Here is a 72,089-nt window from a genome sequence, read left to right on the forward strand (position 1 = left end):
AAAAAGGAACACTTCTACCCTGTTGGTGGGAGTGTAGGTGGGTGCCACAACTGTGGAGGTCAGTCTGGAGATTCCTCAAAAGCTGGGATTGGAAGTCCCATTTGACCAAGCTCTTCCACTTCTGGACGTATCCCCATAAGAACTGAAAACATCATACCACTGTGATATATGTGCACCCATGTTTATAGCAACACAATATCTAATAGTCAGATCTTGGAAACAACCTAAGTGTCCATCAACTTAGGAATGGGTAAAAAGTTGTGGTATTTTTATAAATGGAGTAGTATTCAGCTAAAAATTATGATCACATTGAGATATTTATAAATAAATGGACGCAACATGAGACCATACTCATAAGCAAAATAAATCAAACTCACATGTATAAATACCGTATAGTCTCCCTAATGTAAGAAATGGTAAGAGTATGTAACAGTTTACAGTAATCATGATTCCCCATTACATTGCTTTGAAGCCTTAAAATGTTTACATTCATTAGTTGGAATGGTTTTATCCTAGTTTGTTTGACTTTCATTATCTATGAAAGTATGAACAGCTATTTTGAAGAAAACAGGACATTATGGTAACCACTGGTGATTTAATATCATCGTGCTTTGAAGTCCTACTATGCCTTTGTTCTCTATTTCCATTGTTTCTATCATGTTGTGTCTTATTGGATTTTATTATGTGTGATTGTATAAACAAATTTTCTATGGAAAATGAGATAATATAGTAGCCATTGTTCATTCTCTGTTATTTGGTTCTGAATGCCTCGTGATACTTTCATTCTCTTGAATGGTTTTATACTATTTTGTTATGTTTAATACTATTGTATATGAAGTTATACTCAACTATTTCAAAGAAATAGACATTATGTTATTTACTGTTAATCATGGGTTGTCTTGTGGTGAAATACTGTGCTGCTTACATTGTTCTATTCTGACCTGATTTGTTATGTCCTCTTTTGTCTCAATCTCTTTATAATTAAAAAAATGATATTGGTGTATAATTTTGCACTTCTGAGGGGAACTAGTCATATTTGGAAAAAGAACAAGACTGCTGAATAACCTTTGTATTATTTAATATTGTTTGTATATTGTATATCCACTAAATTTCACTTATTTTTGTTACCTATCTCTTGTTGGTTATAGCAGTTACACTAGTTAATTCTTGATCCTGTAAATGATTGTTGCTTTTACTTTAGATCTATGAAGCTTCCCCAGATTAAAAAAAAATCTCTATCATCTAAAAATTTCTAGTTTGGAAGTAACTTTTTACTTTAATAATAAATATTATTAATTTTTATCTTCTTGGAGCTTCAAAGCATGGCTTTGGACAGTGTTTCACTTTGTCATTCAGGCTGATTGTGAACTCACAGTGATGCTCCTATCTCAGCCTCCAGAATATTTACATAACAGGCATTTGCCATCATACTCAGCAAGACTGTTTTGATGATAGCATGCTACTTTATTCTAAATTCAAGAAAGAAACTAATTAAGTACTCAATAATTACTTTTAAAATATTTGAATGTATACATACAGAAACTTAACTGCTAAGAAGTGAATATTTCTTGCATAGATTTTGTTAGTCTATTAAAAAGGATTTATCTACATGAGTTGTATAACTAGTATATTTTAACTGACCTTTAAATTGTGTGTCATTGATCAAAAGACCCAGCAATACCCCAAAATGTGCAAAGTAATGTTCATAAGGAAGTGTTATATTAACGGATGTTATAGAATTTATGTTTGGGATTCTCATAATTTGAATTTTGAGCAATCCTTTACTGTGCAGAAACATCTGTACTTAGTATAAGTCAGAGTCATTTTATTTGTAAAAATTTTGACACAAAGGAAACTAAGCAACTAATGTGAAGATCTAAAAGATTATTTCCATGAAATGGTTCTCATATGAACATATTTGCTGCAATTCATAAGGTTTTTGATACTTGAAATAGAAATTCGGTAAACACTTCAACTCCTAAAGAGTTGTTGAAAAAGCTCAGAGCACATTTCTTTCTTACCCTCCCAAGAACACTAAATTATCTCTTTTACAGGAAAGAAAAAGGAGAAATTCAGGGAGAGGTTACCTAAGTAAATAGAATGAGACACTGGCTATGGAAGTTATCATTATATTCTTCTGTAAGTTTTGTTTTCAAAACAACTGTTAATTCCCACAATTAGGGATACTTTCACTCTCTGAGTGTGGTTTTCTAGAAATGGAATGAAAGGGAATGATCCCTTTCCCTCTTCTCACACCAAGTCTACTCTATATAGCCTACTCTATATATAGGTTTGTCTTACTTGTGCTCCTACCCTGTATTGTGGCTTGTCTTATTTGCTGTTCAGGATCATATAGTATCCATTTTACAGAAATATACTGATAATTTTCACTAACTTGTATTAGGTACTATAAAACTAGAACCATTTGCTTTTAAATATCTATGTCTTTGAGATACCGACACAAGGAGAGAAACAAATACATTATTTGCTTGTCATCATGAATTAGTGATATTCTCATGTATCTAATAGTAAAATATTTTTAAAGTTACTAGTCAGAGACTGGAATTTTTTTATGAAAGTTAAAATTGCATTAAAAAATCAGACATTTATCACATTTCTGAAGGGCTCTATGTAATGTAGATTCTAGGCCCAGAAGGACTGAAATCTACATGTGTGAGGCAAACTATCAGGTTTTGGAAAAAAACTAAAGACAATATCCTTACCAACAGAAATATTTAAATATTTGTTCTCTTGTAAATATGAAGTTACAATCATGACAAAGTTGAGATTACCTATATTACATCTAGAAGTATTATTGAGATGCTATCAATAAAGTTGAAAGGTAAGCTACATCGTGAAAGAAAATACTTTCATGTAGATTTAATAACTTCAGATACTTAAAATTTTCTATGTAGATTGAATAATTCCTAATCATCATGAAAAACAAAAAATAGGCACAGACTTTTAACAAATTCTTTACCAAAGAGGATATCCAGATGATTGAATAATGTAGATGAGGAGAAATACGAAGAAAAAAAAGGGGGAAAAAGGAGCAGGAGTGGAAGATAAAGAAACCAGTGTCCTGAGTTTCTAGGAAATACCGATTAAAACGTTAATGAAGTATGCTGCTCAAATAATGCAAAGCAACACTGAAACCCAGCATCGAGCCTTATTGGGGACAGTGAGCAAAGGGAAGTGTGTACTCTGTGAGTGTAGAGGAAGCAAACCACTTGGGATAAACCACGCAGCACTATTTGAGCTAAGAATGAACATGCCTAACATAATAATTTTCCTTAAAAGGAAATGTTGAATGTTTATACAAACACTATTTTAAGTGTCAATCTGAGATTATTCCTGTACTTGTATGTACAATAGATTAAAAAGAAAGTGTGGTAGTCACACATGATGCATTATTATATAACAATGAGAACAAATAACCTGACACCTACATGGAATAAGGCATTGAATTTCAAGATTACAACTATGAAATATATAGTCCAGACACATAGAATTCTGTTCTGTGTGATTCCATGAAGTTATTGTTTATATAAACTATTAAGTAGGGAAATAGGCCAAATTAATCTATGCTTTGACTGGAGAGTTTACTTAAGATTAAACTCATTTAGGGTTACATAATATCTGTATCTACAAATATATTCAATTCATAAAAATTAATTGATACTAAATGTACATTTTCTGAATAATTATAATTCAGTACAAAGTTTAAAAATCAGAAAGTAGGGTTTGTGAATATGAGGATGATGAATGAGAAAAATTTGGTTATGTATTTATAATTTTATAAATGTGTTAGCTATATAAGAGTTTATTCTATTCTACATTCTTTAGAAATTTAAAGGTTTCCACAAGAAAAAACAAAAGTAAATGTTTAAATAATGTCTTCTCATTTTCAGAACTATCCAAATATTATCACTACCACAGTATAACACCAATATTACGCTTAGAAATTTTATTGTACTTGAGCGTGGTATTAGCTGATTTATCACAAATGTCTTTAAAAGCACAAAGAATATAGTGGGCACTCAAAATTTGATGAAATGACTAAATCAATAAAGTCACAAAGTGGAATAAATTATATGATACCAATAAGGCACAATATGAGTCTAATTTGAATTAGTATATTAAGTCTATGTTATATATGCAGAAAATGAGGAAGATCTATCTTTCCTTTATTCTGAATTCATATTCTTTCTCACATGCTTATCTGCTCCATTTGCTGATGCCTTCCATCTACAAGTCCACCTAAGCCCCTCACGTATTTATACAGCATATTTGATGCTCTTTGCTTCATATCCCCTCATACTACACTGCCAAGTGTGCACTTTGAAATTCCATTTGATTTTTGCCATTAGATTTCACTGACTTTTGAAAATGGTTAATATCCATAATATTTATAGTGATTGTTAATAATATCTATCTCAGTTAACAAGAATCTGTTTCTCTAACATTTCTCTTGAAACATTCCATTGAAAATCTAAGTATTTTCTCTTTGCTATCATGTACAAAGTATTTAATACACTATCTCATTCATTACAAGTTCTCATAAAAAATGAATACAATAAGAAATGCATTTAAGTTGGTTTTAAGAAATAGAACTATGAGTCATTAAAGTTACAAGTTTTTTTTAATGCTAACCATGCCAAAGGTTTCAAAATATCTTTATTTATCCTCTAGATAAAAATACTTCTTCAAGCTAAAATTCAAACACTCCCTTTTGAGTTTTTATAAAATTTATAGTCTTTTCAATGTAATTCCCTTTTCCTTACTGAGTGTGTTATAAAATGTTTTATGGTCAGTTGAATATTGCTAAAAATTCCCTTTTAAGAGAAAGGAAAAAGGGATATTTGACTAGACACAATTAAGTTTTTAGAAAGTTGAATGATCCACCAAATTCTCTGCCTTATTTTGTTTCTCTATTCCAACATGCATGAATTGTTTGCCACCTGAGTATTTCTCATTTCATTTTAACATTTGCAGATGTCAAATACAGCATGGACCTCTGACCAACTAATAATTTATGACTAGGGACTCTTTCTAGATGGAAAATAACTCTCTCTTGTGTATAGCCAGCTGTGCCAATTATAAAAAGTACACAATACTGAACAAAACCAACCACCTGAAATTTCCTGTCAGAGCTGCAACAAAAAACAGAAAATAGCTTATACATCAGTGGAGAGCATTAGAGCATCACTAAATTGAGTTTGTTACAAAGAAAAAGTAGTCAGTATAACTTTTATTCAAAGTAGTTCTCCCTGACATGATTAAATTGTGCCAAGAAACATGTAAATATGCTTAAATTCAACGACTGGAAAGAAAACTAGTAAAGGTTTCAGAAATTATTCTCTTGGATTTCTATATAGAATAGGAATCATTTGGGGCTTGTGACAAAGTATTACAGATCATCAAACTAACTTTGTCCATATTAGAAGCTGTACTATCTCCTTTAGTTCATCGATGATTGAGACCATATGCCCTGACCAGAGAGAGATAATTTTCTTTCTGATATTGGGGATTTAACCAAGGGGTTTCGCATTCAACTGCATTCTCAGTCATTATTATTATTATTATTATTATTATTATTATTATTATTATCTAGAGAAAGAGTCTCACTAAATCTCTAAGATTCCCAGACAGTTCAGTTTTCTTGCAGATGAATATGCAAAAGAAAGAAATGGAAAGAACCAAGAACAGAAGAAAGGAAGAACAAAACGGAAAGCGAGCAGGAAGAAGAGGAGAAAGGGCGGAAGGAAGAAAACACTCTTGCTGGCCCACTCACTTGATTTAGTGCGTGTTAAATAGCAAATGCCTTCTGTATGGAATTCTTCATTCATCTAATAGTTTTTTTACTGCAATTATGTTTTTTTCCTTCATGTAACAGTTTGATTCCAATTGTAACAGCTTTTATGCTCCATCCCTCCCTTTCTTCTTTGTCTCTCTATCTTGAAGAGAATAAGGTGAAAAGAAAGCCTGGATGTGCTTCCTGGGTGCCAACAGGAAGTCTAAAGTATGCAAGCCCCTGCCCCTATGACAGATCCTCACCCCAACCACAACGGCTAACTACCATAGAACCCCCAACCAGTCTTGCTTCCCATTGTCTCAAATTGTTTCTAACCTGCCGGGGATGCCTGGCCTGTTCTGCTCACAGAGTATAAGAATTTTTTGTAGTCTTCTAGTGAATGTATGATGCCATGAAACTCAACTTCCACACCAAAGGCTGAATAATCATTAAGGGTCCTTGTATTATGTATAAACAGATGCCAATATATCAAGACACTGGAAAATCTACAAAATGCTTTGCATATTTAATTTAAAAAACAGTGGATTTAAAAATTAAAATAAACAGCCTAAAACCTCACTGAAGAAAATGTGTCACACCGATGCAAGAACAAAAACACTTAGGTTTATTATATCATCAAGTAATTCTGAGTGATAGTATACGGAATTTGGTTCTGTCAGTCAGGCCATCTTTGCAAGGCAAAAGTAGGCAGTGTATTAGAAGACTTTCGCAGGTAGAAACAACACAAACTTTCAAACTTATTTTAAGTACTGAGAAGATATGAAAATCAAAATATATGTCACAGTGGGTTGGACATGGTGCTGGAAAGTAATTTATAAATTGTGACACCATTGTATTCTAGCATGCATTAATGGATTCTCAATATGTTCCATGAAAGACAAAAATTCATCAACATACTGAATTAAAAACTATTTTATAAGAACTCGTTCAAAGTGAAAATCATAAGAATTCTTAAGAGTTTATCTTAATATTTAAATTAAATTGAGATAAAATGTACATGTAATAAAATGTACACATTTTAAATGAACTGTTTAATGAGAGTTACCAGATTATCATACTCATGTAACCCTTATAGTAATAAAGATAAAAAAAAAAAAACAACATTTACCTCAAGAGGCAATTTTCAGGTCATTGTGGAGAACACAATAGTCTTAACTTCTTTCTAGGAATTTTCAAATCTTGTTTATTCATCCCGAAGTTATTTTCAATTTTTACTGGCCTACACACACATGGAATTATAGAAGGCGCAAGCTTTTGTATCTGACTTAATTTGTTAATGATTTTGAGATACATCCCAGTGTTTCATTGCTGATGTATCTATCTTTTGCTGTGCAGCATTCAATTATAATAATATCTAAGAACTGTTTTGGGAAGTCGGTTGTACCATTTTTTAGCTTTTGTAAATACATTTGTACAAATGTAGTGACAATTATACATTCATGAAAAAGCCTTTGAAATTTTTATTAGTGCTTATCTGCAGAATCTGTTTACGTTAAACGTCATAAATTGGTCCATTTATGTACTATGTCTGAATCTTCTCTTCAGTCTTCTTTCTCTTCCCTTTACACTTCTTCTTAAATATTTATTTTCAGTACTCATAAATAAAAGTTGCTAAAGTCACCTAATATAGTTTCTTTGTAATTGCTCAGTATTCCCAGATAATCATGCAATCCACAAATAGCAACCATTGCATTTTTCTCCTTTAATTTTTCTGATTATTATTATCTCACTGCTCTCCTTAATGTCCAAATTTTAATTAAAAAGGTAGAAAGACGATATCCCTGATGCTTCTGTATCTTAGGCAGAAACCATTAAATATTAAAACATCAGGTACAATGTCAGCCATATTGTTTTCCTCATATGTCTTTTATAATATTAGGAAAATTCTGCTCTACTTCTTGTTCCTGTAAAGCGTGTTCTGGATAAAGTGAGTTTTGTCAAGTTTTTCCTTGCTTTTATTGAATTAATTCACTGTTGACTTTTTGTTGTTGTTGTTTGGTTTGTTCTGTTAAAGGGAAATTACACTGATTAATATTGAAAACTATAACTACACTTCCTTGATACGCTCTCTTCTTTTGGTAATTATGGATTATGTTGTTTTATAGTTGACACTAAAATTTCATTAAGGAATTTTTTATTCATGTTGACGAGAAATATCTCAGATTGGTTTGGTAGAGTCCTGGTTTGAATAATGAGAAGGTCTACCACAATTGTGGATGGTGCTATCCAAAGGAGCAGGTAGCCTAGAAAGAATAAAAGAGAAGCAGGCTGCTGCTGCTACTTCACCATGGTGCTGTTTGCTCCCTCCTTCTACCTGGAATGAACTGATTTTCCTCTGTGATGTCTCTCTTGGGCCCCCCTGCCTTAGAGGCAGCCAACTATGAGCATTAAACTGAGTTAAAATAAACCTCCCTTAACTTGGGCATGTTGAGAATTTTATCTCAGCAATGAGAAAGTAACCAAGATATCCTGTTAAAAATGTTACAAAAAGCTGAATGTTTATGTACATTATTTGTCACTGATATTATAAAATGTCTTACACGTAATCAAGACAAAATTGAACCCTAAATTTGCCCTCCAGTCAAAGACTTAATTTTAGATGAAACTGATAATGCTACAGCATTCTCAGCAGTACCTGAGGAAAAAAATATCTGAACAACTCAGAATACTGTCCAGATGATTTATTTATGAGATTTTTTTGTTTTTGTATTTGTTTCTTCCTTTAAGCATCTTTTCCAACAAAGAAAACATGTGAGAGAATTACAAACAGTGTAATATGGTGAAGTACTAAAAAATTTTAAAAGAAGTACAGCTTTGGTCAAAAGATAGCTTTATTACTTTGAAAGAAGCAAAAGAAAAATGAGAGTTTCTGCCTGAGATGTGTCTGCAAGAGGACAGACCTGACCTTCCAACAATCTCTGAACAGGAGAGGTTGTTATGCAAATTGATATGTCCAGCTGTTGTTCTTTTCCATGGAGGCTAAAGTAAATGGAAATGGGCTCAAATTTTAGCATAGGGGACTTAGATTTGGCAGCTCTACAAATGGCCCTTTGCCTACTAGCTGAGGAAAGTGACAGTTGATTGCAAGAGAGTATCAATGAATACTGATTTCACTATTTATTTATGTTTTCTCCACCCCCATTCAGAATACAGCCAGTAAATTCTAAATCACTGGAACATTGTGCACAACTTACATGTAATACAAAATTTATGTGCGTTAAGTAATACAGAGAAAATGCTATAGAATTTTGATAATTTAGAGTTATATTCACAGAAACAAAATGTCCTTTCTACCTTCTTGATATGCCAAAAATATAACTCAACAATTTTGACTCCTAATTAGATGTATAACAATAATGGTTATTTAGCGCACAGGAATTTAGAACTTTCAGTAACATCAACTGTATTATATTATTTGGTGTTTGGACATGCTTGTTTCCACTTTATAGAATGGGGACCTGTGTCCCTTGAGAAGTGAGGCTATTCAGTTTTTCTCGAGGCTTCTGATGTTCTTAGTAATGAGTTATATAGTTCTTAAGTACCTGTGGAGAGCACCATTAAAGTTGATGAGAAAAGCCATTGCTTATCATATCCTCAGAAATTTCTAGAAACTCTTCTTCAGAAGAGTTTCTAGATTCTAAAATAATACAATTATTTTCTATGAGACAGTCACAAGTTTTTCTGGAAAGGTACAACACAATCACAGTATGTTGGGTCAAGAAGAAGCATCTATATTACATCAGAATAAATTTGGTTTAGACCAAGTTATTGATTACAAAATGAGAAAGGCAGAGAGTAATCATATATGAGGGGAGAAAATAGAAAAGGTGTGGAAATCAGCTAAATGTATATGCAGTAATTCAGGTTATATAGATCACCAAGAGAAAAATCCTTTCTTCTGAAGCTCTTCCCATAGCCTTAGATTCAGGCTCCGTGAGGCTCTCCAACTGGAGACTGTTTAAGATTCCTATTCTTCTGAAGCAGGCCCCACTGTATTCCATTTTTTATGGCCTTTTTGCAGTTACATTCTTGGCATAATATGGGCTTCTTATATGTGCATGTTTTGCCCATCAGCATATGTGAAATTTGTTGAATACCATTGGTCTCATTATGCAAATAAGAAAGCTCAAATAAGTGACATTAAAGAACAGTGATTTCAGAAAGAATTGATTCTGACAGACAGGAGCAGAAAGGTTTGCAAAAATAATTTAAAATAAAAGTAAAATGGATGACTATTAGTTAAATGAAGCCACCCAGATGACAGACTATTTTAACATGCGTACATTTGTGAAGAAATCTATGTATGTAGGATGAAGAAATAAATGATTGCCTACATGACACATTGCTTTGAAATCCTTGGGAAAATTTTATCAACACAGTAAGATGTAGTTATTATTTTAATAATTCATTACATATACTCTATCTTTGTATTTCACATTATCTAGAGTCTAAATCACTTGAAGTTAAGATTCTCTCTCTCTCTCTCTCTCTCTCTCTCTAACTTTATCAATATCTCTATCTTTATCTCTATCTCTATCTTTATCTACATATGTTTTATATTCTCTCAAACTTGGGATTTCACCAAACACATGGCAGTATCTTTTGAGAATTCACTTCCTTTTATTCAGTAAAATATACTGTTCTTTTATTTTATAAAAGATCATATTGTCAGCAAGGTAATATACTGGTTGTTATTTATCTAAATATTCATGAAAATCTTACTAATTATTATATATGAGAATAGAGTGTCTCAGAATGACAGCGCATGACTAACATCAAAATTTATGTAGTAGAGCTAGAGTTTGAAGTCAGAATATTAAATTGGTAGCCACTGATATTTTTATAATGCAACATTAACTTCTGTCAATTTATATTCTATAGAAATTTACTAACAGATGTGATTCTGTGCCAGGCTGTACTCTAGGAACAAGGAATGCAACACTAAATAGAAATTTTAAAAATCTTCTTCCACTCAGTTCCTTGAGTTTATATCTTATAGATTATACCCCATCATGGAAAGGCATTCAACTCTTCATCCTTATCTTGCATATATGAATCATAAGGCCATTGTTTTCCATAGGCAAAATTAAGTGTCTAGAACCTTCAATTCCCTCACACTCACGTGCTTCCCTCCTGTCCCATCCCAGTAGAGTTGATTTCTTGGAAGACATACCCATATCCAAAATTTCCATATACAGTAGATACTCTTTCTTAGAGGAGTCAAGATTTCAGTAGCAAATGTTACTATTCCAGATCACATTTGAAATTAATTTCAATTAACAAAGCCTTTGTTCACAGATAGTATCTCCCAAAATGATACGCAGACATCTTAAGCCCCTATCCGTCAAAATATATTTTTATTTGATAATAATGGCATTGAAGTTGCAATTAGTAGGATGGAGCTGGAACCCTAAGACAGTTTGACCTGAGTCCTTATAAGGGGAAATGTGAGCACAAACATAGACAGAGGAAAAATGGTGTGAAGAGACACTAAAAACCATATTATGTAATTGTGGAAATAGAGATGGAGTGATACTAGAAGACAAGGAATACAAAGTATGTCAAATGCAGAGACCTAGAAGAGAGAGAATGGATTTTACCTAATAAGTTTCAGAGAGATTATGGTCCTGCTAGTTTCTTATTTCCAGACTTCTATCTCCAGAACTGTGAGACAATATATTCACATTATTTTAATGGGATTTTAGTGATTTGTTACATAGCTCTCAAAACCTATACACTTTTCTGTGACTTTTCAGGGGACCCTCACTTCTGCTTTTTGCTTTGACTGATTCCTTTCTCTTTTCTTCCTCTGATTTTTATTCTTCTCACTTGCTTATTTCCTTCTAATATGGTCTTGATAGCAAGAATTAGCTTTCTAAAAGACTCTTAAGTCCTTATCTCTTTCAACATAGTTTATTTTCCAGAGTTCATATCATTATAGCTATCAGCTTTTAGGAGCTATTGTTTTGAGTTCTTTAATAAAAGTTCATCTTTTATAACGTCAAAGAGTACCTAAAAGATTCTGAACTCAGTCTATGTTATCACAAAATGAACTGATGGGAAAGTCTTAGTGTGATGTTGCTGTTCCTATTTGACGATGCTAAAATACCTTCCGTTGGTCTGTTCCATTGGTTTTCTGATATATTTATGTTTTTGAAGATGTGTACTCTCCTACCTTTAGAGAGTCATCACACCACCCTGCAAATGATTATCAAATCCCAGAAAATATTAATATGTGCATGTTTATCAGCCACAGGTACTTGGGCACTTGTCCTCAGTATACACAGTGTCACAACTAATCATACTCTACCTGTCACAAAAGCAATGAACTATTATGGGAAGCAATATCTCTACTCCAGATAACATATTTCCTTTCTACCTATGCAAATAATCCAGTAAAGAAATTTCTTGCTTAAAAAAAAATGAAAATGAAATATACCCTCTTTCTCCAGGAAATAGTATTTCAAGATCTGATTTTCTGCAACAAAAAAGAACACTTGTCACTATTTTCTTCTCTAAGTCTCTCAGCTTTCTTGGTCACTTTGCCTAGATCAAGATCAATAAGAAGTAAAAAATATAAAACGCGTGGAGATGTCATTCCCTTTTTTAGGGTGATACACTTTGATTGTACAACACATTTTCAAAACCTTGTTCTAAAACTGTGTATATTTTATGGTGCAAACCTCTGTGAAGTGTTTTCACCCTTCCGGGGGTTTCTAAGAGAGACAGATACAAAATCATTTTAATCCTTTTCATTAAAGAGTTTTGAGTGTAGTGAGTGAAGCAGACTTGTATACAGATGACCACCTTCCATGCACAGGATGTACAAGGCAGGCTGGGTGTTACACTGATAAAATATATGAGCTCGGAAGTCACATTATCTGGGTTCAAATTCCAGTTTGACCATTTGCCAATCCCTGATTCTGAGCAAGTTATTTCAACTTTTGAAACCTCAGTGTTTTAAACTTTAAACTTTTGAAACCTCAGTGTTTTTATTGGTAGATACATCTCCATGTCACCAGGCCACTGCGAGAGTATTCTAAGTGAATCACATAAATCATGCACAATGTTCTGAGCACAAAGGAGTTGCTCGGCATGCTAGGGTTTCCTTCTGCATGGGGAAAGGGAAGTTAGAAAGAGAGACTGTTGAAAGTAGCCAGCACAATGGGAACATCGGTGTGGAATATTAAAAAGCTGGATGTTATTCAATTTGGCTGTGTTGAGAAACCTCACAGATCTGTTTAACGTTCACCTCAGAGACCAACTAGTGACAGTAATCAAAGAGGGGAGGAACTACAGGGCAAATAAAACAAAGGCTTAAAAGCAGCACTAATAATATTACCACCTGCCCTTACCCTTCTCTTGAGCTATCAGCAGTTGCTCCAAGGAGAACAGTATCTATGTCTTACATACCAATTACTTGGATGGTTTTCTGCAGGGAGTTGCTATTTTTCTGTTGACAAGGCACATTGAACTGATCATTTGGCATCATATCATATTCAATTTACTGTATCATAACGCTTTATTTGTTTTATACAAGGAATTGTGTGCCAGAGGGCTCTGATGATGTTGAAAATGCATCATTTTAGTCACTCACCTCCATTGCTACTAGTTTTGCTGCCAGCTTTTCAAACATAAATTAATTTGACAACTTAGCTCTCATGTATAAGTAGAAAATCTGTTTTTCAATACAGGTAAAGCCAGCTGGAACCTAAAATGTAAGGTAAGAAATCTTGCTTTATTTGAGGTTGTGTTACTAGATTTTTACCATATGTCATACCAGTTTTTTAAAAAGTAAACTTTTTATCTTAGAATAACATTAGATTTACAGAATAACTAGGAAGTTCAGAGAGTTCCCACGTCTTTAACAGTTCCTCTTATTGTTAGTTTCTTAGGTATAGTATAGTTGTGAAACTCATGAACAAAAATTGGTGCACTGTTATCAACTGAAATCTATAATTCATTCCAATTTCTTGGTTCTCTTTTAATGTCTCCTTTCTGCTTCAGGCTGTCAAGAGGATATACATTACATTTAGTCATAGTTTTTGGATTCCTCTTGGCTCTCATAGTTTCTGTCATTTATTTGTTTTTATGACTTTGACAGTTCATAAGAGCACTACTCAGGCATTGTATAAAATATTCATAATCAGTTTTTCATGATTAAACTACTATTTAGAGTTTTGTGAAGAATAGCAGAGTTGCAAAGTTCCAGCTCATATTACATCATACCAAAGGTACAGGTTATCAGTAAGACTGACATTACCCTTCTGTCAGGATGAAATTTTATTGATCATGTTTCCCCAATGTATAGTTACTCTTTTCTTCTAACTTTTCAAACTGTGTTGCTTAAAAGAAAGCCAGTTAAGAAATAAGCATTTCTTTTCTCTCTGTGATGGTAAAGTATCTACATAAATTATTTAGAATTTTTCTACAATAATATTTGCTTCTGTCATGGTTTATGTCTGTTGCCCCCAGGCCTAATGGATTTGTATTGTGCGTTTGTCTAGGGCTTGGACTGATGATGTCAGTGCTACACCCACTTAGGGGTGGAGCCAGCATACAAGGTAATGGCAGGAAGCAGGTGTGTGTCTCTCTCTTGCTCGTTTCCACCTTGTTGTTTACAGCGGCCATGAACTGCAGCCCCACCATGCCATCCTGCCTTGGCGCCAACTGAAACCTCCAAAAACTGTAAGAAATAAACCTTTCCTTTCCCAACTTTGGGCATCACGTTTTTTGTCTCAATGATGAGTAAAAAGTAACTAAGACAGCTTCTAACCACATTTATTTATTTATTCATTCAAATATTCATATAAGTATGCATGACATGTTTTTGTACTTGGGTTACTTTAAATGATACATTATGATTTTTCTAAAACAATTCTAGATATAGCTAGTAGAGCTTTCTGTTGGTTGCTTCCCTTTTATGCACCTCTATTATTGTGGGTGCTTTTGTTTTTGAGAATGAACAAATTGACTGATGCTCAAGATCAGTTCTGATTACTCATTATTCTAGCACAAAAGGCTACTACAGACCTCTCTTATTCAAGCCTCAGAATCATCATTTCTCTACAAAGCACTAGTTCCTTTTATTGCTAAGTGATATTAGAAAGCAAGATCTGGTGTTGGTTGTGGTCATAGTTCCTGTACATTAATGATTCTGAAACCAAAGTTTTAATGCTCATTCTTCCTTTAAATTCCTAGAATCTCATGGAGCTCAGACTACTCATTATCTTGCCCTATAGTATCTCATTAACAGATAATCATAGAATTGCCAGATGGACCCATTTTTCTTGACTTGCGTCCAGTAGCAGTTATTCTTTGAACTGTTCCTTCACTGTTCTTGCAATCAGACTTTTTAGCTAATGAGTTACTTTGAATCTTGCATGCTTAGAGCTGATTTTAAATAAATGTTTGTTGTGCTGAATTGAATCTGATAATCTAGTTCCCATTAAGTTGTCAAAAACCAATAATGGATTAAAGTGTCAAGACTCATTCAAGAAAATTGAATTTTTAATAGAAAATTTCTGACAACCCAGCTGTCCTCCAAGAAAATGACAGAAAAGATGGAAGAGTCCTGATTGGGAGGTTGTGTGCCAGCAGTTAAATCTCAATTCACTGGCTCTTCTTTGGTGACTTGAATTATTAAAAAAGGAAGGAAAATGTCAAAGAAAATAATTAGGATACATATTATTTTCTGAAGGTTTTTAGCTGTGTGTGTGTGTGTGTGTGTGTGTGTGTGTGTGTGCTGAATAGAGATATATATCACAAGGTGTAGGACTTTTTTTCACAATGTTATATGAAGATTGAGAGGATGAAAGAAACTTTAATAATTTCTAGGCCAACTTCCAATTTGGCAAAACAAATTATTTTATTTATTTTTTTCTTCCAGTCCATTAGAAATATTTTACTATTAATAAAATGTCCGTGATACTCTATATTGGTCAGATCAGTAATGCTGTGGTCTACCCTTACCAACATAGAAAGATGATTCATATATAAGAGAAAACACATTCTTTTCCTTTTGGGCTTATTTTCTGAATTAAGGGACATTCCCGTTCATGTGAATGACCATGTAAGAAACAAAACAAGCTTGCAAGTTCTACCTTATTTAAAAGATGAACTTTACCATTTCTTTACTTGTGGTGTTAGGCCAGAAATATCATCTGACTCATATTTTGTTTTGTAAAATGGAACTGATGGCAGTATCTTCATTGTAGAGTTGCGGTGATAGTTAAGAATATTTACTGTCATATGCATTTAATAAATATTGTCAGCAAGTAAGTCTGTGCTTTGCAAATTGTAGATCACAACTACTGAGCAGATCTCCAAATCAATTTAATGGCAACATTAAAATAATTAAAGAGACTAACAGCATGACAAAATAGATTTAATTAATTAGGGTAAATTTGCTATTCAAGCTTTTTGCTTTCTCTCTCTCTCTCTCTCTCTCTCTCTCTCTCTCTCTCTCTCTCCCCCCCCCGCCCCATGTTGTGTGTGTGTGTGTGTGTGTGTGTGTGTGTGTGTACTATGAATTTAGATGAAGTATGTTTTTTTTCTGAGGGTTATAAACAGAAACATTCAAAATGTTACATAGCTATTTCCATTCCAATAGCTAAATTCCTTATTCTTTAGTCCTATATTTTTGTATCTTTTAGGGCAACTGTCCATTGATTCTCTCAGTTGAATCTTTTATCATATAAGGTATTTCAAGATTCTATATAAAAGAGCTATCATTTACATACATTCATAAAGGGCTTCCTTTAATAGCCACATTCATTTTTAGACTGTAGACTCACTGACAGTAGTGCTATGTCCCTTTTATTTACTCCTGTATTTTCTGTATCTCTTTTGGTGCCTGGCACACAGCATATGGTCATTAAACAGAAAAAAATGGAAAAGGGCAAAATGAATGAAGGAAGAAAGTAGTGGTCCTTTATTTCTTCTAACACCACCCCATGTGTATCAGCTATTAAATTTTACGTATTTTTTCTGCTGATAATTTTTCAGGGTCATCTTCACTGCTTTATTTATTGAACTTCATTCCACTTGTTTTAATTTCAGCAATATTATTCTAACTGATCTCTTATCAATGCCGCACTGCCTTTCACTCTACTCCAAGCCAATTAATTTTCTTCTTAAGTGATTTTTTTTTACTAAAATAGAAATCTGATCAGGCAACCTCTCAGCTTAGTGTCTTTCAATGGCATCCAATTGTCCTGAGGAAGAAATTCAAATCCCTTATTATGAAGCGGTAGAGACATTTGCAGTAACAAATGCTGCTGTGCAAAATTTTAAGATAATTTTCTTTTTTATCAATTTGTATTTTTGCCCCAAGCTAACTTTTTCTGATTTAGAATCAACTTACTTTAAAATAGACTCAGCTCAGGACAGTGATTTTTTAGTCAATTTAGGTCTACAGTTCAGTCACCTAAAGAATGATGGCACTTTGAATTTTTATTCATCCATTCAATCATTTTTTAAATTTGCATGCCCTTTCCCAGGATTTGAGTTTAATATTTAGTAGAATAAATAAGGATAAGAATGATGACTTATACAATTTCCACCACCTCAGTTTAGAGACAGATTCTAATCTAGCTCTCTACCTGCTACACATCCACACTGGCCTTCTAATTATGGATGTGACATTTGGTTCTCAGCTGGAGGTGATCAAATCTAATTGAGATGATGTAAATAGTCCAAAAATGCTAATTACTTCCCACTAATACATTCGGTGGAGATGATAAACTTGTACTCTTCTGGTCTCTGGAGGCAATCATCTACTTCTCTCCCTCCTGAATGAAGGGCTGTGTGTTTACATGCTAGCATTCTAACACAGCTCTCTGATAATTTTATTCCGTATGATTTTTCTCTCTCTTCCTGTCCCCATTTCCCCTTTAATATGATGTCCCTTTCAAAACTTAAGGGAATGGTTATATGTCATAGCTTTTAGGGATTGGAATATACTAATGACATCTGACTCTTCCTAGAAATCATTATCTGGCTTTTGACAGTCAAGACCATACATAATTTTGGTCTTATTTCAAATTTCCTAAAAATTCAAATGCAAAAGAATAATCTATTCTTCAAATCTCTTATATTTCTCAGTATTTGTAAAATCTTCTAGAACATTTCTAACTCTAGTTTTTCTTCAAAGCTTACAACCATTGCTTTCTCCAGAGTGAAAGGAAAATATATTCAGTTACATCCTTTATTTAATCTTTGGATGGTGATTTTGAACTTTATAAATCACATATTTATTTTCATTCATTTTATTTTCCCAATTTGAAATCCTAATCAGTAGACTTTCATCGGAAGTCTGATAGTTGGAATAGGTGCAGTATAGTTTACTTTTCCAGATTCTGTTCACAGCAATTTATTATTTCATTTAATATTCATGACAAACTTTTGAATGAGATAAAATTGCTTTTGAAAATTTTGTTAATGATGAACATATATGAAAAACAAAGAATCTGAGTTGCACAGCTCATTAAAAAACCAAAATTCTAATCCACGGTTTATTTTTTCTTTCTTTCTTTCTTTCTTTCTTTCTTTCTTTCTTTCTTCCCTCTCTCCCTCCCCCCTCCTTTCTTTCATTCGTTCTATTTTTCTCATTCTCTGTCTCTCCTTTTTTCATTTCTCTCTTTTTCTTTCATAAAGTATTTTTCTATTAATTCCAGATATGTTTATACTTTTTTCTCCCCATTCACTTTCTAATATAGTACATTGCATATATTTCAAAGTTATATCACTGGAACAGAGTAAAATGGTTATTAGAGTGAACCATACAATTATCTGTCATTTTACACAGATATAGTTTGTCATGAAAGCAACAAAAATATGTTTATTTAAAATTTCTAAGTATAATTTGAATCCCTAATATGATGTATTACTCTCAGTCTCCTTAGCATACATTGCATATGTATCATTTTTGCCATATATATACTTTGACCTATGTCTCTCCACTTTCCTTCTTTTCTAATTCTGACCTGGCAAAACTCATTTATTCTATTGTATACAATTTACTCAATTGTATACAATAGAATTTATTCTATTTATTGTATTGTATACAATACAATTTATTCTATTGTATACAATTTATCAGACAAATTTGTCTGATCTTTCTTTTGTTTTTTGTTTCCTTCTTTCTTTTCTTGCATATATTATATAAATGATATAATATATTCTTTTTATATTTGTGTCTGGCATATTTCATTTAGTCTAACACCTTACAAATCTTTTTATGTGTGGCAAATTGCAAGATGCCTTCCTTTTTAAGGAAGCCATAATATCTATGGCTATGTCACATATGTAAATGCAATCATATATGTTACATAAAAAGCATTTAATCATGCATAAAATATGTTATCTATTATATATTTTAAAGTATATTATTGCACGTCACTTTAAAAATATTAACTATAATATGATAGTACATATATATGATTCATTGTATATCAACAGATCAAGACCTGCATGTCTTGATCAATGTGAACAGTGTGGCAGTGTTCAGTGAAAAATATTTTTAAGAAGGGAGATTTCCTTTCCTTGGATTTGTACCAAAACAAGACAGATTGGTTCATCATCTTGCAGTTCAAATTTTAATTTCTTTTTAAACATCAATTCTACCTTCCACAATGGCTGCACCAGTCTACAGGCCTACCACTTTTTATCTCATCATTTTTAAAATAACTACTGAGAAAATAACTGATAATTGTTTTAATTTGCATTTCTCTAATGATTAATCTCATAAAGCAATGTAGAGGAAGGTAACAAGTAATATCATTAGTAAAGCTTGTGGATGTACAAAGAAGAAGATCCCAGCATCACTCTAGGGTTTTTTGTTTGTTTGTTTGGTACTGAGAATTCAACTCTGGGCTTTGAGCTTGCCAGGCAGGTGGGCTATATTCCTGGCCCCTCCTTAATCATTAGTAATACTGAGCATTTTTTTTTAATCTCTAAGTTATTTTTAGACTTTCTTTACTGAAATTCTGTTTAGATTCTTTACTTACTTTTAAATCTTAATCCAGAGATTCCTAAGTCTTAATTCTTTATGTCATTTATTATGTTAGGCAATAACTTCATGATTAATATCTCTATCTTTAGATCCGTATTTCAAATCTGCAGGAAAATATTCTTTTTATTTTTTCTTTGAATCATTTGACTATTTGCTACAATATCTCCTTTGAAAAAATAAACAGATTTTCTTCTTTGTCACCCATCGCCTCCTTTCAAGTCTGAATGTGCACACTCCCTTTATGTGATCTGCCTGCTGATACTGTAAGTGTGGATATATTGTAATTGCTCCTTTAACTACGTGTGCTCTACCAAACCAAATATAGTGCCTGACACATTAAAATGTGTATGGATGGATATGGTGAATGAATCAGTGGTAAATTTTAAAAGATAAAAAAACTGAAGATACTCTCAGTACTTACATAGAAATAACAGAAACTAAAAATGAACACATGATATGTTTAAATACACCTTTTAATAATAATAGAAAATACTGATTTTAGGCATGTGATTCACTGAGTTACAAGAGAAATTCTCTTGAGGCCAGTGAATTTTGCTCTATTATTATTATTATTATCATTATTATTGTTCTGGGAATTGAACTCACAGCCTCATACTTGCCAGGGAGGTGCTGTACCACTTAGCTATATCCTCAAAACAGTCTTGTTCTATTTAGATATCCATCTTGATCTCTCTGCTCACTTGAATAGAGCATTTAAAATAGAAACTATTCCCAAAGGTGGCTAACATTCAAGGATTTTTGAAGTTACTGAAATATTAATGAAAGAACATTTTTTTTCCTCATAAGTTGCAAGGGTTTTATAAAGTTTCTGAAATTAGTCTTTAGAATCACAAGAGTTGAGAGAATACTTTATGCTATTTTTGAGGACATTTGTGTGTCTGGACTGAAGCAATAGCTATGGAAATAATTATAGGGGCAGGAGCCAGTGAGACCTAAAATACTGAAGCTTCCTCATACTTGGACCACAGTTAGTTACAACATACCCAGGAAAAACAAAGAATTGTGTAGTCTAGCGTACATGAAATGTTGGTGAATTTCCCAACTACTCTACTCAACAGAAATGTCAGAGCTGTGTGAATAAATGTAGAAATGTGAATTATGCCTGCTAGAGCCAACATTTGCATTCTCTGGCCAACTGGTTAATTCTTAATGCTACTCACACAAGTGTTCAAGGCTTTAAAAAAATGCCAGAACCTTCTAGCAGCCGCTTCAGAGTGAGCAAATTTGTCCTGTTCTCTAGAACCAGTACCTATTAAAGGTCAGTAGTTTATTTATTTAGGTAAAAGAAAGCAGGAATCCAAATAAAATGTTTGCAGAATGTCATGAATACAAAATCCTTAACTAATTACTTGAAAATAACTGCTTGAAATTTGATCATGAACCAGTTTGTTAACATTCAGCACCATCACTTTTGCCTAAAGAAGGAAAAAAAATGTATCAAAAAGAATGGCAATTTTTTGGGAATAAATAAAAAATAGCATTTTTCAGTTCAAACCCATATACTTCACAGCATTTTTAGGTGTAATTATCAAATGTAGATATGCTGTTCAGCTTGGTAGTTGCATTTTTGAATACAGAAGGATCTAAGAACCACAATAATGTGAAATGGTTTTCAAGGCCTAATAAGTAATGACTGAGCAATTTAAGAAAGAGGAATGGTATCAAATTCTTCAGACACATACGCTGTGAAATAAGTGTAAATAAAATCATATGTTTGAAGCTACTGTCCTCTTCAAGTTTCACACCATTCCCCACCTTACCTTTTTCATTAACTCTTAGACTCATTTGATATTCAAATAAAATATTCAATTCCTGAATAATCAATAGTAGTACCCATGCTAGTGCTTTTGACAAGCTTTCACTCTTTTAAAATCAAAGTTTTACATAGTGTTGACTTTGGTGTTTTCTTCTTTGTTTTTGGAGGCAAGGTAGCTTCAAGAAACCATCTGTAAACAAGTCCAGCTAAAACACTCTTTCCCACCTTGCAAAATACGTGATTATACAGACTATCACTGTGTCCTCAAACTGAAGGTCAAGGAATGCAGTTCTCTTTCCGTTGTATCTGAGAAGACAGAAGCAATTAAAGTCTCAGTGGAAGCAGCTAATTGTTATTCATTGACTGATACCTAATACTCCTACCAGTCTCCTGCAAAATTCTGCCCAGTGCCTCTTATGAGGCTTCTTTCCCTCATATTTATTTGTCTCTTTGTTTTTGGTCCCAGAGATTCTTTAGTTCTAACCAATGAATCTTTAAACCAGTTAAGAGTTATTATTTTGTATGATTATTTTTTCAGTGATACTAGTCAGTTTTCCAATATTTAATAAGCCTCTTTTCAAGATGTAGTGCATAGCAAGGAGTAATGAGAATTGCTATGTATTATAATCTGGGTATTAATGACCATCTGGGAAAGCTGATAGCCCAAGGAAATATCCTATGGTGACTTTTTGATTTCTATTATAGCTCATTTGTTTTATTTTAATTAGGTAAGAAAGGAAAAGAATTCTTTTCCCTTACTGTGGCTCTCTGAAAGAATAATGCCGCCCTAGGCAACAGGTATGGCTTTTTAAATAAATTGGTAACAAAAACAGGATTTAGTTTCATAGAACTGATTAATATGTGGGGACAGAAGATTTTGAAAGTAACATTCAAATCTTCCTTTGCCAATTCTATACACACACCACGCACACATACACACACACACACACACATACACACACACACACACACACACACAGATACTTATACATCAAGTAGCCTGTGTTGCTTATAAAACACTTGTAAAAGTATTTTTGAATGTATTTAAGGTATTATGTAGAACCATCCACAGAATATGAGATGTTTCCAGAATAAAGTAATGTATTTTTTAACACAATGGTATATGAATGATTTTTGATTACCATACCAAAAAGGCAGTCTGTCTGACAATGACACAAGATTTTTTTTACAGTGACAAGTAGATTATATGTGTCTAATAACGAATGATTCTAAAAGTCTGCAGATTTTCAGTGTTATATGCTTGACTAATTTAAAATACATAAATAATAAAATGTCTGCATCTCAGAAATTCTTATTTATTCACTTATAATCAGAGATGAAACATTTCAAAGTACAAAATACAAAGTAAGATTCTTCACTGCATAAAATGCCAAATGAATGTTAGAAATAAATAAATGATTTATTATTGGGATAGAGGCACAAAGTTATTAGAGTAAAATGAGGTCATGAAAAAATAAAACAGGACCAAGAATATTGGTAAGAAGTCAGTCAGCAAAATTCTTTATATAAAAGATATAGAAAAACTAAGGAGATACCATAAACAAGGCAGTAAATATGAAAGATAGGTGATATGGTATCATTTTATAAATATGTAGTTGATAAGAACAAAAATTAAAATATCTTTTCATTGGAAACTTCCCTGTTTTTGTTTTTAGAAGACTGTGAAAATGTGTATTCAAGATTTTACAGTTTTCCAAATGAGTATTTTATAAGTAATACTTTATGAATCTTTTCATCCTGTATAGAATATAATTATTTCTGTTTTAAATTTGAAGAAACATGTTTATGGTCTACTTTGATACAGAGCTCTGCTGTTGTTCAACGAACAAGAATTTGAGAATAAAGCTGAGTCCACTTTGCTCCCTTTGCCAAAATATGGAAAAGATGTTATTTGGCTACCAAATCATAGACAGAGATCCATGTGGTTATATGTAGTTTTATGCATATGAAATGATAGATGAGAAAAGGGAGTAGTATATTTCTCATGCTGCCCTGATTTTTGAATTATATACTATAACATGAAATCATACTGACCTTTATAGATGTGGTATACAATGCATATTTTAAAAAATACAGAAAAAACTTTTGTAAAACAATTGGTATGTAAGAAAGTCAGGGACTATTACTTAAAGCTATGTATAAATGATAAAGTATTTTCTAAGTAATCATACATTTTTCAGAAATTTCAGAGATTTTATTTTCATTTTCATTGACCAAAACAATTGAAAACATCACATTTAAATTATATTTTGTGTCAGTGGCATAGTCTTATGGCTGTTACCATGAGTGATAAAATGTATTCATGTGAGATGAATAATATTTTTTGAAGATGATCAAAATTCACTTCATGCAAAGTCTGGAATGTGCCTTGGAAAACCTGTAGTCTACAAATACAGAGAAGAGCTGGTACTGGCACAAGCAGAGTGGGAAGTCATGAAGATATTCTCCAATAGTGAAAAAAAATGCATACAAATTTATTTACTGTCACATTGTCTGTATTTCAAACTCTTGAAAAGAGTCTAACCACCCATACATCACATAAATGATAAGTAAACACTTTATGCAATATAAATGCAGCTGTAAAGTGAATGAAAAAGGAGTCTATGAACTGACATGATTTAAATGTTAAGTGGAAAAAAATAAAAGAGCAATAAAAATATTCTACAGTATCTCCTTTGTTTTATAAGTTAATAAAGGATGCAAAAAAATCTGCACTTGTATAAAAACAAACCAGAAAATTAGAAAAGATAAATAGGAATGAACAACTTCTGTTTACCTACCAGTGCAGGTAAGGGAATGAAAACATAATTGAAGATAAAAAGAAAAAGAAACTTCTCTGAATCTACCTTTCCAATGTGATGTTTAGAAATATGTTAATATTACACTTTCTCAAAATAAATATTTAAATCAAAAGGCAATATAGAGGATTAAAAATCACCCACAAATAATAAAATGAAGTTTCTGTATTCCAAATGAATTGCAGAAACTATTTTGAAGGGTTAAAGAAAAAAGAATGAATCTAATTAACTTTAGAGAGCAGTATATTGAATATTTAAGTGGTTTCATACCTGAACACATCCATTGCATTCTAGTTTAAAAACTTGTTTTCCTCCTATGGATAAGCCATCAGCTCTGAAATTATATAAATTCTTGAACTGACCAAATGTGTTTGTGTGTTTAATGTGGATAAATTGAGCTAGAGTCCTTGGTGTTACTGAACTGATGTTGTTAGTCTCACCTGCTCTCCAGGCTTTTTTTATAAAGAACAAAAAAATGAGAAGAACACCCAGGAATAAGAAGAAAATTAGTTTACTAAGGTGAAAGTAAACTGCAGAGTGGGATCAGCTGATGAGAATGCTGAACAGCACTGAGTAATATCTCCTTTTGATTTTGAGATATGTATTGTGGGATTTCATGGCTCTTGGGACTTCGGTAGTTTCTCACAAGGCATTTTCCAATTAATTACAAATCTCCATATTCACACTGTGAAAGAGATGTTTTTGATTATATGAACTAACAAGGTGGATATAGCTCATGACAAGCTCAAAACTGCAATACTGATGACACTCAGATGGCCAAGAGTTGCAATCAGGTACTCAGTAGAGTGCATGTCCCTTAAGCTTATGTCAGATTTCAAGAAAATGTAACTAGCACAGGAGCACATCTCTCAACATTAGACCTCCAAGGTATATCATTAGGTAGGATGCTCTGGTTATCTTCAAAAGCTAGAAGACAGTATTAATGCTATGTGCCTAAGGTTAGAATATTTCCCACCCTGTCAATCTCCTGCCTTATTACTTTAAAATGAAAAATATAAATATAATTGAGAAGATAGATAAGTTTACATGTATATGTTTCTACGCATGTATCATGTATCTTTTATCATTAAAAAGTCCTAGAAACAACAAAACAGGAATGGCAAAGAGTTTGTCTGGCACCCAGAAGTTATTTTCAAAACACAATTTTCAAAAAAAGGAAATAATGTTCTTTGGAGAAAAGTCACTTTCTAACAATAGAATAAGGCAAATGCAGTGTAAGACTAGATATTTTGTGATCTCAGAAATTGAGAAAAAATAAAAATTAATGGAGAAATAGAAAGAAACTATGTTAGTCTCTTTCCCATCATTGTAACAAAATACAAAACATCCACAACTGAAAGAAGTTACTTTGGCTCCTGGTTTCAGAGAGCTCAGTCAATTGTTTAGCTACTTCCAAAGCAGAAATGACAACAGGGAAGGTCATATTACAGGGAAATTGATGAATCTATGGAAGCCAAGGAGTAAAGAGAAGGAAGGGACAAGAATGCACCTTCCCATCATTCCAGCAGTCTCTTCCCAACAGTTACCACATTCCAAATGCGTATTCAACTATGACCTCATCAGGAGACTCAAGCAACTGGTATGTATAGTGTCTCCACAATCTGCTTCCAAAGCTCTACCTATGAACACATGCAACTGTGGGAGAATCTGTTAGATGTTAACCATAACATTCTGCCCCAGACCTCCAAAAGGGCTCAGGTTCGCCTTGTTATGCAAAAAGCATTTACTCTATGTCTATTTGTTGCCCAAATTTTGGCAATTGCAGCATTGCTCCCATAGTCTAATGTCTTTGAGCACCAAGGCAAACCTACCTGTAAGCCACAAAGCAAGACAAGAAACAATGAAAGAGAAAGAGGAAGAGAAAGGGGAAGAGAAAGGGAAACGCAAAAAGGAAAAGGAGAGGAGAGGAGAAAAGAAAGAAAAAAACAGAAAGAAAATTAAATCTGTACCTCTGTGTTCAGTGCCTGGAAGAGTTTACGTTTACATGTGAGCTTCAACCTGCTTTGGCAGCTATGACTTTGTGTCCTTAGTGTTTAAAATCTCTATGATCTTCTTATGCACTTCAGATCACTCTCTGCAGTTTTCCTCAGCAGATGATTCACATTCCTGGCACATCCAAGTTCCTGTCTTCTCGACTGCACTTGTAATTTCATTATTATAGCCTTAAATTTTTCAGTTTTAGAGATTCCCAGCAAGGACTGTAACAGTGTATTTTTGCTTGACCTCTCAAGTCTTCTGAAATTTTGTTAGAAGCTCTTGTTATCCATAATTCTTGCATTTTATATGCATAAAATCTAGCACCTTGTGAATAATATCAAGATCTACTACCAGTTAAATTAGCTAGGCCCTCTTGGATCTTGTTTGCAGAAACAGCTGAGTACCTAGTTAGCTAAAACTTAGAAAACACTTTCAGAGGTGATTCTGAATAAATAGGGTGCCCTGAAGCATGTCATATTATTCTTTCAAATGAGTTAACCATTTATATCCTTGATTCTGTGATGAGTGAGATCATGTCATTTGGCCAATTTCTAAGATGACCTCCAGCAGCGTCCCACTGCAAATTACTTGACCTTTTTAAATGGTGCTAATCTTCTTAGAAAACCACACTCTCCTTAGCCCCAAATATGCCTGATTCTTTTCCTATAGAGTTGTAAAATATTCACATCATTCAGCTCTGCTTTTTGCTCATGATTCCTACTGTAGATCTGTGTAAAAGCAGCCAGAAGCACACATTCCATAGCTTAATATAAGGCTGCCTTGGAATTTTCTCTGTAAGCTTCATTAGTTTGCTGCCTTTAAATTAGTTCTCCCACAAAATCTTAAGACATGAGCAAACTGTATATGACTTCTTTGCCAGAATGCAATGTAGAAGGCCTCTAATACAATTTCCACAGCACCCTCATCCCATCTGAAACTTCGTGAGTCTGATTTTACCATCTACATTCTTATCAGCATTTTAATCTTCTGATATTTCTCATACATCTTTGCCTACATGATTGTAAGGTTTCTGTAAGGTTTCTGACATTTCAAATTTGTAATCCCTCTACTTCCTAAAGATCAGTTCCAGAGGTTTCTAAACCACATAATCAGGACTAGTTACAAAAACAACTTTACTTCTTTTGTACCAATTGTCTGTACCAATTTTGTACCAATTTTCTTTCCATTGCTGGGACAAAAAACCCAATACCCACAACTTAATAGAGGAGAGGTTTTCTCAGACTTACAATATCAGAGAGTTCAGCCCTGGATGAAAGGCATGCAGAGGATTGCTACTCAATCCATAACACCCAAGAAGCAGTGAGAGGAGAGAGGTGCCACGGAGAAGCATGCATCCTTTTAGGTCATGGCCTCGATGAATTTCTTCTAACCAAGCTCATTTCCCAAAAGCACACTAAATTGTGGATGCATCCACCAAAATGAGTATAGAATTGCAACACCTTCCAGAAGTGCTTCCTCTGAACATGTGAGACTTTGGCTATGCTTTATATAAAACACTTAAACCCTTAAACAAGATCCAAGAGGGCTTGGCTACTAATTTAACTGGTAGTAAACCTTGACATCATTCACATGGTTCTGGACTTTATACATATAAAATGCAAGAATTATGGATAACAAGAGCTTCTAACAAAATTTCAGAATTAACAGATTAACTGGAAGAGGCTCCCAGTGCCCAATTCCAGAGAGATCCATGTCAGAAAATAGATGATCAGATTACTGTAATCTAACACAAATTCTAGTTGATTGACTTATTTTTATCTATAATGGAAAAATTATCCATGAGTCTGAACAAACAAAAATATGGGTAATGACATAAAAAAGTAAATGCTGCAAATAGAAGAACTTTCCTATGGAAAAGCATTATTATAGAGTAAAAGAAACGAGATATAATAACAGATCTTGCCCTAGAAAATAAGGATAATACTGGATTAGTTAATGAAATCAAGTCTGAAATTTGCCACTAGTGTTGTCAATGATGGTTTCTGGCTTTAATAATTACCTAAGACTGTGTAACCATTCATCTTAATGAAATTTGCAAGGAAATTCTCAGATTTTTTTTTATAACTTTCCAAGCCTGAGAGCATTTCAAAATGAAAAATACAAAATAGTATTAAAAACTGCAATGCTTAATGGACTACTAGCTCTAAGACATGAAAAAGGATCCAGGATTCTGTACATTTTAAGGAGAGTGAATACTGTGAGACAGCACAACCACAAACAACCAACTTGTAGTTTGATCATCTCCAAATGATCATCCTGAACATACTATGTGTGATTATGAGGAAAAGTTCTAAAACATAACCACTGCAACTTTATATTTTACAAGACCATGTTCCCATGTCAGGGTTAGACAAAACTTTCTACCATTTCTGTTTCTGTCTCATAGATGTTTATAAAACTTGACATCATTTCAAATCAAAGGACAGTGATATATTAGTGACAAAATGATTTATATTATTTATGCAATGATATTATATACTGGTAAATAGCATCTGGGATTGGTAACCACTACATAAAAATTTTTTAATATTTGGAGCAAATATTCCTGTTCATTCACTGACAGTCACTAGACAAGGCAGACTAGAACACTAAAACCTAGAGAGGAAATAAGCCTGAAATTTGAAAGCTAACATTCCAGATCTAAGTGATTGTATTTAAGCTATAGAAGAAGAGAGAAAATTCAAGAAGGATATGGAATTATTAAGATATATATAGAAGAGCAAAAATAAGCAAGATAAAATGAAACATTGATATAAGGAAGTCAGGAAAACAGTGTTCTCAACTGGAGATCAGAAATATGAGGAAAAGGAAATGTATAAATACTCCATTAAGGCCATAATCATTTGTAGTACAAGAGAAAAATGTTACAGTTTTATAAATGAATTGAAATATGGGGCAGCATGAAGTGAGGGGAAGGGAAAAATTAAAAATAAATTAAAATGTATTATATACCTGTACCAAATTCCCAAGAATGTAATCATTATGTACGGCAAACATATACTAATAAAAAATAGACATAATAAATATAAATGTATGGATTTTAATGAAAAATTTTGTACCGATACAAATGTCATTTAAAAAGAAAGGTCAATAATTTTAAGAGAGCTGTATTTATTGTTCTACTTCTATTTGGCAAAACCTATTAATGTTTGGATTCCATACATGTAGATTGTATTTCAATTACAAAAAAAAAAGGAAAACTATTTGTTATCATCTGTTTAGAAGTATTCCAAATCACATATAAGGACCTTTTTACATGGGAGTGATTACTTAGTTAAATTTGTCTCCCTTAGTTGGCTTGTCAGGTCTATCTCCCTTTGTTTAATCATATAGAATTATGCACAGTGCTTAAGATAAGCTTATAACAATAAACAGCAACACGCTGAAGTGATTTATGACCTTTGTTTCTGGCCTAGCATCATGTTCCTGCTGGTTGAGACCAAGACTGAGTCCACAGTTGATATCTTGCAAGAAAGTAGGTCACACAGTGAGTATAAAACCTTGTTCTTTAATAAGACAGGGTCAGAAAAACCAGGTTGACTAAAGAAAATATCTCTGTGGTTGCAGAATATATAAGAAATATATCCATATAGACTCTACTAACATTAAATTGCATTCTTAAGTGGCAATCTGGATAGCTGCACGTGAATAATGGCTTATTCCAAAGATCATTCAGGTTCAGCAACCTCTATGTGTAGAAAATTAATCTCTGCCTCTAATACTGTCTCTGCTTAACAGAAATGCAGACAATACAAGAAAAATATCTCTTTCTCTCAACAAGATTTAGCTTTCAATGATAGTGCCTTTTACCCCTGCTTTTGACCCACTTGTTCACTGAAAATAATTTAAAATATGATACTTGTATGTTTCTTTGGAATTACCTGTATAGGGGAGAGGTCCTCTGAAGACTCAGAAGGAGGTTCAAGGCAAGGCTGGAGAAAGACTCTCTCCTATTAGTGTGAACACTTAAAAGAACTCAAGGATGTAGCCCCATGTGTCATTCAAGCATCCATATACTTTTGCAAAAGGCAGGGAGAAAATGAAGGAAGCTATTTTTCACTAAGCAGATGATTTCCATGGCTATTGAACAGAGATAGTCCAACTTCGTCTTTCAGGTGTAGTGAATATTTTTTCTTCCAAAATTACTTTTCAAAAAAGTAGTTGATCAGATTGCAACATACTTACTTTTCAACATCCATATGCTGCTTGAAGTCAGGAAGAGCCCTTAAAGAACACATTTCAGTAACGTTTCAGACAGAAAAGTTATCAACATAAAGTCTAACAAGTTGATGCTTCAAAACTGAAATCTAGCTGAGATACCACTGACATAGCCATGAATACCACAGATGGTTTAAAGCCACTCAAAAGCCCACCTGTGTACCCTGTGAGACATCATTGTTGTATTTTAAAGAGCCTTTAACCAGATTTTCACCTATTATAAATCATAATTCATATGATTACCCCCTCCTTCCCATTAAATTCAGTATTTTTTAATCTTGGGAGGAATAGTATTTTTTAAAGTTTTCTTTTTATTTTTATTACTACAGATTTGCAATAGATGATGACAGAATTTATCATGGGGAATTGGTGCATCAACATAACTTACTTTAATTTTTTTTTTTTTTTTTTACAATTGCTTATTCATCCATTGGTCCAGTTTCCATTTGCAGATGTCTCCATAAATAGAGGAAATGGTTACCACAATGGAATTCCTTCAGTTTCTGGCTGGAATGATGACTAAATAACTTCCTCTCTTCACTACCACTCTAGGTCCACATTACTGCTCCTTGTAGTGTCTTCTGATTTCTCTACCGTATCTGTTTAAGTAGATACTCTCTCAAGAATTCAAAGGAAAATCCTTTCACATAGAAAGGTATTTTGTCCTTGATATCAAGAATTTTAAATACTTAATTTACCTGGATCTGAGAAATACCAGCCAAATGCTGATTTCCTTTAAATGTGTGACATTGGAGTATTAAACCCAGGCTCTTTATTTTGAGTAATATCCCCAGTTCTTTTATTTTATAATTTTGAGAAAAGTTCTCATGGAATCACTAAGCTGTCCGGGTTGGGTTTGAACTTAAAATCCTCTGTGTCTGCCTCCTAATGTGCTGAAATTATGGGCATGTATTATTGTGCCTGGTTAGAAATTGTAAGTTGGTTACTTTTTAGAAGAAAAACATGTAAGTAAACAAAAAAGGACATCTAGGAAAATAACCTGTTTCTGAATGAAATCGATTGATTTTAGCTTACTTTGGACATCTATGACTCCCCTTAGTAACATGATTAGGTGTTGATAATAAATGCTAGACATTTATTATGAAGTGTAATATATCTAATAAACTCCTGTTGTAGTACCTTAACTTCCTGGAAACTCTGCCAAACACTATATTTCACATGAACAAGATTGCACTTATCAATGTACATATGATCAGGATGATTAGGTAGCCCTTATTGAATTTAACTTCTAAATGGAAAATTAAAAAAGAAAACAACAACAACAAAAACAGCAATACTAAAAAAGCCTTGGCCGCTTGAGCAGTGGGTTTCACAAAGCAAGCATTTTCATTTTCCCTATTGCACCTTCACACAACAGCCTCCTACCACATGCAGCCTGTAGATACAGCTCCCGCCTACAAGCAGGCTTCAGGGACCACAGGCTTAACTGTCTGCAAGACCAACCGCTTCTCAAGGAAAGTTCAAAATCCTCTGCCTCATTTGCAGGCTAATCACAAATCCCATTTGCCACTATCAACAAGTAATGATTGTAGGTTCAGCAGTAAAGCTCAGTGATTCTCTAATAATTATGTGACAAGGGAAAGGCTCGAGTTGTTATTTCACTAAGAGTATAGCAGGAATGAGAAAATATTATTACAGTGGCCCCACACCTGAAATTGAAAAATGGATATTGATCTCTTAAGAATATTTTTATTAGTATAAAGTTGTCATTCATTTTCATAGACTTCACAGTTCTTCTCACCTGTATGATCTTTTCTTAATGTTTCCTGTAATGTTTAAACATATACTGAGCACATCTCTCCCCTATATATTAACAGATTGTTGTAGACAGATGTGTGTGTCATTCTTCCTAATTACTAGGCCACACCCCCATACACACCCACATGGACACAGACAAGTGTTTTTCATTTAAAAAAAAGTAAACCCAATTTTCATGTTTAATTTTATTGTATTCCTACGATTTGAATTATAAGCATTCTTTCTCTCGGGTTGTATCACTTTTGTTCAGTTAAGAAATATCCAAGACATTTTTGAGCAGATAAAAATGTCATCCTATCTGTCTCTGTGGCTCTTTCTTCCCTCTCTGAGACTGACAGTCCCTATAATTTTCAATGCCCAGTGAGCCTACATCTACTGACTTAATTTTTGTTCCAAGTAACTCTATTTCTAAAAGTTATTCAAATTTATTTCAATTTAGACATGCGATACAATAACAATATTACAAAATTTCATCCTGAATTTGACATCTATCGGTATATCATTATCTTTTCATTTTATTATTAATCATCTCAAAATAATTAGCAACTTGTCATGTAACTGGACATAGTCCTAAATAGATTAAGCTAAATAAATAGAGAAGGGAGGGTTCAGAATGAAAAGGGAAAGATAATGAGAATATAACATTAGGTATGTTGTATCCATCAGAATTCCTAGTATATCACTGGGAATCTAAATATTTTTTGCACATATGGAATGGCATCAAAAATATCAGTCTACCATCTCCAAAAATAAAAAAAAACCAAATGGTGGTCGAGATGGTTTGATTGTGCTACTATAACAATACTACAGATTGCATGATTTATAAATAATAAACATTTGTTTGGCATACAGTTCTGGAGGGTGAGGATTCTGAGAGGGAAGGAAATTGCAAAGAGCAGAAGGCATCAAATGGAGAAACAGCAGGCTAAAGAGCAAGGGATGGAACTTGCAGCCTCAAGCTGTTTAATGATCAGCAGGAGACCATCCCAAAGTTGGATTGCTCCTGACCTAGGGACCTTCCCTATGCCCCACCTCTCAACAAATTTGCATTGCTGATTAAGTTTCTAACACACATTCTTTGGGTATATTCTGAAATCACACTTGTGGTGATTTATCTGTTGCTCTTGATTTCTCATTACTTCTTTTACTCATTTTATAAAAATGTCTCTAAATTTGGAGTAAGAAACCCTTTTGCAAAATTTCACAGTAACAGCATAGGGAAAAAATGGCAAGAAAGCACTGATTACATCCTTGTAGGATATGTATATTAATGAACATATATTTTGAGTACAGAATATTTGCCGTCTTGTTCTCTCATTAAAATTTCAGACATAGAGCTCTATCAGTCTTCACAGTCATCTTCGAGTCCATATTTAAAATTCAAGAAAATTTTGGCAACCAATATGAACAGATTGCTAATTTTTTTCTCCCTTAAGGGGTCTGCATCATTCATGTGGTATGTTAAAAAGTATGGTTTACAAAGTCATCTGTTTTCTGTTCTCATTCTCTTGTGTTAATAGATTCAATGTTGTTTGTTTATTTTGTGACTTTCTTCCAACAGGGAACAGTTTTCTCACATTTCTACATTAAATAGCAGTAACATAGTGTACAGACAAAGCTCATGCTAAAATCCTGGACTTCAGTGATCCATCTGCTTGATTTGAGCAACACAGTCAGGACATGTATCTGCCCTGAGCAATGCATTACAGCTGACAGGAAAGCTCTCACCCAGTAATCCACTTCACCTTGGCATGAATGGAGTTTTCCGTGCTTCAGTACACTGTACTGGGACTTGGCGCCTTCAAATACGTTTTTCCACATTAATCCCATTTCATTCTTCTTTCCAGGAGGAGGTAAGTAAAGTTGTAAAATGCACATTTCTCCCAGGTCTTGAATTTTTAAGAGACTTTAGGCAAGATATGAAGGTAGGATGGCATTTCCTTTGTAAATTTATTGTGAAAGCTAAAGTAAAATATGAAAATAATTTATATAATATGAACAGACATATATGTACAATTAAGAAGTTTAAAGTACTACATGCATACTTATCTAAAGAGGCTGTCAATACTTTTTCTTGGGACACAGTGGAACCCAGGGTCCATTGCCTGTGGTCAGTAAACAAAAGTAACAAACATCAAAACTGATATTTTCTGGCTATGAAAATAGCCATGCACTTGGAATGACTGAGAAACATGGAAAAACACATTAAACCATCAATCTTTGTGAATGGAAGTATAAGACTTAATAGATATGTAAACCAGTAATTGTATATGTATAGAATCAGAACAAGGACTTAAATGGGGAAAGAAAAATTCAGCAGTTATAAAATCAGGAACAATAAGACTTCAGGAAGACAGATAATTGAAATATTGCTAGGATTGTGTCTGCAATATGAAACAGTAGATTAAAAAGAATCTAGGCTTCTGTTTTGGTACCTAAACCAAAGATAGAGCAGAGCCTTAGAAATAGATTCATAAGCAGCCTCTGACCAGGTGACACAGAAGGTACCATGTGCACTTCTTAGTTCGTTGTGCTCAGAACCAAGTGCTGGCCTTTGAGAACTAAACTACTTCTTAGTGTACACTCTTTTCCTCCGTGTTTTAGTCCTTCCTCTCCATCCTCTTCCCCAGGATTGCACATAAATAGTAAATTCATAGGCAATGTTTTATGTGAATCTATGGGCTTTCTTTGAAGAAACCTATCCAAGAAAATATGAGAAAATTGGTGCAGTTCATCTAAGACATGGGCTGGACCAGGTCCAGATTGTACATATTGAGCAGCTAAAAAGTATCTCAGGGTAGGTAAAGTTAGTAGCTTCGTTCACCTGATTTGTTTCAGAATTCTGTGTCAGAATTGTATGGAATCTTGCAGAGTGTCTGTCTGCCACACACATATTTTACCCTGTTCCATTACTGGAATACGATATTCATTGAAAAGCATTGCACATTTCTGCTTCTGATTTTCCTTAAACAATACCACTAACAGTAATGTTTCTGAGATGGTCTTCAGTCAATATTTATATCTGCATTAGACAGAAGTAGATTAGGAGAAAGTTTAGCAAAGGCAGTTTCTAAAATGTCAAATGAAGTATCTCTTTCTATTCTGTAATATAAAATCAGTATTTTCAATACCTGAGTGACTTTAAAACCCAATTTCCATGAAGGGGAAATATAGAGCCTTGGATCTAAAGATGGGGCAAAAGCTAATAGGTTCTATCGATAACATATATTGTCACAAATGTATGTTTATCAAAAGTAAACTAACAGTGCTCTAACTTTAAAGTTGTTATCACAGCTAATCAGCAAATTCAAACCTATCAACACACAAAGAGGAAAGATAGGATGTAAATTGTCCTATGTTTCATTTTCATATGGCACTATAAATGCCACACAGTTCTTTTATAGTACCATATAAGAGAGCTAAGGTAGCCATGAAAATTCTACCCCAAAATTTTCATTGGCCTAAAAAGGCTTTACATATATCCTTACTGCTTTTCTGTGGTGGTGGTGGTGGGGTATCAAGGGAGATAGTTTTACTAATTTAGGATGTAAGAAGAAAGTATTTCACCACATTTTTTGTGAAACTGTTGTTTCTCTCTTAATTCCTTCTCAAGACCATTGTTAGCCATGCACTTTCTTCAACCATTTCCTTGGGTCAGGCAAAACAGCTGATAGGAGAAAATGTCATTTATCCTCTTTCCTTGTTTCAGTTTTCACCCTGTCCCCATTTCTTAATTTTATCATGTTATGAAGATTTTGGCACAGTCTTTTGCACAGTTCTCATCATCTGACTGTGATCCTAACAACATATAGCAATTTTTTTTTCTGATTTTATTAACTGCAGCTCATCAAAAGATGCACATTATGTTTAACATTATTATTGTTACTACTAACTTTATTACCATATTACATTGTTATGACACATTGGTCATAATCAGTGACCAAATGCTGATACATTTTATTAGAACCTCTATCTTGTTCAGAATTTTTTTTTGTAATTTGTGCTTTACATCTGTATATTCTAGTATTATCTGTAGTATATCTTACTACATTTTTGTCTTAATGTCTTCTTAGGGTCTTGGTGGCTATGATCATTTTTGAATGGCTTTTTTTTATCAACTTAATTGATGCTAGCAGTACATTTATATTTTTAAAAACAACTATTTAATAGCAATCTAGGCTTAGAATCACAAGTAATATATGAATAAATAAATAAATAATGAGCTAGAAGTTTTAGCAGTGTGTGAATGGATTAATATTAATATTAATAAAATTTATTTGGTCTGAATTTTACCATGATATTGATATTGAATTCTTTCAAGTTTACCTTTAAAAGGTGATTGTCTTAGTTACTTTATGCTCGTCGCTGAGACAAAATACCTGAAGCCCAAAGTTGGGAAAGGAAAGGTTTATTTCTTACAGTTTTTGGAGGTTTCAGTCCACACTCAGTTGTCTCCAAGACAGGCAGGCATGGCTGGGCTGCAGTTCATGGTGGCCGCCAGCAGCAAACTCAAAGCAGCAAAGAGAAAGACACACCTTCTTTCTGCCATTACATCACATCGTGGCTCCACCCCTATGTGGATGGAGCCATCAATCCAAGCACTATACAATGAACCTTCACAAATGAACAATGCAAACTCATGAGGTCTGGGGGACACAAACATAAACCATGACAGTGATTAAATCTCTTTCTGAAAAAAAAATGGACAAAATTTTTCAAAAAGGCTATTTCTGAGGTTTAATGAGAAAAATTAAAGTGTCATTGAAAGGTAGGTGACAGTAGTAGAAATGAAAGGGACCATAGTAGACATTTAAACCATACTGAGTATGTGGTCAGTTCTGTCATTGTGAAATAAGTCTCAAATCATAAACTTATACAAAGAAAGGGATTATTTTGGCTCCCAGTTTTGCAAATTTCAGTCAATAATGATTGGTGCCATTTCATTGTGTCTGAGCAAATTTGCAGCTGGAGCATGTAGTGGGGCAGAATAACCCACCTCAGGGTCAGGGGAATGAGAGTGAGGAGGGGCCAGGGTCCTACACCCCTATGGACGCAGAGACCCCACAGTAGACCCTCTCTTAAGCGTTCCCAACACCACCCAATAGTGTAGAGGTCTGGGGATCGAGGCTTTAACACATGGGACTCTGAGCCGCGCCCCCCTCCCCCATCACTGTATTCATAGGATTTTGCTTCCTTACAGCAGGGGAAAGGAATGTATCTATGGATAAAGGAAACGTGAAAAAGTACATAAAAAGATTGATGACTCAGTGCCCCGCTAAACTCAGTAACAAAGAGAAATTATATTATTCTGTACAGAGGGCAGCAATGTGTTGGGAATGGTATTATGCTAAATATAACCTTTTCTCAACCTTTATGAAAGGAAGTAGTTGAAAATTCCTTTTTCAATCACAGTTTCATCATGAAATTATATCAGAGAGAAAAAAAGAAAAGATGACAAATACAACCTTGCCGGATGAAGAAATCTTTCAAAGTAGTACTTTATTCTCCTTTTAAAAAATCTAAGTCCACAAGATAGAGGTTTAAATTGAAAAACAATGTTAAATTTTCGGAAGAAGACGGACAGTTGCAATGCAGGTTAACAATATTCTGATTCATACAGTTTACCGATTCATAATTGCCATGGCTATTTACAGAACATTTGGCTGCATCATTATTATTTAAATTATACATTCATCTGGGCCATAAAACAATAGAGTTTGCCTCAATGGACTCTTCAGATTGTATAATTTACTTTAAATGCTGAGGTTTTGGGGGAAAAAAAGAATTTTCTCTCAATTTAGTAGTTTTCGGTTGCTGCATTTTACCATAACAGAGCAAACTAATAATTATTTATCCTTAAATGGCTTTTTCTCTAAATTAGTTTCAGAAAAGCAATTTAAAACTTTCTCAATTTTTCTCAGTAGACTACAAGATAATAATCTTTTAATTTCAGATATTGGAAGGCATGGTATTTTCTATTTTTAGTACTTTTGTAGTCATGTTATTTTGTACTCTTTTAAATATAGGTACTTCATTGCTACTCTACTACAGATAAATACAGGAAAATATATACAGATTCTTCTAATAAATATTAGTGAGTGTTTTATTTGTATCAGGATCAAATGTCCTTGTCAGAGATTGGAAGAGGTAAAAGGAATGTCGGTTCACCCCTCAGTAGGGTTACAGATTCACAGAGAAGTTGGGATAATCTGTATCATTGTGAAGAAGATTTCTTGCTTTATTGTGTGTGTGCTTTCTCCAAAAATCCATGATCTTGAGTTTTTTTATATATATAAAAAAAAGACATAATTAAAAATGTAATTGTTAATATGAGTCAACTTGACTAGTTCATTTATAGTGCATTATTTTAAAATGAATATATCATATGTCACAAAATATGAAGCATATTGGAACAGTTTATCTCAATATTTTTATTTCCTAGAAAACAATTTTTCACCAATTTTACACAAATTAATTACATGATGTAACAAATAATCTAGTAATTCAATTAGAATTCAAGAAAACAGATTATTTCCTGTGACTAAGCTTTTGAGGAGCGTTTCTTTATATTTTTTGTGCATTGTCTTTTTTTTTTTTTTTTTTTTTTTTGGTACTGGGGATCATGTCACTGAGTTAAATCTCCAACCCTGAGGAGAGTTTCTTAAAGGGAATGATGACATGAACTAATTGGATTTAAGATTAAAAATAAAAAAAAGTATAGAAATGTCTTATCCTTTCTCCTAAGTAGACGTCTAGAAAGTTAATTTGACTAATTTAGTATATTCTAAGTCAAAGTCATCCTAAAATAAAGTTAATAATTAAAGATAATATGCAATTTGAAAGAAGTACGTTGATTGACTCAACAAAAACTATGTGGAAATAACAAGCAAATTAAAGAGATGAAGAGGCTGTAAAGTCTGTAGTTTAAGGTTGACTGGGATTAAGGGGAGCATAGTAAATTGAGATCATAGTAAGGGTAAGAGTGATGATGTACAAAGCATTTAGAAATTAGAAAGGGCATAGGCTATTAACAGTGGCAAGACCAAGAGTATTTTCTCACTTTGCATTCCCAGCAACGGTTATATGCCCACTTACACACAAATAATTAAAATCCAATTATTTGCAGATAAATAAAACAATTAACAGAGGATAAATGTTAATACCATATTAGCCACTGGCTTTTAACCACTGAAAAAATCTAATATTCAAGTGATAACATATGTTTACCACTCTATGTTTACCACTCTCAACTCTGCTAAATATCTATAATTCATGGAGATCCAAAATGACAAATTAATACAGGCCTTGCAATTCTAATATCTAGAAAGCTTTATGGAAAAAAAAAATTGTAAGGTTTTGACTTTCTGGTTTTTTTCTTTTATCAGATAGAAGTTCTCAGATGATAAAACATGACAAAAAGAACATCAGACCAAAATCAAGACAGCAAGAGTAAGGAGAACAGCAAATATAGCACAGGAAGAGATGCGACCAGAAATTTGCAATGTAAGGAAAGCTCAGCTATTCAGAACTCCCCAGGAAGCAAAGTCAGTCATGTAACCCCAGAGTCAAAATCATTTTCATTCTTTGCTGTGAAACAACCTTGAGGAAATTATTTAATTCTCCAAGATTTTTACTCCTTTATATAAAAACAATATTAACAAACTGATCATTACTACTGATGAAAAGCATACATGAGTTTTTTGTTTGTTTGTTTGTTTTATTTTGTTTTGTTTTGTTTTGTTTGCATTAATACCAAAGGACCAACAATAAACAAATTTGCTCTTTTCTGGGTATTTGTATTTTTCTACACAATTGAGATACTACAAAGTACCAAAATAATTGCACATATTTCAAGCAAAATAATCTTAACAATTTCATGTATTTCTTATCACGCATATTATGACAATTTTTAAGTTTTCTAGTGTGTGTTTTAGAGTACATTTGTGTGTGAGTTCTTTTATTAGAAGATTACCAAACTACTATGCTTATGGTTTTGTTGAATCAGTTTTAAATTTTTATTGATAAATTTAGGATTACAGTTTGCTTTAAATGATGTATACCTTTGATAATACTTACATTTTTAATTGTGCTTTCTTTTTATTCCAAACAAAATACTCTCCCCAAAATACATCCCTGAAGCAAAATTTATCTAGAGCACTTTGAATAAAAATATTTGTTCTTCAGTTTAAAATTAAAAAAAAAAAATGAGTGTAAACCTAATGACTTTTTAAAGAATTCAGTCATACAGTGCTGTGATCTGATTTTTTTATTAAGTAAAACCACTAATTTTCACTATTACATGTAGCCACTTATAATCAGCATCATAGTAAAATTAAGATTCAGATAATAGCCATATAATTTCTATTTAAGTTCAAAGAGTCATAAGAGACAGTTGTGGTACTTAGCTGATATGAATAGCTGCTGAATCCAAAAGAATTCTTTTACAAGAGCATATGTTAGGTGTTGATTCAGGTACACAATTAATGTGTTCTGATTTAACTGCTTAGAATCACTGCTAAAAAGAACATACTAAATATGCTCAGTAAAAACAATGAGTGAATTTTTAAGTTTTCTGGTAAAGTTTATGTAACTTTTGATAATAATGAAGGGATATTCTTTTTAATTTAGTAAGAGTTCAAAACAAAGATGTTTACTGTTCAGGCAACCTTTTAAAATGGCATCTGACATTTTTACTTATTTACAAAGGTTAGTGCATCTTTGCAACCGATAAAAGTAAAATAATAACCATATCAACAGAATTAATCATTTCAATTATTGTTTTTTTAATGTCATTCAGGATTCACCACACTTTAGATGTAAACTATTCTCTGATTGGGGGAGCACATACACTCAAATACTGTGCCTTACCTCTTGCCCTTTCAGAAAAACAGGGCATTCTAGTTTTTCATGTTCCTAGTTTTAATAAAGGAGCTCTGTGAAAAAATGATAAACTTTCAGATATTGTCTGTATATTAGATTAAACACTAAAACGTGGTGGTCTAATTGCTGATAGCATAAATTGTATGATGAAAACCACAATAAAAAGCATATTGAAATCTTACCAATTACTTTGACATTATAAGAATAACAATAACTCTGAAGTATGACTTAGATATTACATAAGAAGAAAAGCAGAGCTCATTCTCAGCAAATTTATAAGCAATAGCAACTCAAAATGAGCAATATATTTAATAATGAAATAAGTGTGAAAATATATTTTAAAGTGAATATATATTTTCATTAGTGAACAAATTAATATAATTTGGCAGATGAAGCAGTGAAAGAAAAAAATTATGCATTATTTTTAGCCATGAGGAGAATGCAAGGTCACAAACTTGGTATTCCTAAAGCCAGAATTATAAGCAGTTCATAATAGTTTTTCAAACACTTTAACACAAGAAAAACTGAATACTTGGGAATATTTAACTGCTCACTTAAATTAATGAAGTGAGTTGCTCATGAGTTAAGATTTCTAAAATATCTAATTAAAAAGCTTGGTTAGAGGCTAGATAGCTACAATGCTCTGAAGAAAAAAAGCCTTGTGCTTTAAAGAAAGCACACAGTCACATCACTGTGACCTTGGTTATGTGGCTGAGGCCATGTAGACAGAGAAGTGATCTCAAAGATCTGAATAGTATTTCACTGTGACTGATTTTTTCCTCCAATGTTTAAAAATGAAGACTATCAAATTTATACAACTCTACCATTTTTTGATACTAACATAAGAGAAAAAAAAAATAGAAAATCCCTAAAGTTTCAGTGGAAATTCCATAGGAAAAATACTATGGTTAACTCCCTCCCCTTAAAAGATTATCACATTGAAGTCTTGGGTATCATTTAGTTGAATAAGGGTATGCAATTGTTTTAATCTATAAAAGAGACAATTAAAACTGGAGAACTGTGAAAATAAGTTGGAATATTTTGTTAGTCATCCGCACAAGCTGACAAGAATTTAGACAAATCTGTCTAAAACTGAAGTTAAGTTTGTACATTTGATTCCAGCTAACACTGCACTCATTAAAAATATTCAGTTTATAATAAATAAAAAGGGAAATTAAACACAATGAGAATCTCAAGATATCTGTACCAGTAGTCAATTATCTCTTAAGAAATAACATTAATATATTCTAGATTTCTTTTTTCAAAAGTAGAACTTGAGTAGCTCTTTTTTCCTAAAACAGCATACTTAACCTTATTTTTTATAGAAAAACCATCTTCTCATTCAAGAAACTGTACTGTAATGCTTTATTTTCAACTTATTGTTTCATACAATCTATTAGAAGGTACTGCTAAAGATAATTTAACTAATGTACATTACAATATGAATGAATATGCAGTTCATTGCCTCTCTCTAATAATATACACTTATCTATCTTCTCCCAATAACCAGCGGAAAAAACACAGGGTGGAAATTCAAAGAACATAGTGAAATATTCACTACTCATTTTGTAAAATTATATAATTATCCATGAGTACAAAATAAAATATGTATTTTAAATTTACATATTTTGGTAGAATAAGAAGTGAAATTACACATTTTATTTACAGTTCCCACAAGATAAATAAATTTTATTTACAGTATCATAAGAATCACTGTAAATAAATTTTAGAAATACAGTTTCCATCTGCCTTAACAACTGAGATATGGAACATTTATATTTAAAGAGTTTTATAAGTAATTTATTTCCTATAAAATATTATTATTAATTATAACTCAAAATTTTAAACATATATACGTCTCTGGACACTGAAAATGTAATCTAATATGGATAAATAATATAATGATGCTTTTGGGCAAAAAAAATAAGAGGAAGCTCAACTTAATCTTTAAGTGGTATAATAATGACAAACTTACTTAAATTATAAAAGAAAAAGAAGAGAGGAATGGAAGGGTAGTCATTATCAATAGAATGTTTTTAGCATAAACTGCTTGTGCTATGTAATGTTGCATCTGTTAACATAGCTGGAAATCTGTGGATTTGTGGGGCGTAATCTCTGAAAAATAACTTCATAGAACATGAGAACTTTGGATAATTAAGCACAAATGTTTCATGACAAAGGTAGTTTGTTTTGTGTGTTTAAACTTCACTCTTCATTTGAAACTTTATCTCTTCACTGGACCAGGATAAGAAAAATTTATTGGCTAAGATGGATATTCTAAATGCCTCTTTCCCATATTCTTCATGAATACCCCAAAATTTGATATTGCCAATAAATATTGTTAAAGACCAAAATCTCCATGTCTTATGAGTCTGATTTGGCAAGCCAGTTCTCCATGTATTTTAGATATTAACAAGGTTGCCAAGTATTATAAATACAACAAGCTTCTCTGTGAGATGCAGAGGTTAAAACACAATCTAATTATAGGTTGTATCTTACTGGATTTTATTATGTACGATAGTATAAGCAAAAACCTTGTAAAGACAAGGAGATTATACAGAAACCATTATTCATTTTCTGTTAGTCGATTCTAAATACTCTGTAATGCTGTCATTCTCTTGAATGGTTTTACATTGTTTTGATATACTTAATGCTACAGTATACGAAGTTGTACTCAAGGATTTCAAAGAAAGAGACAATATGGTAACTACTTTTAGGTTAGGATTATCTGGTGGTGAAACACTATTCTGCTTAAATGGTTATGTTTTGATCTGCGCTGTTTCGTTGTTATGCCCTCTTTTATCTCAATCTCCACTCCATTATTTACTTTTTTATCTTTATCCTTTTAATTAAAGGAAAAAATAGCAGGATATATTATAGTAACCCACTTTGACTTTTCATTACCTTGATTTAAAGCCCTGTATTACTCTCACCATCTGGTTTTTAACTGATGTTCCCCTATTCTGTTTTGCTGGATAGTATCAGGTTCGAAAGTTTAGGCATCAGCTGTGAAGATAATGAGATTCATTATGACGCCCATTCTTGTTGACTTTTATCTACTTTTGAAGACCTACAATGTCTCCAATGTTTTGGTTTTGTCGGTTTTATTCTTTACTGTTTTGTTCAATTGTATTATAACTAACGATATAGGCAATTCTATTAGAGATAGCGGGAGGCATTATAGTAACCATTGTTGATCACCTTGTATTATGTTTTTACATTATTTATTATGTCCACCCTTTTGACTTGACCGATTCTGTTCTGTTATGTCACATTTGGTTTTACTCTCTTCCAAAAAAGTAATAAGAACCGTGGGAGCAATGAAACCCAAAATGTGTAATAGTCATGGTACAAAAGAGAGGAAAAGAAAGTGCTCCAAACTATATAACTGCATGTATATTTAAGTGTATAAGATAGAAAATGATATCACAGAGTTTTATTGGCTCAATGAACAGAACTGTTTGCAGTATCATTGATGGAATGTCCACTTTACAAGCTTTAATTTTGTGACTTGAACAATTATTTCTAAGATGACAATATGTAATCCATTAACTAGTGATTTCCTACTGTTCATTTTTTTTCCTGTAAATCTGTATAACTTGTACCCTTTCCCTGCTTTTTTTTCTTTTCTCCTTAAATAAAATTAAAAAAAAAAAAAAAAAAAAAAAACAATCTAATTGCATCATATCTTAGTAACCCTAAAATTCACTTGGTACGTTACTAGCAACTGTTCATACTAGAGGTGATATATCATTTATCCTAGAAAAATAAGAGGAGAATATGCCTTTTGATTTAAGAGTTATAGAGCATGAACTTTTCAATTTGAGCTTGCTAAAAGGCCTTATATCCTGTGTTTACAATGAAGTCTATACTCAATTCTGTGTCTCAAATATGTCCATACTTTTATTTATTTATACTTGAAAGAATGAAAGAAGAATATAGTAGTAAAATTCTCTTGTTGAATAGATTTATATGTTTTACAACAAATGAAGAAAAATTAGATTAGTATCCATGGCTACAAAAGAGCTCCCCTGAGATGACTGACATCAGAAAAAAAATCAGAGGTTAGCTTTAATATAGGATTTGAAAATCCTTGAAATTAATAATGAAATGTTATCAGATTCAAAAATACTTCACTACTCTTTAGTGAATGGGAACATATTTTAGAATACATTTTATAAATACCTAAATAATATTATATTTTTATTACTCAAAAATTAGTTTATTTGATAAGAACACTATTTTCTTGTTTTTATAGAAAGTTTAAAAGTTTTTATTTTATTGTGCTCTTGAAGAACCATACATATTCCTCTGTCTCATCATTTTTCACCCTACATTTCAGCAGCTTGACACAAAATAAGGATATCTAGCAGCCTCTGGCAACTAACACGAGTCCCTGCCAAAGATGTTAATGACCACTCAAATAACAAACCAGTGATCCTGACAATACCAAGACCCACTCACTTTTAAGACCAGGAAAAGGTAAACATTGATGTCACCTCAAATTTATCTTTTGCTTTGTAGATAGATACCTTTAGTTGATTAAATTTAAATCGAAGTTATAAACCTAGCTGTAAGAGAGACTAAGATTATATCTACAGAGCTGCAAATGTGTATAAATGGTGTTCCTTACCTTTTCAGTACAAGGGAGACAAAACTGAAGGAGTCATAATCACTCTCAACATCATTTTTCCATGTTTGACACAATGCAATACGTACATAGTGAAAATACCTCTAACTCCCAGCATTCCACAACCCTGTTAAAGAATTACCATCATCTACACAAGAAAAAATTGGAACTCATATAGGGGGCTTACCTAAGATCAAAGGACTAATCAACCTTATTTAATTGGATTCTGATGGTCTTCTAAACATATTATATCTCAACTGTATTAAATGTGCTTATTATTTCCTAAAATGAGTCGTGTTATATTTGTAATAGAGCATAAAAATTAGCTCTTATGATGAAGACAATCATAAATGTATACCTGAAAAATACACTCAAATTTTGTAAAACAAATTTTTTGTAAAAAAAAATTTGTAAAAAAGAAGATGATGTAAATTAATCCACTTATGGATACAAAAGAAAAATTACAAAATTGAATGCAAAAGAAAAATCAAATCTAATGATTTAAACATAGTCTACTTTTAAATATTGATAGATATTGTCAAGTCTTCATATCATGCAAAAAATGATTGATGAAATGTGAGATATTCAGTAGCATACTTAAGATTATTGAACAAATATTTGGTGTTTGTCTAATCACAAAGCTTATTCATTTACAATAGATATTCAGGAGACAGTTTGATGACTTAGAAATAAATTTTAGGTAGATTATTATAATAAAATTTAAAGAAAATTTTAGATTTTCATTATGTATTCACTATGTGTTATTTCTATGATGTATATACTTCCTATCCCATATGTAACTTTTATTATTAAATAATTATGATCAAATCATGAAAGAAGTATTTATCATCTGTGTTGTATCAAACAGTGTCCCCTAAAATTCTAGTGTATGTAAAAACTCAAAATGTAACATGATTTGCAAATTTGACCATATTTGGAAAAATATAATCAAATTAAAATGAGTTCTGCATTAGGATGGGACCTATTTGGTACTTAGTTTGCTTTTTTTATTTTGTTTTGTTTTGTTTTGGCTTTTTTTCATTTTTATCGGTACCAGGGATCGAACTCACAACTGCCTGCTTTCAAGGCAGGTGCTTATGCCGCTGAGCTAAATCCCCAGCCCCACTTAGTTTGCTTCTAAGATGAGGAAATTTGGGGCAAACATGCATGCACTTACAAGTCTGGGTGCTCAAAATGTTTTAATAAGACTTAATATAAAATATGTGAAAAGTGACTGAGATATGGTCTATTGCATTTTTTTTTGGTGAGATTCCACATTTGAATTATTTCCCTAATCTATTTTTGAAATGTAAGAAATCTGAACAAGTTGTAGTAAAAACATTCCTAATGTATACACTTGTGCTGGCAGTTTGGGGAGAATTTGGGGCTCAGTAGCAACATAGTATTGGTGGTCAAGCTAAAGTGATGTTCAAAAAAGAGCTGATTTGCCAGGTAAACAGAAGACATAAGCAAGACAAGGCCATGTGGCAACAGACACAGTAATTCTAATGATGTATCTACAAGAGAAACAGCATCAAGGACTGCTGCACATACCACAAGACAGCGAAAAACATGAAAGAATCTTTCCATAGCATTTTCAGAAATAGCATTTCAAAAGCTACATATTAATTTTATATTACTTAGTCTTTGGAATTTTAAGAGGATAAATTTCTCTTGTTTCAAAGTTTCAAATCATCAGCAGGTGATAATTTGTTACAAGAATATAGTCTATTTAAAGATAAGTTATACATGTGGAGAGATGATAGATATGTAAATTCATATAAAGTTAAAAATAATTACATACATATTGGAAAAGCAATCTGTGAAAATAAAAAATATTGCTAGAATTGGTGGTAGAAATATCAGTTGTATTATTATTGTGTTTAATGCATTATTTTTCTATAAAATTTGTTTTAATCAGATTTTATAATACAAAGCTACAGAAATAGACTTATTAGTATCAGTTTGTAAGATATTAATATTTGGAAGACAAAAAGAAGCTGCCCTTTCCTGTGAGTTGGCACCAATTGTGGGCCATGTGGAGCAGAACAAGACTTCAGCTCCTTTCTGTGAGTCAGTGCTAGTTGTGGGCCATGGGGACAAAAGGGAAGGAGAACAGGATGCTAATTCCTTCTGCAGCATAGGCTGGGAGACAAGAAGAAACCAAGTCCCCCACAACGCCTGCCAAGTGACTGGCTGCTCCGGGGAAACACAGACTGAGATGATAGTCATTGAAGTAAAATACAACTCAATGTTTGTAGTGTTTAGTATTTCACTGAATTTGTAGGCCTACAGCCAGTAGACTAATCTTTATTTAGAAGATAACAATACACATTATAGTGTCTATGGAATATCTCCTTCTAAAGGTGATAGATATTGTTAATTCATCCTTATCTTGTTTTAAAGTCCTGTATTGTTTTGTTTGGTTTGGTTTTATTTTGCTTTGTCTTGTTTGACTTTATTATATCCAATAGTATGGGCAGCTATTTCAAAGATAACAAGATATATTATGGTAGCCATTTTGGATCTATGGTAGTCATTTTAGATTTCTTATCTTGTTTGATGTCCTTTACTGAATGCATTATTTTGTGTTTATTGGTTCTAATCTGTCCTGTTTTGTTTGATTTTTACTCTGTCTGAAGTTATGGGTAGCCATTTTGAAGACAATAAGTGGCATTATGGTAACAATTGTTGATTTCCTATTAACTTGTTTTGAAGCGCTGTATCACATTGTTTTGTTTTGATTGGCTTTATTGTCTGCATTAAAATAAAAAAAAATTAAAAAGACTCTAACATTTATTTTAAAATTGAATAAAATAAAAAAGCAATTTGTATATTAAAAACTTCAGGGTCTGGGGATTTAGCTCAACGTCATAAGCGCCTACCTTGCAAGCAGGCAGTCGTGAGTTCAGTCCCTGGTACCGATAAAAAGGAAAAAGACAAAAAAAAAAAAAAAAAAAAAAACTTCATTCAGATTTAATGATTAGATCTTAATTTTTGTGTCACTAATTCTTATAAACATATTTTTTCACAATATTCTTTAATTCTTAAAATATAGTTGGGGAATAAAAAAGTAGATATAGAAGTAAAATCTAGAAAGAAAGAAGCTCTGAATCTGAAATATGACATGGGATTAAAGGAAGTTTTTCCTTGATTTTTCATGTAAATGTTTCTTTCTGACTTTGAAAGTTAGGAACTGAAAAGACTAGGAGACTTTAAAGTCTTTCAGCCATCTAAGTGTCAGCATAAAACTCTGCCTTTCAGGAAATGAAAAATTTAGTAGATAATTAATCATGACAATTGTTTCAGAATAGATATTCATTTTTAATGCATAATTTAAATGAAACTACTGTATTACAGAAATAACACATGAAAACTTTGGTTTATGAGCATTTGGGGAAAGCTAAAGGATCGCAATAAACGTAAAACTTCCAGTAAAGCTTATTTCAAAGACTTTTTTTGTCTCATGTTAGGGAATGTCTTCTTCCATCTCTCTTTATTTTCATCTGAGAAAAAGAAATTCTAGGAAATAAGTGGAGTACTATGGCTTATATCTAGATCCCCCCCCCCAGCCTCAAGTACTTATAAGTAAGGCTTCGAGGAGGTGACCACGTTATGGATGTGTGATATTGGATTAGTCCATTGATGGGTTTATAGGTAGGTGTGAAGTTGGGAGGTAAAGCTTTGTGGAGAGAGGAGGGTCACTGTGATTGTAGCCAGGAAGGGTATCTGTAAGTGTATGTAGATGGCTGGGTTCTCGTGTGACTTGTACTGAACATTTTTTTGTCTGCCATGTGATTTCAGCCTGCCTTGGAGCCTCCTTCATAAGGCAAAATAAACCTTTAACTTCTTTAAATTGTGGGCATCTGATATTTCATCTCAGCAATGACAAAGTAACTAAACAGATATCAGAAAGTTGAGAGACTATAATCATATTATCAGTGAAATTTTGTGGATTAATATGAGACTTGAGTATAGAATTTTCTAGTAAATAATGAATGCAACAAAATAGAAATAATGTAAAATAATTAAAATTATGATTATTGCATAATTATTTTTATGTTGCTTTTTAATACTTGTGGTTTTCAATAGTTTGCTGTCTATCTATATCATGAACAATTCATTAAAAATTTGGAAATACAGGGAAAATCATATCTTTTATACTTATTATAAAAGTCTATCATTATCAGACACTCTGTGTATTTTCTAAAAGCAAATTCTACACAACCAAAATGCAAATATCTACATCAGAACATGATTTTAGTATGAAATTATCAGCTGATCTGGTCATCATCTCATAATCTAACTCTATTCAGTCCTTGCCAATTGCACCCCACAATGTTGCAGCCATTTCAAAACTGTGTTACATTTACTTTTAGTATCTCTCTGATATCTTTTAATTATGTAATATCTTAATTTTATGAATTTGAAACATTTGCATAGAACAGAGCAGCTGGTATTAAAATGTTTACAACTTGAGTTTGTGTCATGTAGATTTAATAATTTAAAACCAAAGGTTTGGCAAGAATGCCATGGAGGGACATTGTATTCTCCTCATCACATGCTGTTAAATGGGGATGCTGTAGTTGTTGCTTTCATATCAGTGGAACAAAATACTCCATTCCTGCAATACAAATGAGGAGAAGTTTAGCATGGTTTATGATTTCAGAGGATTCAGTCCGTGTATCTTAGGGTCACTCCAAGGCAGCGATAGCATGGTTGAAAGGTATTATCAGCTCATAGCAGGCAGGCAGACAGGCACATTTGCTTGGGGGAGGTGAGAATGGGACAGAGACAGAGTATCAGACCAGAGACAGAGACAGAGACAGAGACAGAGGCAGAAAGAAGGCAAGGAAAAGAATACACTCTTCTAGGTTATGCCTGCAGTGACATACCTTTTCCATCAGATTCCACCTCCTAACAGCACATTCAGCCATGAAATCATAACTGGATTAATTCACTGCTGAGTGTAGGCCCCCATGATCCAATCACCTTCCAAAGTCCTCATCTCTGCATACTTGAGATGTTGGGATGAATTTTTTTTTTTATCTAAACCACAATAGACACTAACTCTACACTCAGACTCCCTTGTTCTGATAGGATTCTGTATGGTTTACTGCACTGCATTTGGTAATTCCCTAACTAAAGTGGGTAAATAAGCAAAATAAAATAAATAATATTTATCTATCAAAGTGTACGGTGCATAATACTCCCACTTACTTTTTCACTGACATTTATTTTTATTTTTTATTTTTGTCTTTTTCCTTTTTTTTATCGGTACCAGGGATCGAACTCACGACTGCCTGGATATTTATTTTTAACCATGTTAGTCTTAGGCATTAAGAGTATGGCAACTTGAGCAAGCAAACCCTAGAAACTTGCAATTACCTGGATGTCACATGGCAATGGAATTTTTTTTTCTTTCCTTAACTTTAAAATGTACATTTGCAGCTTTCTACCTGTCATGTAAAGAACTGTTTTTTGCTCTGAAATTCCCAGAACACCCAGCCTTAGAACCAGCTCACTAAAGAATGAAATACTATACACTATGAGCTAATAAACACACACATATGAATATATATATATATATATGGAGAGAGAGAGAGAGAGAGAGAGAGAGAGAGAGAGAGAGAGAGAGAGAGGATGCATATAAAATCCTGTGTAGATTCCAAACATAAAGTCTTTGATCCTACCCGTAATCCTCTCCTCCACTGTCCTTTCAAATTCAGGTAGCATGAGGAATGCCAATAAAACAGAACCTTATAGTTAACTACAGTTTTAACAGTTCACAGAAGTAACTTTCCATTGTGTCTCTATAATCAAATAAATTTATATTTAAATCTCTTATTTTATCTCCTGGAAAAATTCAGGGAAACTTCATTAACTTAAAGATTTTATCCTTTCTGCTCAATGATATGACCACATTGTCAGGGAGATCCATAGTATTAAGATTGACTGGTGGATTTTGATGATGGCATTTCTTGGCTTCATTCATCATCACTAGTATCAGATCCACCTCCTATAGCACATTTAGCTATGAACTCCTTCAGTTAAACCTGAACATGAATTGTATGAAGAAGAAACCCTCTAATGACAATACTATAAAAATCTTTTTTTTTTTTCCTCCTGCTGATATTTGTATATCAGTGTCTGCATTGTCTTTGGAAGCTGATAATTCTACTTTGTTTCTTACTATTACAGTAACATAGGTGAGTATTACTGTGGAACGGCACCATAAATCTTCTGACTTGTAACTCTCACCAACTAGCTGACCAAAAGTACTCTTCAAACCCAGTTGTGACTGTTTACTCTCTTTCCAAAAATCTTTACAAGCTATCTTTTATCAACTGACACTTGTACATTCATGGCCATAAATTACCATCTTTAAAGTTTAATCTCACATTTGTCAAAGATCTAACTGTATTTGACCAATTTTCTGCTTTCCTCACAGATGTCATATCCTTCTAAAGAACACATCCAAGTTTGACCTTTTCCATTTTATCTATTCATTTTCATTTATTATCTTAAATTTTGCACACTTACAAAGGAATTTCTACTGCCCTTGAATAATATAAATTCTCTGTTTAAATTTCTTGATTTTTACTTTGTATAAGTCTTCATAATCTTTATTAACAAATGATAATGTGACATTAACATTCTCCCTTTTCTCTTTAGTGTTTAGAAATCTCTTACTCCTCTATATTTCTTCAGTGCACAATGATTGATGAATACCACTTCATTAAACTCCATCAAGAAAGGTGAGTGATGCAGATAGCACAGTTACAAAGAGCATCATCCAGTAAGTCAAACACAATTTAAAATTGCTTCAAATGTGATAAGTTTTCATTCCAAGGGTTAACTAAATATCATATTGATATGAGTAACCTTGGGATATATTTTTCCTCCCAGAGAAAGCTTAATGGTTAAGTATGTTACCCTGCAGAATTGCATCACTGCACATGTTGGAACTAAGCCAGGGAATCAGTTAAGTAGATCCTTAGTTTAACCTTGCTACACGCTGAGACAGAGAGAGAGAGAGAGAGAGAGAGAGAGAGAGAGAGAGAGAGAGAGAGAGAAAGAGACAAAGAGAGAGAGACAGAGAGAGAGAGAGACAAAGAGAGAAAAAGAGAGATCATTGTGCAAGCTGAAAACTTCCCTGCATCTGTCTGTCTGTTTCAGCAGTGTTGATGGCTGGGAAATCTAGCAAGCAAAGAATGCACAACTCTATTCCAAGAGATCTTTATTCTTCTTTTCATTGATTTGTACTTGTCCAATAAAATCTGTTCTTTCACTCCTCACCAAATAAGGCCTGAAAATCATATACAAGTAAGTGCAGACCTGTTCATAAACCTTCAGATACTTAAAATGATATTTTCTTAGATTGAATGTTTCCATAATGGAAGGATAGTAGTGTGCATGTACTATAGTGAAGGCAAGATTAGAAACTGCTTGACTTAATTGCTCATTTATTGGAAAAAAATAAAGAATTGTTTTATTTCTCAAATGGGCTTAGGAATATTTTTGAGGCACAGTTTTTCAGACTTGTATCTAGTCCCAAGAAGAAAGCAGACCTAGAAGGAGGAAAAGTCCAAAATTGGACATAACCATGATTGGGCTTAGAACCAACTTTTCTGTGCCCTACTAGAATCTTGCTTAACTTACAAGAGGAACAGTTATAGCCATCCTTAGTATTTTCAGCCCTGAACTGGTATCTCACATTCATCTACATAAAATTGAGCAGTTTTACATTCTTATGTTTTCAAATCTTTGTAAATTAACAGTCTAGCTAATAAACTCATCTTACTTATATCAATAGAATATAGAACCATACTTTTAAAAAGGTGGTTACCTCAATATTGTGGGTAACAGTAGACATTTTAAAATTATTTTTGGCAGTTCATTCATTTTTTGAAAGAAGTTTGTTGATCTTTCTTTTTTAAATTTATATGCCAATTATTACGATAATTAACTTCTCTTAGTTCTATACACAGTAACAAATGATTGCCCAGCTAGATATGTTAATCACTACTTTACCCTTTTGGGAGAGAACAGCCCCAAAATGTACTCTTTAAATACCTAAACTAATTAAAAAAAGACATTTCAACATATGATTTTATAATTTAGAGAGTAAATATAACGATTGTGCCCTAAATCTTCTATCTCCAGCCAAAAGTATTTTCCATAAGAAGGACAAGTAAAAATCTGCTAACCACTTAAAAACTAACTCTATCACTTACTCTCTCAAGGTTTTCTGCTTAACTTGGAAATGTGAGATCTATGTAGACTCATATGATGAAAAGGGAATGAATTTAAAAATAATATAAAATATTTTGAAAAATAATCAGAAAAAATATAGAGGCAAAAATTCCATTAACTAAAGTGTACCAGAGATATAAAATATTGACATTACAGTAAAATTGAAATATAATTAAATGAAAATTTCTTCACTAATGTCATCTACCAAATTCCAATAGGGAGAAAATAAACTGAGAAATTAATGTTCATCACTTACACATATTTCCTTCGTAGTTTCATTGGCAACATAGCTTTCCCCATGATTATGCATTTTCATTTTATATACACTATTTAAGTGTGCAAAAAGATAACAAAAGCTTTGTCTTTGGGAGAATTACCACTTAGATATCTTTAGTAACTCTCTAGTTTTAATTTAAAATATGAAAATCACATAAATATACTTACATCTTATGTGTTCATAAATAAGCACAAGAAAATATAGAAACATTACAGACCAAAACAAACTGAATATAAGTAGCTGGTTGCAATGGTTGAGTGATTGTGTCAACTTGAGAAGTTTAGTTAACAGAAGTTTAACTAAATTGGCTCAGCAATTTCACAACACAGAGTGTGGAAGCCCCATCTTAGGACAGCTCGCTGCCTGGTTATTATAAAGGGGAAATGAGGAAGGACAGATCTGCTTCTGTTCTTCACAGGAGCTCCAGTCTTTAATTTCACCTTGAACATTATCACTTGGCTTTCAGCAAAGACTTTTCTGTTATCAATGCAGATCCTTCAGACTTCCAGTGCAGACTCATCAACCTTCCATCGCAGATCCACTGATCTTGCAATGAGCTCTGGACCTTAGTCTAAATCCTTCAGTCTCTGATGCACAGACAGTCACTCTACACTCTTCCTCATCTGACTCTGTGGGTGGCCATTGTAATCCAATCTTACATATCATATATATTGGCATATATATATATATATATATCTTGTATTATATTTGTTTCTTTAGTAAACATGGACTGATATAATAGGAATATAAATGAATGTTTCTATATTTAATATATGTTACCTGCCAAAGAAAGTGTATAAATGAATGTACCTATAAAATCAAAAGGTATAGTTTATATTTTGTTGGCTGTTAAGAGTTTCTATGGGGAAAACGAATAAAAGCTTAGTGCCACATAAGGAAAGAAATATGGTAAAAGATTCTTCCAATAAGTTGGCAAGATTCACACTATCTATACAAACCAGGAGGAAAGAAATACATTGTACCGAAGAAAACAACATAATAATTCACCTGCTTCAGCTTTAGTACTGAACGAAGAACAGAAATATCTGTCTTTAGGACTTAAAGTCTTCAAATAGACTTACATGTTAAATTCAAGTCATCTCTGGTGGCTTAAATGATTGAAATTTATGTTTCTGCTAATGAGTCTTACTTTACTTTTTTTCACTTTGACCAGGAGATACTTTCCCTCTTGTGTATAGAAATCTGTATGATGTGAGTGCATATACTTTATGATTTTGGATTAACATCATTCTTCTTTTTATTGGCACATTTTAGATATCCATAATGATGATATTCATCACAGGAAAATTTGTATCTGTATATGATATATCTTGATTTTTCTTTTTTTCCATTCCCCTCTCATCGCTTCAATTTCTCTTCCCTTCCTTATTTACAAAAAATTTGTTTCCATTTGTTCCTTTTATTCTCTATTACAACTTATTGCTTCTTCCTTTCCTCCTCCCTCTTCCTGGTTTGTCTTCCCATATGAACATTTTCTTCTCAATATGCCCAATTTTGGTCCTTATTTACACTTTCAGTTTCTCATATCAGAGAAACAACGCAGTGTTTAAAAATGTGTGTCTGATTTTTCTCATAAGTGTATTGTCCAAAGGTGCATCCATTTAGCTAGAAATGCCTCAAGTGTATTCTTTATGCCAGAAGAGTTGTTAAGCTTAAAGCTTGTACAAGGGAGGAAGCGATAAAGACTAGGGCAGAAATTAATGTTATTGAGACTAAGAAAACAATACAAAGAATCAATGATTCAAAGAGTTGCTTCTTTTAAATATTAAATTAAATTGACAAAATCATATCCATTTTATCATAAACAAGAAAGAAAAGTCTCAAATCTATGTAATTAGAAATAAGAGAATGAAATCACAACAAATCCTACAGAAATTCAGATAGGTACCTACTGCAAGAACCTGTATTCTAATAAGATGGAAAATACAGAAGAAATGGACAAATTCCTAGATACATATGACTTATCAAAGCTAAGTGAAGACAATATAAAAATTCTAAATAAATAGTCAATGAAATTGGCAATGTAATTAAAAACCTTCAACAACAGAGACAAATATCCAGTTTCTCTGTTAAATTTTACAAGAAATTCAGAGGACTAATGCCACTATTTCTCAAGGTCTTTAATGAAACTGAAGGGCAGCATCACTCCAAACCCTTTCCTGAAAGTGACCATTGCTCTGATTACCAAAACCAAATAAAGCTCCAACCAAGACAAGAGAATTATAAACCAGTGTCCCTGGTGAATACAGAGCAAAACTTCTCAGTAAGATACTGGTAAACAGAGTAGAGCAAGTCATCAAGAAGATTATTCATGATGACCAAGTGAGAATCATCCCAAATATAACAGATCATATTAAGAGAACTAAGGTCAGAAAGATATAATCATCTTAATATATGTGTAAAAAGCATTTGACGAATTTCAAAACCCGTTCATGATAAAAACCCTATAGAATCTTAGAACAGATACTCTTTATCTCAATCTTACAAAAGCCATCTACGAAAAAAGCAACATCCAGTACCACAGTAAATGCACAAAAGCTGAAATATTTTGCTCTAAAATCAGAAATGAGACAAGCATGTCCACTATCACCACTCTTACCCCATATAGTTTTGGAAACATTAGCCAGATAAATTATACAACAGAAAAAAATAAAATGAATAATGATAGGACAGGAAGAAATTAAATTATTATTCACAGATGACATGATACTCTCCGTTCAAAACCCTAAAACCTCCCCTAAAAGATTTCTAGATTCAATAACAAAATTCAGTAGTGTAGCTGGATAAAAAGTCAAAACTGAAAATTCAATAACATTTCTGTGCATAAGTAACAGACTCACTGAGAGAGAAAATTAGAAAAGCAACACCTTTCACAGTCACATCCAAAAAAAAAAAAAAAAAAAAAAAAAAAAGGAATACAATCTAATGAAGGAAGTAAAAGACTTTTATGTTTATAATTGCAGTACACTGAAGAAGAATATCAAAGAAGATACCAGAAAATGGAAAGATATCTCTTGCTCTTGTTTCGGAAGAACCAACCTGATCATACTTCCAAAATTATTGCACAGATTTAATGCAATCTCCATCATTGGCATTCTTGATCTCTGAACTATTCCTTTGAGAAAGAGTTCTTTCACTTTCTGTAAGGTGACTATAAAGCAGTTAGGCTAAAAAAAAAAAAAAAAAAAAAAAAAAAAAAAAAAAAAACTACAATGAAATCTTAGACTAAAAATAAAAACTGGTGCATCCATACTTCAGTAATTGGCTACAAATATCTTTATAGTTGTGCCCTTTTCCATATCACATCCCTTCTGTCAGAAATCACCCTATAACCCATAATACTGAAGTACAGACAAGTATTCTAGGTTCATGTTTGAACTAACTAGGAAGCAGTTTTTTCCCTAGAGTATCATACTGTGGAAGGAAAACTAAGCTAGGCAAAGGCTTTTTAGATGAACTCCTCGTCATGTATCTTTCACTCACTTTATCTTAAATGAGCTCCACAGATTACAAGCACAGGAATTTTTACCTCAGGTGATACCTCTGTGGAACATGGTCTCTGATGGTTATGTAAAACAAGGTAACAAGTGAATAAATGTGTATCTAGCTTTGTGGCATAACTGTCTAGGAGGAACTACTTCAAATTACATCAAAACATTGCAATTTGTCTGTACATCCTTAGTAGGATTTAGTGTAAGGATAAAAAATAACTGAAAAAAATAAAACGAAGTGCTTTTAGTAGTCACATTTTTGGAGTGCAAGTGTAGGTGTCCATTACCATTTTATGCGTATTTTCAGAAAAGGAAATCTAAAATTATATTGGTAATGTTGAAGGCCCAATTTTTCAGTATATATAAAAAAGGTGTATGTGTTTATTAAAATTGATGAGATTGTATAAAATACTGTAGCCTTGAATACAAAATTAAAAATCCCTTCTTATTGCTCCTGAAAAGCCTGGAATCAATAAGCATCTCAGCATTCATGCTGTACTCTCAGATAGCATAACACTTTAAAATAAACCAAAACTCCTAGTGAACTACCTGATTTTATGTTTAAGGCAAGAAATGCACAAGGTCTGCCCATATCATCTGATAATACATAAAGCAGAAGCAGTGTCAAAAAATTACAAAATTTTCACACTAGCCAACTCAGGCAGTTACCCATAAGACACAGCATAGAAAACATGCACATTAATAGAAATATTAGTGCAGTTTAATATTTATCTCAATAATATACATGTTTTAATATTATTTAAAAATTAAATGCATTAATGTGTTCATACATATGTGTGTATCTATATGTCTCTAATCAATATGAACACATAGTTTGAACAAGCCCAAGTAACTCACCACCTTGAAACTGTTATCAGTAAAATATATTTGTGTAAATATTTAAGATAATGAAAAGAAAGAATGGTAAGTTTTATATGAGCTATAATCACTAGGGCTACTAGCATCACATATATCTGGAGATAATCAGTCTTCCAAATGAATATACAGACTAACACTTTTGAAAAGTTTTCCCAAAAGTCACATTTGACTCTAATAAATTGTCCAGATTTACTACTAATGTACATTAAATTAGCCCTCAGCTACAAAATATGAAAGATTCAGTAAGCAAGATTCAGAAAGTAACAAAACTCAACAAGCCAACAGCTATAATGCCAGATGAAAGTGCCAGTCAAGTGTTACTGTAAGAAATAAGGCTCCACCTCACAAACATTCAAGTTGTGCACTTTCACAGATCCTGCAAATCTCACACTGCAAACATTCATAGGTGGGAGCTAATCACGGAAGCAAACCGTGTCTGTGGTGCATTGTCACAGCTGTGCTGCTGTGTGCTGACTTCACAATGTGGTATGTATAGCATTTGTGTGTGTGTGTGTGTGTGTGTGTGTGTGTGTGTGTGTGTATACAGGTGTGTTTGGTGTTTTCCTGCTTTACATTGTATAATTTGTGTTAAAAGTATGTAAGACTCACTTTATGGGTTTACTAATGAATTTCACGTATGAATGTTCTCTTGCATTGGAGCTTGTTGGTAAATCAAGGACTTGCTGTACTAATTCATAAAGAGGAAAAGTGCATTTGGAGCTCATGGTTTTAGGGTTTCAATCCAGTCAGTTGGTCCATGCTTTTGGCTGTGCAGTAAATCCTTTTCTATGAATAGCATATGGTAGAGCAATCATAGTAGTTAGAAAGTGAATGGACACACATAAGCAGGTTTTACTCATAATATCCCTGCAAGTGGATACCCTCAGTGACCTACGCATCTCATCTTATCAGACCTCACCTGTTAACCATGTCCCCAGTACTGCTATGCTAGGTACCAAAGTGTTAACAAATGAGTCTTGATTTTTAGTGGCATTCTAGATCCAACCTGTGGAGGAGAGGTAGGGGAAGCAGGAAGGCAGGGACACAGAAAGGCGGAAGCAAAGGAGGAAGAGTGTGAGAGTGGTCTTGCAAGAAGTGGTGTGTATGGAAAAAGTTACATGTATTTGTGGGTGTTTATATGTGTACACAGGTAATCTGACATGGGGTCATATGTTGGTCTTTGTTAAATGCCTATTATAAGGCTAAATCAAGAATTGCAGGGTTATGAGATTTTATCCCAATTTACAAGTTAAGAATTTACCTTGCTACAGTTTCATGGATAATGGCAAAAGACACACAACGTCATAGTCAGAGAGAGAGGCTTTTATAACTCACAGTCATAGGCAACAAGATTTTAGTGTCAGTCCCTGGAGCTCAGTTCCCATCGAGCAACAGGAAAAGGATCAGATAGTAACATGTATGTGAAAAACGCTTTGTGTTGTAGAAGATAAATCTTAAATTTAAGGAAATGAGGCTTTATAATAGGCTATAAGACTACTTTTCCTAGTTTCAAAGGGATTAGGGAGTAAATAAACCCTGCTTTCACTCCAGAGGGAGACACTATCACTAGCTTCCGAGATTGTTTTTTACTGAAGCAGTCATTGAAACTTAACACAGAAAAGTTTTCTTTTACCCAATGCCTTCCTTTCCCATGCAATGGGCAAAATCAAAATATTCATAAAAATTTGATTTCCAAAAGGTGGATTCATTTTACTAATCTCTCCATCACTACACATCTTGAGCTTCTATTTTTATAAAAGAAAACTCAAGCATGTCAGTATAACTACAATAATTCGAGTAAGCTCTCCAATTTAAAAAGCAATAACTTAATAATGATTTTTGGATAGGAAAAGGAGATATAAAAGAATTAAGATCTGTAATGTACACATACCAACTCCCCACAGTGAGTGTAATCCTTATGAGTGTATGAGTGCACTATAAACACGTACTAATAACGATACAAATGTAAAAGATAGATTAATAAATTTTTAAAATTTCACTTATGTACACTTAGTCATAACTATAAAATAAAGACACATAAATTTACAATTAAAATGGAGAACAAGAAATAGCAGGCATGTGATACCAAAAAGAAATTTGATATTGCTATACCAAATATAATAGACTCAATGTAATAAGCCTTATAAGATAAAATGAAGAGTTTAACTCAGAACTAAAATAATAATTAAATGTATTCTCCCACCAGACTTAAAAACATAAAGCAAATACTGACAAAGTTAAAGCAAAATTTAATGATTTATTATCATGGTCAGAGGCATTTAACTTATCTCTCTTAGTAATTGAGATATCTGATAGGGCAAAATTAAATAGGTCAGCATCTTAAGATTAGAATGAGATCATTAGCAAGTGAATGTAATGGATATTTACATAATTGTGTACTCAGTGAAAGGAGAGTAAGGTAGTAGGCTGCCAACCAGCTCCCACAAATTTTGCAGTTTCCTATAACACAAACCTCACTTTGACTTCATTATGACAGGAATCAAAAGTGAAAAGAAAGCTAAGTCCAACCAAATGTTCACAGGTTTTAAAATATAACTTTAAATTATTATTAGAATAAAAAAGCAGTATTTATAATGAATAGTCAATTATTAAGAAATAAGTGATAAAAATAATACATGTCAAATCTTAGGTGATACAGGTAAATCAACTATTAAAGAGAACTTATCATATTAATTCAATACCTTTAGACAAGTTAAGAGATTAAATATTAACATTACCTTGTTGCTCAACCCCAAAACGAAGAATCATCCCTATTTTTCTCTACTTCTCACAGCTTCCACATGAGTACATCAGGAAACTGCCAACAAATCCTGGAATTTTACCACATCTATCTACTATTTTCCATATACTCTGCTGTCTGTTGTCTTCTGAGTCGCCTGTTTTCCTTACCTGAGTATTTCAACAGCAGTAGTCTTCCTATCTTTCTGTTTTCCTGTTTTCCATACTCCCTGTATCAGTCCTCAAGATCATTAAAGGCACAGGTCACATGACTGCATGTCTAAAACTCCCAGGAATGTACTGCTGATCATAACTAAAGAACAGTCTGGTCACAATACGGCCATCTGGGTCACAGTATCTCTCATTTCTATTAGGTTTGAATGTTTTGGATTCTGTCCTCAGACTCTTAGGACTCTGCCATAAATTATTAGCTGGTCAATGTTTTTATCTGAAGCTCAGATTAACCATCAGGACTATTTATGTGTTAGGCAGAAATCAACTTCTTACACTTACATAATTAGGTTCCTGTTTTCTTGTAGGCTAAATCTAGGGGACTTCTCAACAACCAAAGATTCTGGTCCTGTAAGACCGGTGTCGCGAAGAAGACCCCAAGGACACAGCTCTCATGTAAGAACAAAGGGGTTTTATTTTCCGTGCCCACGGGGTCCTCCTAACAGGTGGGAATGGAGAACCCCTTACTTGAGCAGGGCTGTGTCTTTTAAGGGCTAAAACTGCAAAGCAAGCAAGCATTGTTACAGAAGCCAATCATAGCGATTAGAGCTGGGCTAATTGTGAGCTGTCCTCAAGGGATTGGGTTTCTTTGTGGGGCGAGGGGGTCATCTCGCAAGAAGGGGTGGTGCTTCTTAGGAACAGGCGTTTGTCCCATGACTGAGAAAACAGCCTGTTTATCTCAAATGGCCCAGAAACACTGGGTCCTGTGGGGGTGGAGCTGCACATAGTTTTGAAACTCGCACCACAAGGCCTCCTGAATAGAAAAGTCTGACAGCAATTAACACCTTTAATTACCTTACTTTAGCACTACAACCATTCTATTTGTAGAGGGCAACAATGGTTAGCATATCAATTAGGTAAGATTTTACAATTCTTTACAGAGGAGAGCATTGATTAACATATCAATCCTTTGCCCAGAGGAAAGGAAGGCATACATTTACAGTAAGGCCAAGTTACAGGTATTGCTATGATATAAACGAAGCTATTTTTGTGAAGAATGTACAATCTATTACAATCTGATGCAATTAACACAATTTGTGACGGGGCTACCGGGTAGGGAAGACCCGGGTTGTCAGGAGCTATTATCTCAGGCCTTTGTTTTATGGCCTTTAGGAAGTTAAAACTTAACCTAGTTAGATTTGAAGGGAGAAGGGAAGGGGAAGCAGCAGATGGAACGAGCTTTCTTGGTCTCTTCAGTCCTTTCAAATCGTAAACGGTAACCTTTATCATGGTACCTTTTTTCTCCACCATTATAGTGATAAAAGCAGAAATGGTGATGTTATTCCATATAGTAAAGAAACTGTTTAATAATTGTCAGTCTGGAGATAAATGAATGCAGTATTTTTGAAAAGAAATTTGTCAGTGAATGTTGTGGCTTCATATTCACCAACTTGGAATTAACTGGAAAATATCTAGTTATTATTCTAGTAGAAAAGTGGAATGCACTAAATTAATAAATATAATTTATTTATTTTAAACTTATAATTATATTTTGATTTTACTTATTTTTTTAATTTAAATCTATATTTTATATACAATATTGGCATATACTTACATATTAATACTAAATAATATGGATAGCATGGATAGCTAGCTAAATATGATTCTGTGCATTTGAAAGGTTAAAGTAGCTTTCATGATAACTGTATTCAAAACTACTTGCCGAGATAGAGAGAGAGACAGAGAGACTCTAAATCTTCCTGTTAAAAGTTTAAATAAGCTGGTCAAATTTCATGGAATTGCTTATGGTAGAAAACGATTATTATATTATACACTAAATTTTACTTTTTGTTTTCTGTTATAAAGTTTGTGCGCTGGGAGGGATGTTAAATCACAGCTTTAATTAAGTCATTTCAACTAGAAAAATGTTTAAAATGTAAAGCATAAAAGCACTCAAAAGTCAAACATGGAAATGTCAAGTTTCTATGATTATTTTTATCTATCACACAATAGCTTCAAGATCTACGTAAATATAACCAAATAGCTTACCTGATCAAAACTCACTAGATTAAAAACTTATTAGACTTCTTTTAAACTCTAACGTGGGATATTTTAATGAAATCAGCTGCAGATTGTTTTGATTTTTCAAGTCTCTTACTTTGCTTTTCTGGATTTCTATAGATATTACTGACCTGTGTAGGTACACAGACTACAGTGGGCTATCGAGAATATGATGAAAAAGGAAATCACATGGAAGAAAAATACAGCATCCATTGTTAATTTACAGGATGAACTACATACATCATAGGAAATCCAATGCAGCTTACACGTGGAATTTATAAAAACACTTACAATTCTATATTCCAAGGGTTCTCAAACTTTAGTAAGCATCAGAGTTACCTGAGGGATCTGGTACTTCCAGAATGCTAAGACCCATCTCTAGAGCTCTGATTCAGAATTGGTACAAGTTCCTAGGTTTTCCTAATCTAGGATAATACTTTGCAACTCTATTATATTCCATTCTTGTAGTTTACTGCTTTTTAAAAGTCAAACTATAAAAAATATATAGATGTGGGTTAGAGAGATATTGATGTCTTCTCCAACTGAAATATAATCCTCTCAAGATAATTAAGTTTCTATTGAGCAATATTTTCCTGTAAGCACTGGGGAAATCATGATAAATAAGTGATATTTTACTTACTTCAGAGACTATTCAAATAGAAGATGCAGACAACAAACATGGCTTCAAATATATCGATGAAATAATACAGATATTAAAAAATTATTCAGGTAGATAAAATGTAGTGAACTGACACCCAGGCACTGATGTATCAAGGATATTTGATCAGGAATGACTCTTGAAGGAAATACCACGTAAAATGAAAACAGGTAATAAATGTTCCAAGAAGAAAGCAAGTAAAATAAGATTAGAGAATGTACTTGCTAGAAAAAAGGTCAGATGTTTTGCTTAGCAATGGAAATAGAAAGCAGGAATATTGCCTCTACTTCTGAATCCAAATATCTGCACTAATTTTGGAAGTTATATTTGTTCTATATCATTTCTCTTTCTGTATGTCAAATTTCTCCAAATATATTGTTGATCTTGAACATTTTTAATAAGTACATATTTGTATTATACATTTACCTTCCTTGTGAAGAATTTCTGCACATATATAATACATTTTAATTCCTTTTCCCATTCTTTCCTCATCTCTTGATCCTCTTCCTATTTTTGTGTGTTTGTAATACATGTTTGCATCTCTTGTTAAAGTCAGTGCATGTACATAAAATATCTTATTTCCTTTTTTTCTACTATTTTTTTTCTCTCTTCTTTCCCTCCTCCCTCAGGGAACAACAGTAGGAAAGCTTTATTGTGACATTGCTCCCTTTATCTCTAGATGGCCTTACCCTTCAAAAACATCTGTCTTTCTACTTTCTATTATCTCTTTTATTTTTGTCTTTATTTATACTTTGGGTTTCTCATATAATTGGAACAATGTAATATTTAAATTTATGTGTTTGATTTACTTCGTTTAACATTATGGTCTCAAGGTGAACACAAACATTTTTTTAAGCAAGTTCTAAATTGTTTGAATCATTTAGCTAAGTGTGGTGACCCATTCCCATAATCCCAGAACTTCTGAGGCTGAAATAAGAAGATCATCTTGAGTTCAGACCAGCCTAAAACTATATAGCAAGATACTGTCTCAAAAAAATAAATTTTTGAGATATTTAATCTGTATATGAACTCTTGCTTGATATATATAAACTGTATTGGATTATATGAAACTATACATAATGCAAACAACATTGTTTATAGTCAACATTTTAACTTTGCAATATAATTAGCATACCCAAAAGTTCTAAAATATTGATGACTTTGTGCATTTCTATTCAAAAGTAGCAGAGTATTTCATTCCAGAGATGGTAGGGATTTAAAGAAAATGTTATAGTTTCTTCAGACAGATTCCATATTTGCTGATCGCTGAGCAGCTTTTTTGCTATAAAAAATATATTAAGTGTCCATTAGCCTGAGAAGTTTTGGGTTCCTACAAGCAAACTGAAGGCCAATATAAATTTAAAAAACGAAGTGAATATAGCCAGTCAGAAAGCAGAAATTAAGCTTCAATGGAGGGTTTTCTTTTGGACTGCCTTCTAATAAGATGAAACCCAGTTATAAGTAATCAAGTAGTTATGATACTTGTGAAAAGTTTGCTCCTAAATATTATAGGACCAATACTATTGCATCAGGTAGTTGCAAAAACAAAACAAAAAAACACTTTATAGAATTGCCAACCTTCAAAAACAGAGCTTAGATCTTTTCCCTGGTCATCTGGTTTGGGAATGTCTTAGTTACTTTTCTTGTTAGTGAGAAAAAATACCCAATAACTACAAGGAGGAAAGGTTCATGTAGCTCACAAGTTGTGGAGATTTCATCCATTATCAGTGGGGTCCAAGGCAGGGTGGTGTGGGAGACAGGTATCACAGAGAAGAAATAGTTCAAAGTGGGCAAAAGGTAGCAAAAGCAGAAAAAAGACCTTAGCAACATCTTTCTGACCCTTTTATATTATCAAGGCTATTCAGGGGGTGTAGCACTCAAAGCACTGAATCTTAATACCACTGAGCCTAGCATTGCACCATGAACCAGTTCCTATGGCACACACTCTAGATCAACCACCTCTGAAAAACTCTCACATATGACTGCATGAGCCTTTGGGGGGACATCTACACACAAGCCATAACACCTGGGAGGGAGGAGGGTGGTCAAAGGAACTGAGAGGTTGCTTCTTTATTGCATGATGGTGAAGTGGGTTCTTTTGTGCAGGTATAAATGGTCTTTGTGCCTTTTCAAAGGTCTCATGTGCCTTTTAGGGGAGTTATCTTGTTCTGCACAGAGGATCTTGAGCTTGTGACTTCAAAAGGTCATTGTCTGTAGAAGCTGGCTTATTCTGAGTACATTCATTCTTGGAAAACCTGTTGTAAGCCATCCTTAAATGGATCTAGAGGCTTTTCTAGAAGGAGTGACTAAGAAATATGTTATTTAAGAAATTTCTTTCCAGTGTGTTCAAACATTATATGATCTCAGTGACTGTGCTTGGGCCCTGTGTCCAGCACAAATGCCCTGCTCAAATCGAGGAGGTGGAGCAATCTAAACTTCTTCTGTGCTTTAGGGTTTTTTGATTTATGAATCTATCTATACTCAGACTATGTTAAATTTATCTTGTCTAAAGTTTTTCTTTTAACATCCTTACTGGCCTTTATAGATCATTATGTACCTATAAAAAGTAAAATATTTTAAAGAAAATAGCAAAAAATGAAGTGACTATGACAGCGCAAAATATCTCACCTGTCTGAAATGACAGTATCATTCATAAATAGGTAAATTATCTTTCCTCCAAAGCTTCCTTCTGCTTACTTGCTAGTCTGCTGTCTAAATATAGCCGCGTCCACCCCTTTTCTCAGAATCTGCAGGAGGTGCCTTCTGCATGTTTTAGTTTACAATGATAATCTTTCAAGATCCTTTATGTTAGTTACCTAGTGTTTACATTCTGATGCACTCAAATTGACACCTATTCAGGTGGGAAGGACATCTAAAAGAAATTTATTAAAAACAAAATAAAACCTCAGACTTAAGAAAAAAGCACAAGTTTTCTCTCTCCTTCATCCCTACTTTCACCCCTAAGGACAAAGTAATAGATAGAGTTGACTAACACTAAATAAACAACTGAAATCAGCATCTCAGGAAGAATTGAGGCTCAAAGACAAAAGGAAGTTCAAAAAACCAAAAGACCTAATTAGTTTCATTAGCATTTCAATACAATTTGGACCTTATTGTGAAGGGGGTGGGGTGAGAGTCCAGTAAGTGTCACTGGAAATGAACACTTTGGAACTGTTGACAGTCAGGAAAAAAGGTAATAATTTTACTTAATTTGCTTTTTAGGTTCATGCATTAAAAGAACTAACAGTTCTATTGCTCTTGGCAAAATACAACTGTGATTGCAGCTTTTATACTCAGTGCACTGGAAATAACAGTAAATGTCTCCAACTGGGGGAAAGAGATTGGCTATATTTCCACATATTATGTACACATGCATGCTATTTTTTTCTCCTATGGGAGTCCAATTTTAATAAACTTTAAAACACATGAGATATATAATCATCTAAATAATTATCTCAAATATTATAGATACAAATGGATATGTTATTTCAATCCCAGAATTTGAACAGTTGCACTTATTATACCAAGGAGTGCGTAATGCAGTTATACTTCAAAAGCAGAGAGATTTAACTATCTGTGTACTTTCAAAGCTGCATAATTTGGACCACAGAGGTGTTTGCGTATGAAAGCAATAATTTATATGCTGAGCCCTGTGTTATAGTCTCTCTTCCTCAGATATCTACCCTATTTAGGATAGATTAAAAATTAAAGATTTGTTTAAGTTTTTTATAAAAATGAGTTTGAAAATTGAATTTTACTCACACTATGTCATAACCTCAAAAACAATTCCATCAAAAAAAATTCCATTTGTATAGGAAATGTTCTAGTGATCCAGGTTCAATAGAGTCTTTCATTTTTTAAATTACTGAATATTTTATTAAAAAGTACATCCATTGACTTTAATTCACATTACTAGGACTGTTGCATAGTAAGTTATTCTCCTGAGAATTGAGGAAATAATTTAGAAAGGTGAATATAGAGAAGTGGAATAATGAAGAAAATGTACTTTTGGAACTCTTAACTAGTTGAATGAGAAAAAGAAGTAAGACCAAAAAAATCAACAATGGCATAACACTAATTGTCTTACTATTCTTGTTGCTGATACAAAATACCTGACACCCAAAGCTGTGCAAGGTGACCAAAGCTGGATTTCTACATAAAGCATTAAATAGAAATGAATATTAAAAGAAAAATAATAATAAAGGAAGAGTAATTTAATGAGTTAGAAGAAATTAGAGGCTTATTCATTAATTCATTTTTAATGCCCAAAAATATACAGATTTAAATATAGGATTTAGGATTCAGTGATGTCTAATAAAATGAAATATATATATATATATATATATATATATATACACACAAATATATATATATATATATGAAATATATATGTGTATATGTCAATCTTTAGTTCTATTAGATATTTGTATATGTTTTCTAGGTTAATATTGGTGCTCAATATCTAATTGAAATTTAATTTGAATTTTCCTATTACTGCATTTGTGAGTTTTTTTTTTTTTTAACAGCAAGATTGACAATATTATTGCAACAAAATACAATGTGTTGAAAAACCAAATGTTCTCCTAAAATCCAGGAATCATTTTTTAAGGAAAATAATGTGTGAAGTGCCACCAAGTTTCGGTTACAGGGATGCAGTGAAGGAAGGAAACAAGTGAAGAGATTTGGTGTGGAATGAGGGAGGCTAGGAAAATGAACAAGGGGACTGAAAAGCGACGGTTCTGCCGCTCACACAAGGTAAACTACACAAGAAAATAACGATAGAAACAAATGACCCGTTTTTACTCTCTTCAAAATACTGCTGTGCTTAAAAATGGCCAATATTAATAATGGTTTTCTTTCTGGCTATGAAATTTGTCTGCTGCATCGTCAAATAGAGAAGTAACTGACTGCAAGCATGCTTAGTGCTGAGTAACAAGCTAAGGTCTGAGAGTGCCTGCAGGCTCCAGCCTCACCTTGTGAATTCTGATGTCCACAAAAACGACAGCAATTTTATAGCTTGAAAACTTTTGTGCTTCTGAGGGCTTTGGTAGGTCAATAAATCTAATAAGTAAAACAAGGTTATTGCTAGTGAATGATTGATTGATTGCATGATTCTTCCACCAAGATCAGATGTATCCAGGCTTGTCAGTTTCCATTTTTAACAGAGATCTATGCATGGGTAACATACAGGGATCAAAATATTTATAGGTTAATACAAATGATATTTTGGAGCTTACCTTACAATATTATAGGAAAACAAAGTGATTGAATAAACATAAGAATGGTAATTTTTTTTTTTTTTTTGTCTTTTTCGTTTTTATCAGTACCAGGGATCGAACTCACAACTGCCTGCTTACAAGGCAGGAGCTTATGCTGCTGAACTAAATCCCCAGCCCCAAGAATGGTAAATTATTGAGAAAGGCTTTACAAAAATGCACCCATCTTTTGCATAATAAAAGTAAAATTGAAAGGTGATAATGAATACACAGAAAGAAAGTCAGATCAAGATTTCTCTCTTTTTGCTTTGCACAAACATCTATGTATTTATTTAGTGGTCTATGTATGTATCTGCATTTGTATTTATTGCATACTTACATATGCTTCTATCCATTCTGAATAAGCTGTGGTTATTTAAATCCATCTTGGTGGTGGTGCTAGTGTGCAGGGGGGCCAGGCACTTATGTATACAGATTTCGGCAGAATTTTAATGTTACCATATTTAATCAGTTGTTAAAAAGCAGAATTTTTTCCTTCTTACTTAAAGTGTATTCACCCTTGCATGCTCACTTTTGGGGAAAATAATATTCTCCTCTTTTTGACATTGTGCTATTATAAATAGAGCAATCCATTGGATAAAATTGAGCAGTATTTCAGAAACAAGATTTTAAGTACTCAGTAAGCTATTTTCTTAACAGTCTTAAGTTGAGGGGGATTTAAGGATTTATTCTGCCTTTCAGCATTAGCTTCATAAATACTTGCCCTCTCTTTTTATGAGTAAAGAAAGAAGTCCTTTAAGTGGATAACTCAGTACCCGAGTGCCCTAGATTCTGTAAAACATTACAAAGAAAGGTAGCAACTCTGTCCTGGAAGCTTCTTGGTTTAAGCTCAGACAATTCAAACAATTCATATTCAGTTTTCTTCAATTAATAAAAAGGATGACATCTGGGAATCTTTTGATGTGGAACTCCTTATTTAAAATTTAGAAATACTAAAGAAAAAAAAAAAAAAAACCTTTTGAAAAGTTTAGAGGGAAGGTCCATGGCAAGGAATATATATTTAAGATGAGAAGGATAAATGATAAGCAAATAAATGTCAGGACAAAATGAAGGAGACTATAGAAAGAAAGTTCCCTAGCTCTGCATTGGATTGAGGTCATTGGAGCACATCGCTCCCGCTGAGGAGAGAGAAATAGACTGAGGTGAAGAGGTGCTGAGCAAGCTGCCTTCTCCCATCCGCTTTCGTGCTGTGCTGCATGTTACAATGACTTGAGGTTAGCAATCAGGTTTCATTATTCTACTGTGAGTTAAAAATGAACTTTAAAAGGTAAAATTTTAGAATAATTTGTATATGTGCTTCCTAATTAGTATAAATGAGTCATGCTTTCAACTAGAAAATGAGATTTACATAAATATCAATGGCAATTACTTTTTTGTTCAATTGTTTGCCTATTGACACATATCATTATACAGTTCAGGCTGGCCTTATACTCACAGTTCTCCTGCCTCAGTGTTCTAAGGTTTGGGAGTCTAAATGTACACTAACATGCCTGCCAAATATCAACTTTTACAGCAATTTATTTATATCACTGTAGCACATATATATTAAAGAGTTGCCAAACATCCATTAAAATGTGTGCACCAACCTTACAGAAGGACAAGGCCTCACTGTGGACCTATTTCAGGTGGATAAGAGATTTAAAACCCAGGAGCTATTTAAGAGCAAAAGGATATTGTTATTGTGTAAGCAAAGTATTAGGTGAACTAAAAGTAATTAGTATTATGTCTTATTCAAATATTTTAGTATACATCGGCCCAGAGTTTTACATCACTCTACGTTATCGAAAATTATACTATGAGTAATACAATTATTGTACTATGTGGGCATGTAATTTAAAGAGGTCATCATTAAATTCATTCATAATAATTTTGTGACAATAATTTGGATGAAAACAGAAGAGAAAAAGAAAAGAAAGAAACAAACAAACAAACAAAGAGGAAAAGAAAAGGAAAGGAAAGGAAAATAAAAGAAGAGAAAAGAAAAGGAAAAGAAATAATTTCAAGGCAAACTGTGGCTCTATGTATTTACTGAGAGACTAAATTGTTTTTCCCAATACACTTCACTGATTCTTGGCAGAATATAATAAAAGACTGGAAATGCTTCCAATTATCACTGTGGAATATATCACAATTCATTTTAACTCTACCACACCAGGAAATATACCAGCATAGCATCTGAAGACAAATTGCTACTTCTGTACACTAAATGATATCTGTGCCTTGGGCCAATTAAAAGTTTTACACTTTTCAGGCTTTTATTAAAATATTAAGATGTATGTTTTTTTTTTCTTTTTTAATTTTTAATTTAC

Source organism: Cavia porcellus, unplaced genomic scaffold (assembly GCF_034190915.1).
Source record: "Cavia porcellus strain 051 isolate PalLab524CR breed Dunkin Hartley unplaced genomic scaffold, mCavPor4.1 scaffold_12, whole genome shotgun sequence".
Lineage (NCBI taxonomy): Eukaryota > Metazoa > Chordata > Mammalia > Rodentia > Caviidae > Cavia > Cavia porcellus.